The sequence below is a fragment of the Musca autumnalis genome, unplaced genomic scaffold, assembly GCF_047663935.1.
Source record: "Musca autumnalis isolate F117 unplaced genomic scaffold, ASM4766393v1 scaffold_2, whole genome shotgun sequence".
Lineage (NCBI taxonomy): Eukaryota > Metazoa > Arthropoda > Insecta > Diptera > Muscidae > Musca > Musca autumnalis.
The window spans coordinates 175905969-175978057 of NW_027411755.1; the positions used below are offsets into that span (position 1 = coordinate 175905969).

A 72089-nucleotide genomic window follows, 5' to 3' on the forward strand; every position below is an offset into this window, starting at 1 on the left:
GAAAGCGCACCGTGCATGTCATTGTTTTATAAGGAGGCGATACAGTCAGTGCATTGTCCCAAATTGAACTTCTATATCTTATAAATGGTAAAACCTACGAAAATATCATAAAGATCAATCTTGTAGAGAACTTTCACTGCTACAACATTTTCTTTAGTTCCATTTTGATAGGGCTTACGGTTTCCCAGTAAGATAATGTTTTGAAGATACCAACGAATATTTATCTCAAATATAACATAACGAAAAATTTAACAGTTTAGGAGGTATGGTGCGAAAAATAAACAAGGTATGGAATTTTTAGATATTATTACAAATTTTGAGGTAATAAATGCAGTTTTTAGTGTTGATTATTTCCCAAAATATATTTTTTATACATTTATCCACAAGCTCGATGCATGGTTCAAAGCAAGATTCGAAAGGGTTTCAGAGATTCAGCCACGTTTTTATACCCTCCACCATAGGTATATAAGGTTGTCACTACGTTTGTAACTACTCGAAATAATCATTGTAGACCCCACAAACTATATACATATATTCTTGATCAGCGTGCAATTCTACATCGATATAGCCATGTCCGTCCGTCTGTCCCTCTGTGGAAATCACTCTGGATTGACGTAGGTGAATGAAATTTTGGGAAAATCTATTATATGTACGTAGGACTTTTGGTATTGAAAGCGAACGGTACCTTCCGATTTTCGGTATTTTGAAGGTTGTGGCCACATTAATCCACCGAAATGACAGAAAATTGTGGTGGAGGGTGTAAAAAGTTCGGCCCGACCGAACTTAACACTTTTCTTACTTGTTTAAGTTAATATTTGTTTAGCCATGTTTAGATGAGACCGTAAAATCAAACTAAAACAAGACTCAACGAGTGCATTTGCTAAGTACAAGATGCTTGCACCAGATTATGTACCTTAAAAATGTTGCACAGTGTTACAGGATTCCCTTTCCTTCTCTTCATATTAGGCCATTTTCTGCAAACATCCTTGAGATTTAGTGGTTTTTATAAACTTTCTTAAATTATACAATATATTTTTAATGAGATTATTAAATTAAATTATTTATGGCCTGTTTCTCTAAGACGATTCGAATTCAAATTCTTTCGAATTACTTCCAAACTGCCTGTTGTTGTATGAAATGTTTTTTTTTTTTTTTTTATTGAAAATAAAAACAATTCAAATATTTTTCAAAAAATTGAAGTTGAATCGTCTTAGTGAAACAGACCATTAAATTAAATAATACATTATTATAACGTGATATAACAAATATAATTATGTTCTTAAATATACAATTTTACATATATGTAGACATATTCTTATGTAATTATCTTAAGTGGTTCTTCTTTCATTATCTTAAAGATACATAAATACATTTATAATGGATGCAAAAAGGGCTGGCGGGGGTCAATGCACACATCACTAAACACAAACTTACACTTATCAGAGTAATACATTGAGGAATGGGGAGGGGTCTTACTAGGTTTGAGTTGAAAAACGACTATAATGAACAGGTTTTGAAACAAAATTGAAATTTGTTTTAAAATGTATATCATTTGTACTGATAACAGTTAAGGTAAAATACGTTCTTAAATAATTCCCCTTAGTTGGTTGTTCATTTAGCAGTTTTTCAACTTTACACACATTTTCTGCATTAATATAACAATACATAAATACATTTGTAATATAATATATATTTTCTTGCTCTTATAAGTTATAACCCATCTATTTTGTAACACTTTCACTACCCTCAATGATGGTAGTATTGAATATGGCCCGACACAGCCTTACAACGCTATATGAAAAACGTCCATAACATTTGGGTTTATCCTTCCAGGCAATACAAACATAATAGAATGGTACACCGGCTATGGTTATGGCCAAACCCATTAGTAAATTCATGGGTTGTGTAAAACTGGGCATCAGCACCAAAACAATGCAACAAATGATGAAGATAATTGGCAAAGCGGTGTGTACTCGTATGGGACGGGGTATATCGGGTCTGAAAGAAAAAACAAAAATACATCAATGATACTGGGAAACACATAAGCTCAGCTTAAAATTTGTTCCAATTTAATGGAAATTGATGATACAATTATTACAAAATTTTCCAACTAAGTCTCATCTCAATAGCCAACAATTGAAATATATCGATCGACCTCTCGCCTATTAATCGTTACAAAACACTTCCTTAATTCTTAACACTTACCTTGCTTTTCTTAACCACAACATGCCAGCTATACTGGCGACAACAGATAACCACAATACCGAACTAAAGTAATTAATTAAGGCATAGACATCGGCAGTTAACAGCATCAGCAGTGACATCAGACACTATAAATTACAATAAAATATAAATAAGAAAAACAACAATTACAATAAAAATAATTTCAAAATATATTTCTTCTTACCGAAAATATCAACGAAGGTATTGGCGTCTGTTGCTTCACATGGAATAGTTGAAAGAATTTCGGTAAATGACCCTCTTGGGCACCTGTGGCGAATAGGCGTGCAGATGTGAACAGTATTCCATTGACACCACCGAAAGTACTCAAAGCCACAAATATTGGCACCATAAAGGCCAGCGAACCAAACATACGATTACCAAATGTCACCGCCACAGCCAGAGAACTAAGCATTTCAGTTTTTGATACCACAGCAAAATAGGCGAGATTCACTAAAACATAAATTCCAGTCACAAGAGGCATGGCAATCCAAATGGCGCGGGGAAGGTTTCTGAAAGGAAATAAGAACATAAGTATGATAGCCATTTGAAAATGTGTGCAAAAAGAGCCATTGTGGAAGACCGAAAACCTTGTAAAGAACACAAGATCTGCTTATAGAAGACCACAAGGTCATCTTATAGAAGTCCGCAAGGTCTAATTAAGAAAACCACAAAATCTTCCTTAAGAAAACTACAAAGCTTTTCTTGCAGAAAGGGTCTATAAAAGGACCCTTTCGTGCAGAAAGGGTCTATAGTAGCACTCTTTCTTGCAGAAAGGGTCTATAGTAGCACTCTTTCTTGCAGAAAGGGTCTATAGTAGCACCCTTTTTTCACAAACGATCTATAGAAGCACCCTTTCTTTCAGAAAGAGTCTATAATCTACAGTTTCTTTCAGTAAGACTCTAAAGAAGCAACCTTTCTTTTAGAAAGGGTCTATAGAAGCACCCTTCCTTTCAGAAGGAGTCTATAGAAGCACCGTTTCTTTCAGAAAGGCTCTTCAGGAGCTCCCTTTCTTGCAGAAAGGGTCTATAGAAGCATCCTTTCTTGCAGAAAGGGTCTATGAAAGCACCCTTTTCTTACAGAAAGGGTCAATAGAGGCACCTTTCTTGCAGAAAGGGTCAATAGAGGCACCTTTCTTGCAGAAAGGGTCTGTAGAAGCACCCTTTCCTGCAGAAAGGGCCTATAGAAGCACCCTTTCCTGCAGAAAGGGTCTATAGTAGCACCCTTTCTTGCTGAAAGGGTCTATAGTAGCACCCTTTCTTGCAGAAAGGGTCAATAGAGGCACCGTTTCTTGCAGGAAGGGTCTGTAGAAGCACCCTTTCTTGCAGAAAGGGTCTGTAGAAGCACCCTTTCTTTTAGAAAGGGTCTGTAGAAGCACCCTTTCTTTTAGAAAGGGTCTGTAGAAGCACCCTTTCTTTTAGAAAGGGTCTGTAAAAGCACCCTTTCTTTTATAAACGGTCTGTAGAAGCACCCTTTCTTTTAGAAAGGGTCAATAGAAGCACCTTTACTTTTAGAAAGGGTCAATAGAAGCACCTTTCTTGCTGAAACGGTCTATGGAAGCACCCTTTCTTGCAGAAAGGGTCTATAGTAGCACCCTTTCTTGCCGAAAGGGTCTATAGTAGCACCCTTTCTTGCTGAAAGGGTCTATAGTAGCACCCTTTCTTGCTGAAAGGGTCTATAGAAGCACCCTTTATTGAAGAAAGGGTCTATAGAGGCACCCTTTCTTGTAGAAAGGTTCTATAGAAGCACACTTTCTTGCAAAAAGGGTAAATAGAATCACCCTTTCTTGCAGAAAGGGTCTATAGAAGCACCCTTTCTTGCAGAAATGGTCTTTAGAAACACCCTTTCTTTCATAAACGATATATAGAAGCACCCTTCCTTTTAGAAGGAGTCTATAGAAGCACCGTTTCTTTCAGAAAGGCTCTTCAGGAGCTCCCTTTCTTGCAGAAATGGTCTATAGAAGCACCCTTTCTTTTAGAAAGGGCCTATAGAAGCAACCTTTCTTTCAGAAAACCACAAGACCTTCTTATAGAAGAGCACAAGGTCATTTTATAGAACTACACAATGTCTTCTTATAGAAGAGTACAAGGTCTTGTTATCGGAAGCTACAAGAAGACCACAAGGTTTCCTGTTGCACCAGCCTGTTCAAAACAGACCTCGCTGTACTCCAGGTTGTAGGTAATGACCGTCTGGTCTTGGGAACTTTAATGCTCATCATATGTTGTTGCATTTGGTCCTCGGAAACGACCAGAGGGGTATAGTCCTGCACGGCCAATGAGGACGCCCCTACCAGCATTCGCGGAGAGTGTCACAGTTCGTCAGACATAACCATCGCTCGCCATATACCTGCTGGTCGTTTACGCGAAATGAGACCAAACTTCCCCGCAGAGGCGACGGGATTGGCAAATGAGCGTGATGAGCTTCGTCGTGTCAACCCTAATGATACCATAGTCAGGGAGCTGTCACTGGAAGTTAACAGGTTGATCGGTGAGCAGAAGAAAAACAGGCGGAAAATCATTTGAAGAGTTACAAGATTGGAACCGGAATATGTGAATTGTGGACAACGGTTAAGTCACTCTCAAACCCTGAAAAGAAAGAAGATACGACCTGAGTCACGAAGATGTAGAGGTAACCAAGTGATGGATGATGTTGCGATTTTCATCAGGAACGCTTAACCAGAGCGTTGGACAGCTGGATGAGCCGGGATACTAACATCTCACTAAAGTTGTCAACCTGTCGCTAGTCACCCACATCGTTTCCGAAGGCTGCAAAATGTACATGATGCTCCCGCTACTGAAGCCTGGATGCCCGCCCGTAGCAAAGACATTTCAGGCTTTAATCCAGCGTCAGAAATAACTATCCAGTTGCCGATCGTCGACGACAACAGCGCTGCACGACATCTCCACACATATTAGTCGAGGACTTATCCAGAGCATACCGTATGATATGGTGGCGCCCGACATTGAACACACTTCCCTCCGGATAATGAACAATTCAGGAATTCAGGAACAAGAAGTCCAAGCCCCGTGGAGTGAAATATGGAGTTCACCAAGGTGGGTTGGTATCTCCCGCACTGTATAACCTCTAACTCTCCTCCTCCAGACAATATTGAGATTGTAACGTATGCGGATGATTATACGATCTTGGCGTCAGGTACCTTCCCTGATATCATTTTTGAGAAGGCTAAATACCTATTTAACTGATCGTACCCTTTCAATTCACGCCAGGAATATGCAAATATCCTCCACTCTGTTCACCACATGGACTGCAGAGGTGAGCACTGAGTTCATTTTTCTCATCTATAAACATTGTAGTTTCAGAATCCGCAAAAACTTCCCAGGTGTAAACACTTTCCATTTAAAGTTGGTTCAGGCGCACCGTGCCCTATAAAAGAGGTTTGAATAGCACTCAAACCGATGCAGCCGCAGATGCCCTACACTACTATCGTGGTCCTCGGACAAGGAGATTAAACCGGAGTAGTTTTGACTGAACTACGCTCGGGATGATGCAGCAGTCTAAATTCCTATAGGTCAAGGATAACCTAGTGTAGTTTCGGCTGAACTAAGCTCGGGATGCTACAGCCATCAAAATTCCTATAGGGTAAGGATTGATGACACTGTGCAAAACATCTGCCCAGCATTCGGTAACTGCACTGCCAAACCTACACACCAGCAGCCACTTATCTCGTACGAAGCTTCTAACAACAAATACTGAATCCAAGTTGCCGATTCCCCAGTTAATTATCCGATCTACTATTTGCTATTTAAACACTTCTTATCGTATTCAAACATCAGTAGATTATAAATTAGTTTTACATCAATAAATATCCGAAAGGGAAAGGGAGATTACTCGTCTACCCCGGCCTACGACAAAACCATGTTACAAACTCTAGTAGCATTGTGGCTACAACCCTTCGGAAGCAGCCACATTCGTAGAACTGGAGGCAAATCCAACGCCTAATTAAACAGAAAAGCGAACTTACAAACATATCAAAGAGTGTTACAACAACAACAACAAAGCCTTCTTAAAGAAAACCAAAGGTTGTTTCTGTAGAGGACTACAAGGTATGTATATAGAAGACCACGTAGGTTTCTTATATAAGTCCACAGGGTCATCTGATAGAATACCACACGAACAAGCTCTTCTTATAGAAGAGCACAAGCTCTTCTTATAGAAGAGCACAAGCTCTTTTTATAGAAGAGCACAAGCTCTTTTTATAGAAGAGCAGAAGCTCTTCTTCTAGAAGAACAGAAGCTCTTCTTCTAGAAAAGCAGAAGCTCTTCTTCTAGAAGAGCAGAAGCTCTTCTTCTAGAAGAGCAGAAGCTCTTCTTCTAGAAGAGCAGAAGCTCTTCTTATATAAGAGCAGAAGCTCTTCTTATAGAACAGCACAAGCTCTTCTTATAGAAGAGCACAAGCTCTTCTTATAGAAGAGCACAAGCTCTTCTTATAGAAGAGCACAAGCTCTTCTTATAGAAGAGCACAAGCTCTTCTTATAGAAGAGCACAAGCTCTTCTTATAGAAGAGCACAAGCAGCACAAGCTCTTCTTATAGAAGAGCACAAGCAGCTCTTCATATAGAAGAGCACAAGCCCTTCTTATAGAAGAGCACAAGCTCTTCTTATAGAAGATCACAAGCTCTTCTTATAGAAGAGCACAAGCTCTTCTTATGGAAGAGCACAAGCTCTTCTTATAGAAGAGCACAAGCAGCACAAGCTCTTCTTATAGAAGAGCACAAGCAGCACAAGCTCTTCTTATAGAAGAGCACAAGCAGCTCTTCTTATAGAAGAGCACAAGCAGCTCTTCTTATAGAAGAGCACAAGCAGCTCTTCTTATAGAAGAGCACAAGCTCTTCTTATAGAAGAGCACAAGCTCTTCTTATAGAAGAGCACAAGCTCTTCTTATAGAAGAGCACAAGCCCTTCTTATAGAAGAGCACAAGCTCTTCTTATGGAAGAGCACAAGCAGCTCTTCTTATAGAAGAGCACAAGCAGCTCTTCTTATAGAAGAGCACAAGCAGCTCTTCTTATAGAAGAGCACAAGCAGCTCTTCTTATAGAAGAGCACAAGCAGCTCTTCTTATAGAAGAGCACAAGCAGCTCTTCTTATAGAAGAGCACAAGCAGCTCTTCTTATAGAAGAGCACAAGCAGCTCTTCTTATAGAAGAGCACAAGCAGCTCTTCTTATAGAAGAGCACAAGCAGCTCTTCTTATAGAAGAGCACAAGCAGCTCTTCTTATAGAAGAGCACAAGCAGCTCTTCTTATAGAAGAGCACAAGCAGCTCTTCTTATAGAAGAGCACAAGCAGCTCTTCTTATAGAAGAGCACAAGCAGCTCTTCTTATAGAAGAGCACAAGCAGCTCTTCTTATAGAAGAGCACAAGCAGCTCTTCTTATAGAAGAGCACAAGCTCTTCTTATAGAAGAGCACAAGCTCTTCTTATAGAAGAGCACAAGCAGCTCTTCTTATAGAAGAGCACAAGCTCTTCTTATAGAAGAGCACAAGCAGCTCTTCTTATAGAAGAGCACAAGCAGCTCTTCTTATAGAAGAGCACAAGCTCTTCTTATAGAAGAGCACAAGCTCTTCTTATAGAAGAGCACAAGCAGCTCTTCTTATAGAAGAGCACAAGCAGCTCTTCTTATAGAAGAGCACAAGCAGCTCTTCTTAAAGAAGAGCACAAGCAGCTCTTCTTATAGAAGAGCACAAGCAGCTCTTCTTATAGAAGAGCACAAGCAGCTCTTCTTATAGAAGAGCACAAGCAGCTCTTCTTATAGAAGAGCACAAGCAGCTCTTCTTATAGAAGAGCACAAGCAGCTCTTCTTATAGAAGAGCACAAGCTCTTCTTATAGAAGAGCACAAGCTCTTCTTATAGAAGAGCACAAGCTCTTCTTATAGAAGATCACAAGCTCTTCTTATAGAAGAGCACAAGCTCTTCTTATAGAAGATCACAAGCTCTTCTTATAGAAGAGCACAAGCTCTTCTTATAGAAGAGCACAAGCTCTTCTTATAGAAGAGCACAAGCTCTTCTTATAGAAGAGCACAAGCTCTTCTTATAGAAGAGCACAAGCAGCACAAGCTCTTCTTATAGAAGAGCACAAGCAGCTCTTCTTATAGAAGAGCACAAGCTCTTCTTATAGAAGAGCACAAGCTCTTCTTAAAGAAGAGCACAAGCTCTTCTTAAAGAAGAGCACAAGCTCTTCTTATAGAAGATCACAAGCTCTTCTTATAGAAGATCACAAGGGCTTCTTATAGAAGAGAACAAGCTTTTCTTATAGAAGAGCACAAGCTCTTCTTATAGAAGAGCACAAGCTCTTCTTATAGAAGAGCACAAGCTCTTCTTATAGAAGAGCACAAGCTCTTCTTATAGAAGAGCACAAGCTCTTCTTATGGAAGAGCACAAGCTCTTTTTATAGAAGAGCATAAGCTCTTCTTATAGAAGAGCATAAGCTCTTCTTATAGAAGAGCATAAGCTCTTCTTATAGAAGAGCATAAGCTCTTCTTATAGAAGAGCATAAGCTCTTCTTATAGAAGAGCATAAGCTCTTCTTATAGAAGAGCACAAGCTCTTCTTATAGAGGAGCACAAGCTCTTCTTATAGAGGAGCACAAGCTCATCTTATAGAAGAGCACAAGCTCATCTTATAGAAGAGCACAAGGCCTTCTTATAGAAGAGCCAAAGCTCCTCTAATAGTTGTGTCCAAGCTCTCCTTATATAAGAAGATAAGCTCTTCTTAGAGAACAGCCCACAAGCTCTTCTTATAGAAGAGCACAATCTCTTCTTATAGAAGCGCACAAACTCCTCTTATAGAAGAGCCCAAGATTTTCTTATAGAAGAGCCCAAGCTCTTCTAATCGGAGAGTCCAACCTCTTCTTATAGACGAATCTAAGCTCTTCTTATAGAAGAGCACAAGCACTTCTTATAAGATACCACCATGTCGTCTTATAGAAGACCATAAGGTCTTCTTATAGAATACCACAAGGACTTCTTATAGGATACCACGGTTTCTTATAGACTACCACAAGGTTTTCCCATAGAATACTCCACTTCTAATGGAAAATCACAAGATCTTATATAACTCGACTAGGTCTGCTTACAAAAGAGCACAAGGTCTTCGTTTAGAAGTCCTCAAGGTCTGCTGTTAGAAGACCAAAAGGTCTTCTTATAGACGACCACAAGGGCTTCTTATAGAACATCACAAGTTCTTCTTCTAGAAGACCAAGCTCTTCTTATAGAAGAGCACAAGCCCTTCTTAAAGAAGAGCACAAGCTCTTCTTATAGAAGATCACAAGCTCTTCTTATAGAAGATCACAAGCTCTTCTTATAGAAGATCACAAGCTCTTCTTATAGAAGAGCACAAGCTCTTCTTATAGAAGAGCACAAGCTCTTCTTATGGAAGAGCACAAGCTCTTCTTATAGAAGAGCACAAGCAGCTCTTCTTATAGAAGAGCACAAGCAGCTCTTCTTATAGAAGAGCACAAGCAGCTCTTCTTATAGAAGAGCACAAGCTCTTCTTATAGAAGAGCACAAGCTCTTCTTATAGAAGAGCACAAGCTCTTCTTATAGAAGAGCACAAGCAGCTCTTCTTATAGAAGAGCACAAGCAGCTCTTCTTATAGAAGAGCACAAGCAGCTCTTCTTATAGAAGAGCACAAGCTCTTCTTATAGAGGAGCACAAGCAGCTCTTCTTATAGAAGAGCACAAGCAGCTCTTCTTATAGAAGAGCACAAGCCCTTCTTATAGAAGAGCACAAGCTCTTCTTATAGAAGATCACAAGGGCTTCTGATAGAACACCACAAGTTCTTCTTATAGAAGAGAACAAGCTTTTCTTATAGAAGAGCACAAGCTCTTCTTATAGAAGAGCACAAGCTCTTCTTATAGAAGAGCACAAGCTCTTCTTATAGAAGAGCACAAGCTCTTCTTATAGAAGAGCACAAGCTCTTCTTATAGAAGAGCACAAGCTCTTCTTATGGAAGAGCACAAGCTCTTTTTATAGAAGAGCATAAGCTCTTCTTATAGAAGAGCATAAGCTCTTCTTATAGAAGAGCATAAGCTCTTCTTATAGAAGAGCATAAGCTCTTCTTATAGAAGAGCATAAGCTCTTCTTATAGAAGAGCACAAGCTCTTCTTATAGAGGAGCACAAGCTCATCTTATAGAAGAGCACAAGCTCATCTTATAGAAGAGCACAATGCCTTCTTATAGAAGAGCCAAAGCTCCTCTAATAGTTGTGTCCAAGCTCTCCTTATATAAGAAAATAAGCTCTTCTTAGAGAACAGCCCACAAGCTCTTCTTATAGAAGAGCACAATCTCTTCTTATAGAAGCGCACAAACTCCTCTTATAGAAGAGCCCAAGATTTTCTTATAGAAGAGCCCAAGCTCTTCTAATCGGAGAGTCCAACCTCTTCTTATAGATGAATCTAAGCTCTTCTTATAGAAGAGCACAAGCACTTCTTATAAGATACCACCATGTCGTCTTATAGAAGACCACAAGGTCTTCTTATAGAATACCACAAGGACTTCTTATAGGATACCACGGTTTCTTATAGACTACCACAAGGTTTTCCCATAGAATACTCCACTTCTAATGGAAAATCACAAGATCTTATATAACTCGACTAGGTCTGCTTACAAAAGAGCACAAGGTCTTCGTTTAGAAGTCCTCAAGGTCTGCTGTTAGAAGACCAAAAGGTCTTCTTATAGACGACCACAAGGGCTTCTTATAGAACATCACAAGTTCTTCTTCTAGAAGACCAAGAGCTTGTGCTCTTCTTGCACAAGCTCTTCTTATAGAAGAGCACAAGCTCTTCTTATAGAAGAGCACAAGCTCTTCTTATAGAAGAGCACAAGCTCTTCTTATAGAAGAGCACAAGCTCTTCTTATAGAAGAGCACAAGCTCTTCTTATAGAAGAGCACAAGCTCGTCTTATAGAAGAGCACAAGCTCGTCTTTTAGAAGAGCACAAGTTCTTCTTATAGAAGAGCACAAGCTCTTCTTATAGAAGAGCACAAGCAGCTCTTCTTATAGAAGAGCACAAGCAGCTCTTCTTATAGAAGAGCACAAGCAGCTCTTCTTATAGAAGAGCACAAGCAGCTCTTCTTATAGAAGAGCACAAGCAGCTCTTCTTATAGAAGAGCACAAGCAGCTCTTCTTATAGAAGAGCACAAGCAGCTCTTCTTATAGAAGAGCACAAGCAGCTCTTCTTATAGAAGAGCACAAGCAGCTCTTCTTATAGAAGAGCACAAGCAGCTCTTCTTATAGAAGAGCACAAGCAGCTCTTCTTATAGAAGAGCACAAGCAGCTCTTCTTATAGAAGAGCACAAGCAGCTCTTCTTATAGAAGAGCACAAGCAGCTCTTCTTATAGAAGAGCACAAGCAGCTCTTCTTATAGAAGAGCACAAGCTCTTCTTATAGAAGATCACAAGCTCTTCTTATAGAAGAGCACAAGCTCTTCTTATAGAAGAGCACAAGCAGCTCTTCTTATAGAAGAGCACAAGCTCTTCTTATAGGAGAGCACAAGCTCTTCTTAAAGAAGAGCACAAGCTCTTCTTATAGAAGATCACAAGCTCTTCTTATAGAAGATCACAAGGGCTTCTGATAGAACACCACAAGTTCTTCTTATAGAAGAGAACAAGCTTTTCTTATAGAAGAGCACAAGCTCTTCTTATAGAAGAGCACAAGCTCTTCTTATAGAAGAGCACAAGCTCTTCTTATAGAAGAGCACAAGCTCTTCTTATAGAAGAGCACAAGCTCTTCTTATGGAAGAGCACAAGCTCTTTTTATAGAAGAGCATAAGCTCTTCTTATAGAAGAGCATAAGCTCTTCTTATAGAAGAGCATAAGCTCTTCTTATAGAAGAGCATAAGCTCTTCTTATAGAAGAGCATAAGCTCTTCTTATAGAAGAGCACAAGCTCTTCTTATAGAGGAGCACAAGCTCATCTTATAGAAGAGCACAAGGCCTTCTTATAGAAGAGCCAAAGCTCCTCTAATAGTTGTGTCCAAGCTCTCCTTATATAAGAAAATAAGCTCTTCTTAGAGAACAGCCCACAAGCTCTTCTTATAGAAGAGCACAATCTCTTCTTATAGAAGCGCACAAACTCCTCTTATAGAAGAGCCCAAGATTTTCTTATAGAAGAGCCCAAGCTCTTCTAATCGGAGAGTCCAACCTCTTCTTATAGACGAATCTAAGCTCTTCTTATAGAAGAGCACAAGCACTTCTTATAAGATACCACCATGTCGTTTTATAGAAGACCACAAGGTCTTCTTATAGAATACCACAAGGACTTCTTATAGGATACCACGGTTTCTTATAGACTACCACAAGGTTTTCCCATAGAATACTCCACTTCTAATGGAAAATCACAAGATCTTATATAACTCGACTAGGTCTGCTTACAAAAGAGCACAAGGTCTTCGTTTAGAAGTCCTCAAGGTCTGCTGTTAGAAGACCAAAAGGTCTTCTTATAGACGACCACAAGGGCTTCTTATAGAACATCACAAGTTCTTCTTCTAGAAGACCACAAGGGCTTCTTATAGAAGACCACAAGGGCTTCTTATAGAGGCCACATGGTCTTCTTATAGAATACCCCAAGATCTTCTTATGGAAGACTACAAGGTGTTCATATAGAATTCCACAAGTTCTGTTTCCTTATTAAAGTGATTTGTTTTAAGCCACCACCATCTTATCCATTCGTACAGCATGACGACTGAATAATCCTCCATTCTAAATTATTTAACAAAATATACCTCCTCTAGACTACTAAAATCATTGAGATAACTTTAACAAGTTGATTGTGTGTATCCCATATCCTCCATAATCTAATGCATGTACGTCATAGACATGCATAGTTAACTTTTCACATGGTTCTCAGTAGCAGCGGCAACAACAACAACGACAACCCAAACAAAAATAACATTTAACGAAATTTCATTCATCCATTCATTTACAAGGATATTTGATAGCATTCATTATAGCTGTAGCAACAACTTGTTGATTGTTACACATTTTCAGTTACACTTCTTCTCGTTCTTCGTTTTCTACATCGTCCTCAACGGATTTATCATTATCAACATCATCCTTCAATGTATACAATTGAGAATCCTTTGTAGTGCTGACGTCGGAACGTTCATTCTGCTAAGTGTATGACTTGTAAGACTTTTTGTTGAGTTTGATTTTTAGCTTAAAGAAACCACTTAAGGCAAGACAATGGCAACAGAGTCAAAGAAGAGAAGAAGAAGTATGGAATAACTGAAATGGGTCATAGGAATGATTGTGGGAGAAAAGTGGGGACATGAAGCAACAAGTCGTCCTCTTACAGTCTGTTTTCAAGAATCACTAAAAGTATAATTTGCTTTGGCAGCGGCAATTTGTTAAAGCTTTTAAAGATATTGGCTTTTAAATGTATGCACATCTCAAATGACATTAATGTCAAAGATTAAATATTTGAGCGAGAGATGGGGAGGGAGGGGAGTTAAAGTGTTTGTGGGTAATGGGAAAATCTATTAATTACTTACTTGTATGGATCCTGTAACTCTTCGGTCACAAAATTCAAATAATTCCAACCACCAAATGCAAATAATCCCGAATAGAAGGCAAATCCAATATTCTCAATACCATATTGGCCTTCCCACATATTCTCAAAGTTTTCCATTTGTCCGGTGGCCATTTGATAGATACCAGCCAGAATAATTAAGGCCAGGGCTAAAAGCTTTCCATAGGTAAAGTAATCTTGAACTTTCATTGCCCACTTTACCGATAGACAATTGATGGCTGTCAGAAGACCTGTAAGAAATGGGAAGAAAAGGAAGAAAAAAGATAATTATTTTTATGAAAAAATTTAAATATTTTTTATGATACTGAGAAATATTTGAGGAGTGGATGCATACTACTAACCAAAAAGGATTATCTTTCGACAAAATCAAGCTCTTACTCTGCCCTCATCTCAAATGAAAAGATTGGCGATTATTTTATCTACATTACCATTCCAAAGTTGGAAAACCCAGTAACTTACCGTCGAAAAACCAATGACTTTTTCCGCGTCAATACTGCGAAATTAAAAAAAAGATTGTTGGACCTAAAAACTATTGCCAATATATCTCTAAATTTCATGAGTCCTCCACACAGACACCCACTCTAATAACAAATCTGAAGTGATTCTCTAACCAACCAAAGTCAGCAAAATTAAAGTGCTTATAATTTCGGCAAGGATTCGGCTAGAGTTTAGACTATTCCCTATATTGAACGCCCAGAGCCATCTGGATAATTCTCTTCGCTGTGCCAGGTGAGAACTTCACCACAACGAGAACAGAATAGGATTGCAGATCCTCGGGATGATTACAGGACCAACAGTGCGGAAAAAGGGGGTGTCAAAATCCTCGATTGGTCTTATCAATTCACCCAGTGTTTTGAAATCGTGTTTTAAATGCCGTCATATAAGCGATGGATATGATTTATAGCCTTCAACTGCTGATGACGTCATACGGTCGTGAGAATTTTTAAGATGTAATCTTTGGCCTTACCGAGTCTGTGGAAAGAGGTAAAAGTTACTTACATTCCCAAAGCGGGAAAACCTAGTCACCAAAGGACTACAGACCCATCAGTTTATCATCCTTTCTCCTTAAGACTCTCCAAAGACTGATCGATCTGGAGATCTCCTCGCCTCGCCTCTATAAGCAACTCACAGCACGCCTATATCAAAGGCAAATTTGGGGAGTCTGCCTTGCATGAGGTGGTTGGCTTCATTGAGAGGAATATGGAGAACCCAAACTTTACCTTGGCTGCCTTTCTAGACTTAGACGGAGCTTTTAACAACGTAGAACTTGAGTCCATAAAACTCTCACTTAAGAAAGTTAACACACCTGAACCTCTAACTTGTTGGATAAATAATATGCTAGAAAGCAGAATTATAAACTCCAGCATTGGGGAGACAAAAATTAGGAAAACAGTAACTAGAGGCACACCCCAAGGAGGGGTGCTCTCACCGTTACTGTGGCTACTTGTTATAAACAATATTTTGACTGATCTGAACAATCAAGGTATAAAAGTTGTTGCCTATGCGGACGACGTAGTACTACTGATTTCCGGAAAGTTTCCGTCAACCATTTCGGAGCTTATGCAGGGAGCATAATCGACGCTGTCGCGCTGGGCTAAGGTCAATGGCCTTGGAGTAAGCCCAACCAAGACAGAACTGGTAATGTTCACGAGAAAGCGTAAGCTCGGCGTATTTGTACCACCAACACAGGATGGAGTGCAGCTTCAGCTCTCGCCCGAGGCAAAGTACCTTGGCACAATCCTGGACTGTCAATAGCGATGGAACAGGAATGCTAAGGAGCGGGCGGAGAGAGTATTGATTGCACTTTGGGAAAAGTTGGGGTCTAAACCCATTGATTATACACTGGCTGTATAACACCGTGGTTAGACCCATCTTATCCTATGGTTCTCTTGTTTGATTGCACTCACTGCGCCAAAAATCGACATCCACAGGCTTCTCTGAACGCAATGCTGAACTTAAAACTACTGAGTCTCAGCATTAAGTGTCAGGAAACTCTCAGTGCTGCATAAACAGGATCTCTGGCGCGGTTGTAGCTATGGGCATGGATGTATCCTGAACGAATCAGGTATAAATGTGAACAAACGCGGGAAACTAAGCGACTATATATCACCAGTCCTGAGATTTGACGATATTGACGTCGTTATACCTAGTAGAGACAACTAGAACCGCAGTAACCCCACTCTGGACGGTCTGGCTTTTTATATAGACGGTTCCAAGATGGAGGAAGGTGCCGGGGCTGGCGTCTACTGTAAAAGGCTATCTCTTGAGTACACCTACAGGCTAGACAGGTCTTCCAGGCTGAAATATTCGGTTCGATTTGGAAGGCAGCGGAATTGATAAAAAGTTTGGATGCAGTAATCTTTGAACCGGTGACTATCTTTGTGGATAGTCAAGCGGCTCTTAAAGCCATCAAATCCTGCAACATCAAATCCGATGTCGTCCTTAAGTGTAGATCAGCCTTGGGAACGCTAACTAACGGCTTTCGGCTATGCTGGGTACCAGGACACCGCGACTATCTGGGTAATGAAAGAGCAGAAGAATTAGCTAGACGAGGATCGCAGTCTACAGATCTAGCTATCGCTGACTCCATCAAACCATCCATTTGTCATTTCTTCCAAAAAATTGAAGCGTTATTTTACGAGAGAGCCAGTGAATTGTGGCATATTGAACCTAGGTGCATTGTGGCAAGATCCATATGGCCGTCTCTGTCAATCAAAAGAACGAACTCTCTGTTGAACCTGAGTAAAGCTGAAGTTAGAGTAACGTAAGTCATCACTGGGCACTGCTATATCAGGACCTTTACCATCAAATGGGATAGGGATGTTACTGACTACTGCAGACTCTGTGAGGATGAGGAGGAGTTGGAGACGATCGAGCACCTCCTGTGTCGTTGTCCAGCCCTGGCTCGTAGACGGCATAGGTTAGTAGGTGTTCACTTTCCACCGTGTCTAACTTTCTACTCAACTGTGGAACCTGCTGTGATCTACAACATCATCAAAAATCTGAAGTGGCTGGGACAGCGCAACTTGAACGCGTAAATGATGTTTCAAATATTTTGCCTACCTCTTAAACTTTCTGTAATTTATTTGCTCTTTACTTTTTAATAACATTTTTTATTTCTTCCCTCTCTCCTCCCTTTTCCATCTCCTCTTTTCTTTACAGCTTTTTGCTCTTTTTTCTACTGGATGATCACAATGGACCAGAAGGTCTCCGAGTGCCGCAGTCACAAGTTAGTGGCTGCACATCCCCAAACCTAACCTAACCTTGGCCTTTCTTTCTTCTGCTGCTGTCGATTTTAAAATGAGTATTCTATTTGACTTAAGTGTCGTTTCCCAGAAAATCCGTTAGTTAGGGTTACATAATACCCATTACAAAGTAATGTTACATGGTAAACCTCTTACTCCACTACTTACTACGTAATGAGTACGGTGACACAGAGCGTGTGTGTCCGACTACAAATCATAGGGTTGTGTTTTGCTGCCTTTAACATCCGTTGAAGGTAGTGAGCTAACATGTGCCGCGCGTTCACCCATAAGAACGTTAAAAACTTGGGTTGGGCGTTGGGCTAGTAACTCACCCCGTCAAAACACCGCCTACTATGAAAAAACAAAGAAAAAGAAGAAAACCAAACCCCTCTAAAGTTGACGAACCCCGCAAACGTTTTAAGGACCATGATCTGCGAATCTGCACCTGGAATGTCAGGACTCTCTACAGAGCAGGTGCAATTTGCGCACTGGCGGATGTACTTGACAAGTATAATGCTGATATTATCGCCTTACAGGAAGTGCGATGGAACCGGGCAGACGTAAAAATAACAAACCGCTGCTCTGGCCATGACATTAAGATTGTTCTAGGAGATTTTAATCCTAAAATTGGGAGAGAAAATATCTTTGGTCCCACGATCGGAAATTTCAGCCTCCATGAGGTAACATCCGACAACGGAATGAGGCTGATCGACTTTGCAGCGGCAAAAAACATGGTAGTGAGTAGTACCAGATTCCAACACCTCGACATACACAAGGCTACGTGGATATCCCCAGATGGGAAAACAAGAAACCAGATTGATCATGTTGTGGTAGACGGAAGACACTCGTTCAGTGTGTTAGATGTCCGATCGATTCGAGGAGCGAACATCGATTCGGACCATTTCCTTGTAGCAGCAAAGGTACGCACTCGCCTTAATGTTGCGGCAAAAGTGTGATCTAACACAGGACGGAAGCTGGATGTCGAGAAGCTACAAACACAACAGATAGCACAAGCCTATTCCGCTCAACTGACTCACATGCTGGAAGACGGAACAGCTTGTCCCGATAATGTGGAAGCGCGGTGGCAAAGAATAGCCCACTCACTTCAAACCGCCGCAAAATCTGTGCTTGGGTACCAAAAACCACCACCTAAAAATCTATGGTACGATCAGGAGTGCCGTAAGGCTACTGAAGAAAAGAACGCGGCATACAGATCAACCCTACATTCAGTAGCAACACGAAGTGCGAAAGAAAAATATCGGGAAAAGAGGAGAGACGAGAAGCGTTTTATCAGAAGAAAAAAGAAAGAGCAAGAAAAACGTGAGCGTGAGAAACTCGAGATGTTCAGGAGTCAGAATGAAGTCCGCAAATTTTACCAGAGTGTAAAACACCAGACTGAAGGGTATGGTGCAGGCACATTCTTCTGCAAAGATCATGAAGGGAATCTGGTAACTGATACAGATAGCGTACTGAGGATCTGGAGGAGCATTTCATGAATCTCTTAGTATCGAATATGGGCGGTGATGAAGATACACCAGAACCAATCGCAAACGACGACGTTGAATGTCTTCCACCTAGCCAAAGCGAGGTCATGACAGCAATTAATCGGCTGAAAACAATAAAGCAGCAGGAGCTGATGGGCTGCCCGCCGAACTGTTCAAGACCGGTGGCGAAATGTTGATAAGGAGTATGCATTAGTTAATTACCGAAATTTGGCAGGAAGAGAGCATACCCAACGATTGGAACCTCAGCCTCCTATGTCCCGTACACAAGAAAGGAGACAAGACGGTGTGTACAAACTACAGAGGCATAAGTCTGCTCCCAATCGCATACAAAGTGCTGTCGAGTGTGCTGTGTGAACGTTTAAAACCCATGGTCAATAACATAATCGGATCATACCAATGCGGTTTTAGACCTGGTAAATCGACAATTGACCAAATCTTCACACTGCGTCAAATACTGGAGAAGACCCACGAAAGACAGATCGACACATACCACCTGTTCGTCGACTATAAGGCCACATTCGGCAGCCCAATTAGATCAAAGGTGTTTCAAGCCATGTCTGAGTTTGGTATCCCCGCTAAACTTATACGATTGTGCAGGATGACATTGGCTAATACAAGATCAGCTGTTAAAGTAGGAAAGAACCTCTCGGGAGTTTTGTAAGTAGGGAGTTTTGTAAGTAGTTACGACTACAAAAAAGTACAATAAAAACCCATTATTTGGTAGTGACTTTTTTGCTGTGTTGGATAATTAGAATTTATTGGTCTTGGTACGGAATTCGAACTTGGTTTTGTTCTCGTCTCGCTTTACTTGGTACCTCTTTAAAGCATTCCCCTACAAGGTGGTTAGCTGTAGGGGATGCTATAGCACACGGCTACTTCTTTAAATCTTTCGAGAAAGTCGAGAAGATTCTGATATTCATTACCTCGGCGTCAAATGTCGTAGTGATGCTTGTCGGCACAGTGACATCTATTCACGTCTCGGGTATAAATTCGTTCACTAAAGCCTTGCTCTTATAATTCCCACAATACCTGTTTAGCCGATGCATTATTTCTGGTATTCTCTAATGTGCTTGCACACCCTCGGTTTCCAGTCCAGTCTGAAGTCGCTTACTTTCAAATTTCAATCACTTTTATTCACGGAACTCGACGAATCTTTTTCGCTTTTCTTATTTTCGTCGGGACCCTACTCGGGCGCCATTTATAACGAGTGGTTTTTCCTCGGCTTTAGTAGCAAGACCATCCTGTCCATTCTCCAGACTTGGGGAACGGTATGGGTGGCTAGCGACGGGCTGAGAACTTTTGTGAGATACTCGACTGCCGGCCTATCCAGCTGTTTCAGCATTACCATGAACGCTTTGGATGATTTAGCGGTCCTGATGGCATTCGCAATATCATCCATTGTAAATTGTCGTGGTTCCCCCTCGCAGGAAGAGATATAATGCGACGTAATACTCTACTCTTCGCCCTGTCACTCCCGGGGTGTTTGACAAACTGTCGATAAAAATAACGTCGCCAAACCTGAATGAGGTCCTATCTTCCTTCTTTCCAGGGCTCGAGAGTGACTTTACCGTTGGCCACAATTCACTTATTCCGCCTCCAATGTTGCACATCATAAGATGATTTACCCACTTGTTCCGCTTTTGCTCACCGACAAACCTGTTAATTTCCAGTGGTAGTTCCCTGACTCTGGGGTCATTGGGGTTGGTACGGCGAAGCTAATCAGTCTCATTTGCTAATCCCGTCACCTCTGCTGGAAAATTTGGCCTCACTTAGGGTATTCGACTAGCAGTTATATAGCGAGCGGATGCAGCAGTGATGATGTCTCAAACTGTCCTTTCTGCTACCCGAACTTTAGTAGGGTTGGACAGATCTCTGAAGCAGTGATTAGTGAACTATCTTAAACTAGGCCCATTGGCTTTCCCATGAATGATGAAAATGCGACATTCAGAGGTGACGAAATCGGACGGTCTGCTGATGGGAACAATTATGGGGAGAAGGTTCGACCCAAGAGAAACGTCAGTTTACCAGTTGACGTCATTTGTCAGATTAAGTGGTACTATGATTATAACTGGCGAACTGTGAATAATTGTGATATGGCCTCATCATTGACCGTGCAAATCGTATAGCTATTAATCTGCTCAGCACTGCACTATACCACTCTTACCATGATCCAGTGCAATAGGAAAGTCAATCCTCTTCTTCCGGCTCATAAAATCCACTATTTCCTCGATCTTATCTCGGAGTCCATTGCAATTACATCAATTGGAACAAGTAAAGAAGTGTCAGTCGGCTTTGCCGACAGATGGATACCCTCAGCCAATGTTAAGCGAAACTTTCACTTCCGGACAGATCGAATGTATTTAAGGTCTCTTTAGAATTTTGTGGCCCTTTTTGGACATTTGAACTTGCCGACAAAAATGTGGATTAGGAATTAACTGCACTAAGACACAAATGTTGAACTTTTGTAGGGCAGGTACCCTTAGGGAGGACCGATAAGGGCCATTTTAGAAGTTAAACAAAAATATTAGGAGATCCAAGGTTTGGACCAAATTGGTTGCCCCATTCAAGTGAGAAGTACCGAAAGTTGGGGAGAAGTACCGAAAGTTGAAAGAAGTACCATGAAACTGACTTTGGATATAATATGACGAAGACCAAATGTTGGACCAAATCGGTTGAACAGTTCGAGAGTGCTCTCCGACCGCCACACATGGTTTTTTACACCTGTCGGGCTGTTTTCCCAAGAAATATGGACTTGCCCCCGAAAAAACTTTTACCGTCGTAATGGAGGTAGCGAATGCAAATCGATTCAACAAAAATCAAACTGATACGAGAACAGGTCTTAATATGAACTTATCCGAAATTTTGTGTGAGAGGTACCAGAAGCAGTAGACAAATATAGTCCATATTCGAACCTGATCTATATCTGTTAGATATATTAGGATGTGCAAAGTATGGATTTGATCGGTCACTCCCTTCAAGAGTTATCGTGCGCAAAATTTTTCCGAACATTTTGGAAGTTTTGTGGGGGAGGTACCTGAAGGAGTGGACCGATATAGCCCATCTTCGAATTTAAACTATGTTTTGATAAAATATTACGAAGGCCAAATTTTGGACCGTATCGGCAGATCCCTTGGAGGGTTATCATGCGCTCCAACCACTACACAAGGTGTCATAGGGGCTTTTTGCAACTTCCGGCCATTTTCTCAGGAAGTATGGACTTGCACCTGATAAAACTTGTACCCCCGTATGGGGGGAGGTGAATACAAGTTGTTGCAACAAAAATCAAAGCGATTCGAGAGCAAGTCCTAAACTGAACTTATCCGAAATTTTGTGTGGGAGCTACCCGAAGCAGTGGGCCGATTAAGTCCATATTGGAACCTGATCTAAGTCTAGTAGAAATTTCACTATGTGCAAAGTATGGACCAAATCGGTTACTTCCTTCAAGAGTTATCGTGCCCACAAATTTTCCGAACATTTTGGAACTTTTGTGGGGGAGGTACCTGAAGGAGTGGACCTATATGGCCCATCTTCGAACTTAAATCTGGACAAAATATTTCGATACCCAAAATTTGAACCGAATCGATTGATCAGTTCGAGAGTTATCGTGCGCACCAGCCAGCCAGACAGACGGACGGACATTGCTAGATCTACTCAAAGTTGTCTGAAACGGATATCGTACAAACATACTTGGGGTCTAAAACCATTATTTCGATGAGGCACATTTTTTGGTCGTATCAAAGTGTAAATACCCTCTTTAGCCTAAAGGCTGAGGGTATAAAAATGATGCATTTCAGATATTGGAACAGCATAGGCTGGTGTTAAGTGTTGAAGCCGCACTGCTGCGAGGGGAACTGCGAGGGAATCTCGTATTATGGGGACTGTGTTCACGCAGCAACAGAGTCTCTGTCGTAGTCCCTCACATGGACGAGTCCAGAGCAACTCGTTAGATGCACCCACTCCTGGCATTTATTTCATCTCACCGAATTTTGAGTGTGGTCGATGCGGATGTGACAAAATGAGCACACCCATATTGGTCCTGGAATTTCCTCCGTTCCGGCACGGACCTAAAGAATCCTGAGCAGGCATTCCGGGATATGCTGCTCCCAACACAGTAAATTATACAAATACAAACAAATATACCCTGAGGTGGCTGCCGCGGTCGGAGCAATCAACACAAATAATATTCATAATCCTTCATATAGAGTATTAGAGCTGACTACCCCAGTTCCTTCAGAAATATTAATGGTCAATATTTTTTTTTTGTTAACGCGGCGTATTGCTCGCCACATATTACCTCACTACCCTTAACGACAGTTCAGTGATCACTACCGGAACACAAAATTAGATTTTTAATATTTCTTGAAGAAACTACAGAGCCATGATCCTCAATATTTTTATGACTATTTTCTTTTAATATTTATGTTTATGGAGTATAAGTTATTATATTAAAAAGAACAAAAACAACAACATTCTCACTTACACAAACATACAGCTCCCAACAACTTAACAGCATTCTCGGGCGGTTCACAATCTTCAAAAAATGGTTTAGCGGCATACTGGGCAAAAGTCAATGCCACAATTGTCTGGAAGAAGAAAGAAAAAAAGAAACGAAATTTCGAATTGAAAACAAATGTTGGCACGTATTTTAATTCAATATTATTCAACAAATAATTTAATTCACATTTGTCTCAATAGCGCCAGCTAGCATAAACCTATGACAGTAACAGCAAACAACATCAGCGGAACGCTTGCAATATCCCAGCAATAAATTGTGGCTAAATAGCTACGAAAAGGTAAGTTGAACGGCTTAGGCCTGGAAAAGTCGCAACTAATTAAAACAAAACTTCTTCTACAATAAATTTAATAGATTTTCTCGACTTTTCCCATAGTAAATATTCTACAGAAAATTATTACAAGGAGGATCAAATGTGAAGTGATCCTGGCTACAGTTGACTCCAATTGTTTTTGTGCAACATTTTCATAAACCGTAAATCATTACCACAAAGTATTCATAATAATGGTTTGTTTCAGAATATGTAAGAACAGTTTGTGTACGAAAGTACACACTTTATGAATCATTTTGCTGGGATTTGTTTTCCATATGAAATACCCCTTTACTTTTACTTTCATTCTTGCCACTTTTTTCTAATAAATAACGAAGGTTGTCATCAGTTCGCATAGTTTTTCACTTTGTAAATTAAAAAACAACATTACAACCTTTATCAAGAACAGCAACTTTATTCAATTTATTCCATGACTAAACGACAATCGAATGAACTGCAATACAAAAACAACCGATATGTCACATGTAATGTTGTCAAATAAATCTAAATGCATAAACGTAAATTGTTTTTTTTTTCTAAATGATCGATCTCTTTGATGATTTGTACTTACTTGTGTTGTCGGTCGGATGATCAGCAATGCAATCCATAAACGTAAAAATCCCACCAAGGGACCAAATGCAACCAGCAAATAGGCATAATCACCACCGGATCGTGTTATACTCGTTCCAAGTTCAGCATAACATAGAGCGCCAATTGTCGATAGAATGCCACATGCTGACCAAATTAGTAATGAACTTCCAACAGATCTGTAAAGGGTAGATAATAATAATGTGGTGAGTTGTATGAACAATTGTTGTGGTTTTTTTATAAAAATTTAAAATATTTAACAATTAATAATAAATTTTAAAAATATTAAATTTATAAAATATTAAATTTATAAAATATTAAAATAATAAAATTATAAAATATTAATATTAATATATTAAATTATTACGTTATTAAAATATTAAAATGTCAATATTTTAAAATATTTATATCTATATTAAAATTCAACAATATTTAGATATTAAAATATTAAATTTAAAATTATTAGATTATTAAAATAATACTATGTTAAAATATTAAAGCATTAAAATCTTAGAGTACTTAAATATTAAAATATTTAAATATTAAAATAATAAAATATTAAAATTGGAACAGTTCTGCCCTTCAGACTGTACATTAAATAAAAGACCGAAGTGTTCAATTCCAAAGAAGCACTTTTATTATTACTCGGAGCAAAGTTATCAGATAGCTACTATGTAACGCGTTTGAATGGACTTTGCAGAATGAGTGAATTCTTTAATTTTTATTCCACTTAGATGCTACTTATGAGAAGCGATATACTCGTCTAGAACTAGATTTGCAAAATGTCAAATTATTAAATTAGTGAAACAATAAAATATTAAAATGTTAAATATTTAAATAATAAAATATTATAATTATGTGTAGTTAAAATGTTAAAATAATAAAATATTAAATTATTAAAATATTAAAACATTAAAATAATAAATATTAAAATATTTAAATTTTAAAATAGTAAAATATTAAAATATTTATAGATGTAAAAATTAAAAAATTAAAATCGTAAAGAATTATAATATTAAAATCTTAAAATATTTAAATAATAAAATATTATAATTATGTGTAGTTAAAATATTAAAATAATAAAATATTAAATTATTAAAATATTAAAATATTAAAATTTTAAAATATTAAAGTACCAAAATATAAAAATATCATAATATTAAAATTTAAAATATTGAAATAATAAAATATAAAAATATTAAAATTTTAAAATAATAAAATATTAATATATTAAAAATTAAAACAATAAAATTAGTGAAACAATAAAATATTAAAATGTTAAAATATTAAGAAACATTAGTCTATTGAAACATTAAAGTTTTAAAATATTTTATACTTAAATATTAAAATATATATAATATAAAAATATGAAAACATTAAATTAATAAAATATTTAAATATCAAAAAATTAAATATTATGTTATTAAAATAATAATAATTATTCCTCAAACAGCCCATACGGGACAAGGGAGACTTCTCTCTTATCAATGAGTGCACCCCGATTAATATTAGCTCAATTATGTGGGACCTACTGTTTATCGCCGAGTCTGAACGGCGTGTCTTAACACACCACTTGTATAGAATTTTTACATGGCTGAAATACTCAGGAAATGTCGCCAACATTACTGAGGTGTATTTTGCCACAGTGGACATTTTTGATGTTGCCTGGCCGGGGAATCGAACACACGACCTTCAGCGTGCAAGTCAGATGTGCATACCATTGCACACGGTGGCACCCAAATAATAATAAAATACTAAAATCGTACAATATTAAAATGTTAAAATTTAAAACATTAAATTATTTAAATATTGAGCTGTTAAAGTTTTAAATGATGTTAAATGTTAAAATTTTATTCCAACAACATCATCAAAATTAAAGAAATTCTTCGAAAAAATAACTTTCCTATCAAAACAATCGAAAATTTAGTTGAACGGGTAACAAGCAAAAATACAATTAGAGAGTCAAATGAGGAAAAGAAAATCTACAAAACAACAACATATACAAAGGGTTTCACAGAAAGATTAAAACAATCAAAAATATATGACGAACAAAAATATGAACTTGCTTACAGGTCAAACAATACCCTAAGCAGGGTGTTTAGCAGACTCAAGGATAGAGTTAAGGATGAAGACAAATCCAATGTGGGTTACCGCATGCCATGCAAAGGTGACAAGTCCAACTTATGTCGTAAGGTATATGTTGGCACTACCAAAACCAAACTTAAGACGAGAGTATCAGGCCACAAAGCTGTTAATAAACCCCCAGAACAAAAGACCGCACTTGCAGCCCACTGTGCATTAACACAACACACCCCCGATTTCAATAATGTCATAACTACCATAAACGCTACACTATTGAAATGTTACATATCATCAATACTCCCAACGATATCAGATTAAATTACAAAACAGACACAAATAACTGCGCTCAAAATATTAAATAACATTAATCTATTAAAACATTAAAGTTTTAAAATATTTATATTAATATACTTAATATTAAATTAATAAAATATTTAAATATCAAAATAATTAATTATTAAATTAAAATATTAGGTTATTAAAATAATAATAATTGTTCCACAAACAGCCCATAGAGGGACAGGGGAGACTTCTCTCATATCAATGAGTGCACCCCGATTGATATTAGCTCAATTATGTGGGACCTACTGTTTATCGCCGAGTCTGAACGGCGTGTCTTAACACACCACTTGTAGAGATGTTTTACATGGCTGAAATACTCAGGAAATGTCGGCAACATTACTGAGGGGTATTTTGCCACCGTGGACATTTTTGATGTTGCCTGGCCGGGGAATCGAACACACGACCTTCAGCGTGCAAGTCAGATGTGCGTACCATTGCACACGGTGGCACCCAAATAATTATAATAATATACTAAAATAGTACAATATTAAAATATTAAAATGTTAAAATTTAAATCATTAAATTATTTAAATAATAAGCTGTTAAAGTTTTAAATGATGTTAAATTTTTAAATATTAAAATATAAAAACTATTAAAAGATCAAAATGTCAAAATATTAAATTATTAAAATATTTAAATAAAAAATATTAATATCCCAGCAAAATGTTCGATGCCAAAGATGCTATTCAAGATGGGTGCAAGTGAAATGGAATGTCATTTTTCATCACCTTCACTCATTCTTTTTACAAGAGCGTGACCCCCAAAAGATACAATTCATTTTCAGATCTTAAGCATGTCATCTCATCTTTACTAACTCGATGGAATGGCATCTTTAACAATTCTTTGACATGGCATCTATACCAATCCTTTGGTATGCCATCTTAACCAATTCCCAAGAATAGCATTTTTACTAATCTTTGGCATGTCATTTTCACCAACCCTTTGGCATGTAATTTTCACGTCGTGTTCGGAAAATGGAAAATGCTGTATTGAAAAATTATTTTCATTTTTTTATTTTATTAATTCAAAGGAATTAATGAAATAACTATAATTTATTTATCATCATAAAGTTTACATCAATAATTGCAGTTTGCTCTCGTTGTTGTAACAGTAAATATGGGTCTATCAGTCGTAAGAATGTGGATATTTCGCTATTTATATGGTTTGTAACCACAAAGCTGCAAATTTAAGTTTCTTAGCAGGATTGGTAGGGCAATTCAAAAGGAGCAGTGTGTCGTGGGGGCCTGTGCTGTATGCTGGGCAGATGTTATGAAGACCCCTTGGCTGCCTGGGTCTGTGGTCTGAATTCTGCTATCATCGACCATGACATTCAACCCTATTGTTCCCAACTCGGCCGCCCATCATCAACCATGACATTCAACTCTATTGTTCCCAACTCGGCCGCCCAGGTAGTGAACAGAGTTGCCGTAGATTTATTGGCTGGTATTTGCATATTCCTCGCGTGGAAAAATGGTAAGATCAGACAAAAAGGAGTTCAGTCTTTCACAAATGTCGTCAGGGAAGGCACCTGACGCCAAGGTAGTACAATCATTCGCTTACGTTACGATCTCAATGCCGTCTGCAGCGTTTGGAATTCAGAAGAGGTTTCCTTCACTCTACGGGTCTTGGACTTCTTGATCCTAAATTCTACGTACTATTGTCATCCACAATTAAAATTTTTTATCCAACGTTTCAAACTTGGACGGTGCGTAGTCTGCTCGATGACATCAAACAACGAGGGTGATTGACAATGTCAAAGGGCTTTGCTAAATCAAGTGTCACTATCACTGTTCTATCGCACGGCTTGCTCTGAGTGAGTCCTAGGCTAATATGGAGATGGCCTTCAGCACAGTTGTTGTTTTTTCTGATGCTGGAGGAACTAAAGCCACAAGGTTCCTTGCTACGGGCGACAAAAGCGAAATCGGTTTGTAAGATTCACCTTTGCTGGCATCCTTTTCGGGCTTCAGTAGCTGGCCTATTTTCCACATTTCGGGAACGATGTGTTTGGCAAGCGACAGGTTGTAAATTTAAGTGAGAAACTTGACTTCCGGCCGTCCCAGCTGTTGCAGTCTAAACACCGCCGCTGCACGCAACAGAGTTTACTTCCTCCGCAACAGGTTTTGATTCATCTTACAAAAGGATTTTACTTCCCATCAGTGCAGTGCAGATTTCGACATTGACTCCAACTGCAGATTACTATTTCGTGAATTTTATTTTACTTGTTGAGCAGGGTTCTCTAGAGCAGGCAAGGAAACTTTTATAATTGGTCTCTTCCTTTACTTTTAAAAATGGTAATTGTTGCAAAAATGGTAAAAGTGGTGAACTGCTCTCATATAAATTGTATGCTTTTAAAAGTAAGGAAACACTTTGGGGGTAAAAACTGGTAACCTCAGGCACGTAAAGGAACACGATCAATACCAAAGACTGCAGTCCGACTCTACTTTTAGCTGAATGATTGGTACTTCCTAGCATAAAAAATCTTACATTGCTTTAAACGTACATATTTAGATAAATATATGGTAACATGGGGCGCCTTCGCCACGTTTTTGTTCAAAATGTTCTCATACCGACACCGTTAGCGTTTTTTGAAATATTATTTTTGGTACAAATATTAGCGTATCTTGACTTATAGTCAATAAGTTTTGATATATAAGTGGTTATAATTTTGTTTTTAAAATATTATTTTTGAGAATTTACAAAATGTCTAAAAAGTGGCGAAGCCTCCCCACCCATGGGGCAGCTTCGCCATTGATATTGAACATTTTCCAACGGACTCTAAAGCTGTAATTTGCAATACTTTTTCGTTAAATATCAACATTATGCGAAAAAGGAATATGTTTTCTATTGAATAATCAAAAATGATTCTAAAATTCACAAATAGTAATCGATTCTAGCGGTTATTTGAAGTAGGTTCCTTGAATTTAGGTACAAAAATCGTAATATAACTAAAACAAGATACGTTTATGATACTATTTGATTTTAACTTCACATTATAGTGTGGTATATCTATGGCATAAGGAATTGAAGTTAAACATGACAAATTTCTGACATTAACCCACCACACACCTATCATGGCGTAGGCGCCCCACCCCCAACATATCTCATAATATGAATATATTGACATTTGTTATTGTTTTTTTTTTTATGTAAACTATTGGGATTTCTATTCTTCAGTAGGTGTCTTCTAACGGTATAAAATATGTTTTTAATATCACAAAAGGTAAAGAAGATATCACAAAAAACATCTACCATAATTATTTTTCGCAATACCCTCAGGACACAAAACTCCGTGCGTCCGCTATCATACTTATGACATAACTTTTAGGAGATGATAGATCTTCATTAAACTCACAATTTTGCCTTTAACGGATTTTTTCTAGCACTTGTATTTTACGAGAAAATCGGCGATGGCGTACCCGCCCCAGTGGCGAAGGCGCCCCATGTTACCATATATATTCTTTATACATGTGTAAAAATAAAAACACAAAAATTCATCTCTATTGGATAGATGAAATGGGTTCAAATGCTAAGGAAAAGATCAGATCTATCACGACTTCCTTTGAATTGGTTCAAATGCTGATGGAACGATCGGATCTTTCACGACTTCCTTCGAATGGATTTAAATGCTGATGAAAAGATCGGATCTTTCACGACTTCATTTGAACCAATGCAAAAGATCCAGTGAAATCATTGTATTCAGTTATTATATTCAGAATAAAATGTTAAATGTTAATATATTAAATTATTAATATATTAAAACATAGAAATATTAAAATAGTAAAACAATAAAATATTAAAACAGTAAAAAAATAAAAAGTTCTAATATTAAAACACTGAAATATTAAAATATTGAAATGTTCAAATAATAAAATAGTAATAGTAAACATCAGGTTATTATAATAATTTTTTTCTTGTGGGTCGAGAAGGGAGAATGCTTTACGCATCTGGCGATGTCGTCACAATCGTCGTATGCCGGACTCGAGTCTTATACCGGCTAAAAACCCACCTCCATTCACCCCTTGGATTACCACAACCTCGGAACCGTTTTCGCATTACTTCTAGGTGGAACCCCTAATTGTTGTCGGTGCACCATTTCATCTTGTTTTTACCTGCGTCCAGGCCCCGCGCTTGCTCATTGAGTACTTCCATCAAGATCTTTCTTCTTTTCTCGCAGAACATTTTTTGCAAAGATCTTTATAGTTTCCCACCTTCTTTCATCTTGCACCATTTTGATAACAATATTGCCACAACTCAGTTCTCCAACCTCTGCTTCCAGTAGTGCTCGTCTGGAGGCCCACCTTTCACACTTCAGAAAAGTGTGTTCAGCGTCATCAAACACTTCTTCCTCTTCGTAGATGCAGTACGGTGTACTGCATTTCCCCATGCGGTACAGGTACTTTCGGAAGTAACCGTGTCCCGAAAGCATCTGCGTTATGTAGTAATTTACCTCGCCGTGTTTTCTGTTAGACCATATTCGGAGATCAGGGATCACCTTGTGTGTTCATCTTCCTTTTGTTCCGTTCGTCCACCGGAGTTGCCATATATCCATTGTTTCATCTGGTATAACAAGTGTATCATTTTCTAATTTTGCGATGTAAGCCTTTCGTCGCTTGATTGCCTGCAAATCGATAGGAATCATGCCAGCTATTACCAGGATGGCTTCTGCTGATACGGTGCGGTATGCTGATGTCAGGCGGAGCGCAGCAGTTCTTTGTACACTTAATAATTTTCTCGCTAGCTACTGCTTTTCCAGCGTCGGTGCCCAGATTTCACATCCATAAAGGAGTATGCTGTTTATCACCTCCATGAGTAGTTTCCTTCTGCTCGGTACGCGACCACCAGTGTTTGCCATCAACCTACTCATTTGAGCTCTTATCTTTGGCGCCTTTGTTGCGTTCCGTACGTGGCGTTCCACAGATCTGGTCCCAGTAGTGATCCTTGTACCGCTCCTGAGGTGATTTTCATCTTTTTGGTGCCTTGGTTTGAGTCGTATATCAATATACGATTTTTAAGGTAGTCGCCTATTACTCTTCTTAAGTACTTTGGAATGTTGAAGATTTTGTCCAAAGCATCGGGAACATCGGCCCATTTTAAGCTATTAAAAGCACACGGTGCTCTTGAAACAATTTTAAATGGAAGGTGCTTACACATCGGAAGTTTTTGCGAATTCTGAAACTACAATGTTTATAGATGAGAACAATCAAAAAACAAAAAAAATCGCCGGAGCGCTTTTTAAATAAATCGCGATTTAATTTGACATTTTTAGGAGTTGTTTAGGTTTTCGCGATTTTGCTTAGAAACCGCAATTCCAATCAAAATGGGACTAAAACAAATGTTGTAGCTATGAAAATTCTCTACAAGAGTGACCTTTATGATATTCTCGTCAGTTTTACCGTTTTTGAGATATAGAAGTTCAAGTTGGATCAATTCAAATTCAATTCAATTCTGTATCGCCCCCTTATAAAACAATTTGATGACTGCAAATTCCCAACTTAAACTCATATATCTAAAAAAATGGTACAACTTAGGATAAGTTACTAAAGCCAGTCTTGTAGAGAATTTTCACAGCTTTAAGATTTTCTCAGGTCCCATATCTATAAGACTTACCGTATTCAAGCAAAATCACGAAACCCTAACAAAAAAATCTAAAAATTTAAACTGAGCTTCTTTATCTCAAAAATGGTACAGGCTGGGAACAAATAATAAACGTCAATCCTCTAGAGAATTTTCACAGCTACAACATTTTCTTTAGCTCCATTTCGATTGGACTTACGGTTTCCAAGCAAAATCGTGAAAACCTATAAAGCACCTAAAAATGTGAATTTTGACCGCGATTTATTTAAAAATCCCTACAGCGATTTTTTCTTGTTTTTGGATTTTTCTCATCTATGAACATTGCTGTTTCAGAATTGACAAAAACTTCCCCTGTGTAAGCGGTTTTCATCAAAAGTTAGTTAAGGCGCACCCTTCATGACATTGTTTTATAAGGGGGGGATACAGAATTGCATTGAATTTGAATTGTCCCAATTTGAACTTCTATACCTCAAAAATGGTAAAAACTACGAAAATACCATTAACGTCGATCTTGTAGAGAATTTTCATAGCTACAACATTTTCTATAGTCCCATTTTGATTCGACTTGCGGTTTCTAAGCAAACTCGTGAAAACCTAAACAACCCCTAAAAATGTCAATTTATATCGCGATTTATTTAAAAAGCGCTCCGGCGATTTTTTTGGTTTTTTGATTTTTCTCATCTACGAACATTGTAGTTTCAGAATCCGCAAAAACTTCCGAGGTGTAAGCACCTTCCATTTAAAAAATAAAAAATTGTTTCAAGAGCACCGTGAGCATTCTTGATGTCCAGCGTTGCCAACAAGATAATTGGTCTGGAGTAGTGATTAACTTGGTGTGTTGATTCCACAGAACTTACAACTTCACTCAGTGCTCCAATTGTTGATTTTCCTGGTCTAAAACCATATTGTCTTTCTGAAGGTCCTCCTGCGGCGCTAACTGCTTCGTGTAGTCTAGGTTTCAGTAGCCTCTCGAACATTTTTCCGGCAGTGTTCAGCTTGCATAGTGGCCTGTATGATGACGGCGATGTTTGTTCATCCTTACCCTTGTTAATCAAGACCAGCTTCTGCGTTTCCATATATCTGGAAAGATACCCTCGCTTATGCACTTGTTGTACATCCTTAAGAGTACGTTTGGTCGGTAAAGCGCTACTTCCCTAATGACTTGTGCTGGTATTCCATCTGGACCAGGAGCCTTTTGTTTTAAGGTTATTATAATAATAAAATATATATATTTTTTAAATATTAAATAATTAAAATATTTAAACATTATAGCTTCGTTCCCGTACTTTTTAATAGTAAAACTCGCAAAAGAGAGAACTGTAAAAAAATTGTTCACACAAAAAAGATTTTTGAAATAGTTCGGGAACGGAAAAATGGAAAATACGTCAAAAAAACTGGAACAAATGTCAAAGGCGGCGTATCAGCCAATCAGACGCCGGCATCCATGTTACTATTTTTTACACGTTCAAATTTGTCGAGTAAAAAGTTTTTAAAGAGAGCGTAATTCAGCGCCATTTTTGTTTAAAGAGAAGTGAACATTTTACAACTTTTTTGTGTACGGGAACGGGTTTTCGGGTAAAATGTGTAAAAGTCGTAAAAATTTTAAAAACTTTTTAGTTCTGGAACAAAGCTTAAATTATTAAAATGTTAAAATATTAATTATTAAAACATTAAAATTATTTTAATATTTAATAAATATTAAAATAATATAATATTAAAGTATTTAATTGTAAAAATAATTAATCATTAAAATATTTAAATAAAAAAATATCAAAACGTTTGCTGGCGTAATGTCGAGTAAAAAAGACGCAGCTACGGTACGCTATTCATTGTAACTCCATTGCATATATGTATGTATGTAAATGTTTGTTTGGAGCATCCATTGATTGATTGGACTGCCCGCGTCTAAATTGATTTATTAATACGCCTGGTATGTTCGGAAGTGGAATTCCGTTTTAGGAACTCTCACAAAAATATTTAATTGATTATTTAAAGTCATTTATTTTTATTAGAGAAATGCGTTCTTCTGCGTTGTTTGTTTCTATACAAATGTGAAATCAATTTGTGACCAACATTTAATCATTTGTATTTCAAAGTGACGAATTATTTGTTACTTGAAAATATTGGCATTTAAAAAAAAATAAATAAACCCAAACTTGTTCAACTTTGTGGAGAATAAAATTGTAGAAATGCCAATAAAATATTAGATTCGTACAGTTTCCAAAGCCGAGCAATCGTTTTCAGGAACCTACCTAGGCAAGTTGGGGTGTCGGGCTTCTTCTATATTGGCCTTGTTCTAGTCCGTAAGCTGCTGTTTCAGATAAAAGGCCACGGTCCTTAAAAAATTTTGTATAGTTTATCATTTTTTATTCGTAATAAAGTCTTTGTTCTCAAGAGTTAATTACTAATTGAACGCCTCAACCAAATTTTGTATAGCTTTTAGGTTGAACGTGTTGCAGCAAATGTTAGCCGTATAAGTATACCTTTTATTAACTCTCATACTGCTTAAGACATAAGTACATACCTACAATAGATCGTTTTACAGGTAAAACGAGTTGAATCTACCTGCAGTGACGTGCCTAAATATACATTTCTTATTACCAAATATTTGATTTAATTTATGCACTTTATATCTTTCGTAAAAATCCTATCTCATATTTTCATTTTTAATGTCAATGACCCTGCATACGAGTATGTTGTTTCCATATGAATTGTCAGCGTTATTTATTTGCGACCCAGATATTAAAAGAAATATTATTTTTTATTACAAATCATTGGCTTTACGTTATTAACTTGTATTATTCAAATATGGCTAAGCCAGAGGTTTATTTCTTGGTGACCAAAACGATGCAAATTTTTTTTCACAAGTTTGACTTTAGTGCCCCTGCATTGAACTAATGAATACTTCCTCCACTTCCACCTTTCATTTTCCTCGCTTAAAATTATTGTAACCTCTAAAATGTAAACTTTTTGTTTATGTTTTTCTTCGTTAAAAATCAAATTAAATACTTTTTTTTTGTTTTGACCAACACAAGCCAAGATAAACATAATTGACGTACATACATACAAAATATTTTTATAAACATGCACATCAAAAAATATTCCAGTCAATTCTAAATTTTGTTATGACGGTGCATATTTTTCATTGCATTTTTAAGGTGCAATGTAATTTTACCGCAATGTCATGAATTTAATCTATCAGAAATGCAGCAGCAGTACAATGGCGTAATGTTATAAACAATAATATTTTTGTTATGATTTTGGGAAATTTTATAATATGTTCGTACCTGCAGTCAGAAAAGAACAAAAAGGTTCAACAATAACTGAAAAAAACATTTTCCATAGACATCCCTGGGGGCAATTCTCATATCAATGAGCGCAAAACAAATCGAAAAAATTAAACCCCAAAACAAAATCCTTCGGTTGCAGTCTGGCAGCTCTTCTAAGGATGAAGTTTAGCATGTAGCCAGGAGCTGGAAGCTATCCAAGTAGGAGTAGACATCACTGGAAACAGTTTTGTCACACTTCATCAGCAAAATACAAAAAAAGTTCCGAAATTCCTGTACCAAAAAAATGCTAAAAATGCTACAGTTAACAAATTGGATGAGGCGAACAAACTCACCTATACCATAGGTCGTCACCACGGGAATTTTAAACGAAAGTACTCACAATATCGAATCAAACACCCGAAAAGTTTCCGAATTTCGGATCAAACATTCGATAACTTTTCAAATATCGGATCAAACATCCGATAATGTTCCGAACTTCGGATCAAACATCCGAATTTTTTTTTTTGAAATTCTGAAAATGAATCCGAAACTCATCCTATTTTCCTCACATTTTCGAATGCTCCTTTAGAATTTTCTCCGAAATTGTGGGCAATTTCACACAATTTAGTTCCGAATTCCGAACGAATACGGCATTAGAATCGGAAACTTGTGCACAGTTTCTTTCCGAATTCGGAAAAAATTTTAGCAGGGTAATCTCACCACCGATCATCCGCAATGAATTAACGCACACGATGTTTATCGAGAGAGGGAGTGATAATCTCGTGTGTGTGACCAACACTAACAGAGCGGTTGCATTTGTAGTGGTAGGTGAGCCCTGACTTATACCGAAATTGTCGAAAATTACGAGAGAGCAAAAGCCCCTCAATTTGATGGTTGCTGTAGCTGAGGACAAGAAGGGAAAACCATTGCGGAATGGGGTAAAGTAGAAACCAAGTTGTCCGGACAAGTTGTGGAACATGTTTTTAAAAATTCTCCCGTGCCCCATTTCGACCCTAGCGAGGTGCATCGTGGTTACAGCGTCATCATATGCATGGGTGAGTTCTCAAAGGGGTTTTGTGGAAAAATGCATGGTTAAGCTCAGCGTTGCTTGCAACGACATCAGTCTAAGGCTGATTTTGGTGCAGAAAATGCCAATGAGATCTCGCGCAAGAACTTGGTGGTTGCCTAGGATATAATGCGACGAACTAATGTTGTTGAAAGGTTTGGCGAAAATGAACAAGGATTTTACAGTGGGATGGTCCGGAATCGCTTCTGAGCCACCCAACAATAACGGCATGAGTCTAGTTCTACCGATAACAGAGGCTGGAGTGGAGGCATTGGAGAGACATGGGAACAAGATGTTCTTTGGCATAAGGCAGACCAAAGTTAATATTCTACGTCCGCATGGAGAAGACGGCGTATATGAGGACGACGATGCCACATCATCGGTCCACAAAAATTATGTTAAGATCATGCAGATCAATCTGAAGCACTCTATAGTCGCTTCAGACAACCTGTGGATTCTTCTGATCGAAGAGGGACTTGACAGAGGCATCATACAAGAACCCTGCGCTTAAGAAAACTAAGTAAAAGGTCAGGATAAAGGAGGCTGCAAGACCATATACGATTAGATCGTGTCTAATTGCTACCTAAACGATTTTTATGTCTTCAGTTTAGAACAGCGGACTTCAACGTGGCAATATTTTAGCTGGAGAATGGTAAGGCAGTTCCTTATCACCACCAGGACCAATATGGATGACTGTGGTAGCCAGCGTGCTTATTCAATACCTGACCAGAACATCAAAATTTTCGGCGGTGGCAAATTCTTGCTGGCTTACATTTCCTGAATATTTCAAACACGCCTTTCAGAATAGGCGATTACAAAGTGGGTCCCATATAATTGAGCCAATATAAATTGGCGTGCACTCATTAATATGAAGGAATTCTCCCTTGTCCTTTCGGGGATGTTGTGAAAACATATCGCACCTGTTCAACAAAAGGGTAGTAACTCAAAATTTTGAAATTTTGATAAATAATAATTAACTCCACCAACTGTAAAAATCTCGCAGCTCGTAACACCACCTGTTGTTGTTCCCTGAAAATGCAGCCTTTTTGGAATTAAATTGCAATATACTCCAAGGTGGTAAGATAGAGAAAATGGTGGATTTCATTAGTCTGAAAAAATCATTGTGGCGGCGATGCAGGAAACCAAGCTCAATAACAGCTGTTGCTTAAAACGTTGTGATGGTTGCAACGTACCAAGGAATGATCGTACCTGTAGTAGAGGTCTCTCTGTTCAATACAGACTTATCTCGCTTTAGTCTAACTCTAATGACCCTTACATGGAATGAATGGGGTAGCAGTCAGGCGTGGAACTGCTGAGGTAAAGATTGCATAAATAGCAGTACTCTAGGTCCTGAGCATTCGGTCCTTGAAAACGACCAGAGGGGTTTAGTGCTGGCAAAGAAAATTGATAGCTCTACGTTTTGCACGGTCACTCAAACAACTACCACAATTAGCGGAGAGTGTCACAGTTGGTCTGACAAACGACGTCACCTGGCAACCCATCGTTTCTATTGGGTCAGACCATCCCCCCATAATTGTCTCCATCAGCGGGCCGCCTGATTTCATCATCTCTGAATGCCGTACTTTCATTAATCATGGGAAAGCTAATTGGCCTAGTTTCAGAGAGTTCACTAATCACCGCTTCAGAGACCTGTCCAAACCTTCTGATGTTCGGGTAGCAGATAGGACGTTCCGAGACATTATTATTGATAAATGTTGCACAGACAGAACAAAGGAGACCTCTCATATCAATTAGTGCACTCCGATTCATATTAGCTCAATGGTCCTGGTTTATCGGCGAGTACGAACGGCGTGTTTTAAGACGCCACTTGTAGAGATGTTTTACGTGACTGAAATACTCAGGAAATGTCGCCAACATTACTGATGGGTATTTTGCCACCGTTGAAAATTTGATGTTGCCTGGCCGAGGAATCGAGCCTACGACCTTCAGCGTGTATAACTTTTGACAGTGTGTTAGTAAGGTTGCACAGCGTTGCCGCTTCCATACAAAAGTGGACAAAAATAGAAGGATTTGACCTAGGTTGATGAATTTTTGCACAAGTACTTGTAAGGGCATAGGAATGCAAAATTTCAACTTTGGTCCATATCGGTTCAGATTTGGATATAGCCCCCATATATATCTTTCTCCGATTTTGCTATAACTCGGTCAATTTTGATCGAATAGCCTTCAAATTTAATATGTAATATTTTCTTAGGCCCCTGAGTAGCTCTACGGATTTTCACAAAAATCGGTTCAGATTTGGATATAGCCCCCGTATATATCTTTCCCCGATTTTGCTATAACTCGGTAAATTTTGATCGAATAGCCAAATCTGAACCGAAAATCGGTGAACCTATTCAGGGACCTAAGAAAATATCAGATATCAAATTTGAAGGCTATTCGATTAAAATTGACGGAGTTATAGCAAAATCGGGGAAAGATATATATGGGGGCTATATCCAAATCTGAACCGATTTCTTTGAAAATAGGTAGAGCTACTCAGGGGCCTAAGAAAATATTACATGTTAAATTTGAAGGCTATTCATCAAAAATTGAGCGAAATATAGCAAAATCGGGGAAAGATATATATGGGGGCTATATCCAAATCTGAACCGATTTTTGCTAAAATGAAACTACTCAGGAGCCTAAGAAAATAACACATACTAAATTTGAAGGCTATTCGATCAAAATTGAACGAGTTGTAGCAAAATTGGGAAAAGATATATATGGGGGCTATATAAAATCTGAACCGATATATCTCAGAAGGTTGCAAGGATGGGCAGAATGTTTTTACACATTTTGATTTGGAAGATATGTCCAATTAACGGAAAACAGGAGCCAAGGTGGCAATAGGTGGCAATCAAAAGATCTGCTCTACTAAATATTAAGAATTTTGAATTTTTTTATCAAATTTAAATTTTGATTTCTTGATAACGGTACATTGTCCATGTGCAGTTAATGTCAACTTTTTGTACTAAAACGTTATATTTATAGCCCACTCATCAAATCCCCATCCAAAACTTTTAGTATTATCAACAAATTTTTCAGAAAATGTTATTTTAAATGTCGCCTTATTTTCAGATGATTATCGCCTTAGATTACCTGGGAAATATTTTTCATATTTAAAGAGCTATAACTTCATTATGGATGCACATATCGACAAAATTCTTTCATATACCTTGTATCGGATGTGTTTACTGTAAGAAAAAAAACATAAACATATGTAAAAGTTAACATCACATTTTTTGATTTTTGTCCACGCGGCAACACTGTGGGTTGTATGCACGCATGCTCCAAAACAAAAACAAATCAAAACATTTGCTTCCTTTTGTATGCTCTTTTGTTGCGTTCGGGTCGTGTGTGTGTGTGTGAATTGCCGAAAAACTTCGTAACTTCAACAATACCAAAGAACGGCATTGCCCTAGATTGAGGGGCACTGGAAATAAACAGGTTGGTAGGTGAGCATAAGCGGAATAACTGGCCAGATCATTTAACGATTTGGAATAATAGAGCCGGAATAAGAGAAGTGTGCGCAACAGTTAAGCCACACTCGAACCCTGGAATTAACGATAGGATCTCAGTCACGTTTTCGGACGTTACACTGACTGATCCGAATAGGTGCGTAAGCTATTTTTATTGACAGTTTGTCGATCACAATCTCCTGGCAATCCCAGCCAGCTTGTTTTTTGCCAGCGGCTGTCATCATCAAACCTATGCTGCTACCACAACAAATCTTTCCGGGCCAGATGGTATTATACCAAAAAATGTTACAAAGCTCGGAGGGCATAACTAGTGCACATCTGTAGCAGATATATATCCCTCAACAAAGTAGCAATGAATTGGAGACAGAAAAAGGTTGACTTCAAATCCAAAGCAGGAAAACGTAGCACAGTGGTGGCACTTACAAGGGAAGGTGTGACAAAAAAATACTACAAAATGCTATATCGAACTGAAATTGTTATCATTGGGTCATAGTGGCCTAAAAACACTCTATGTAAAATATTGGGGTCCTCGGTCCAAAATTTCGCGTGGTTTCCATGAAACGAATCATCTTGAGTTTAAGTATTTTACTGTTACCAAGACATTTTTCAACCAAATTTGCTGTAATCCGGTATCAGGAGTTATTATTGCATTGTAAGCATCCCCACAAAAAATTGTCAGTATTGGTCCATAATTTGGTTTATTCCCCTATGATTTATATATCGATTTATTTGAGCAGATGTCAACCAAATATTTTAAGCGACTATGTTCTTATAATAATCTCAGACTTCAGAACACCATCTTATAAAGGAATGTCTTATCGGTCCACTTTTGACCACAGCCTCCATATAGGGTTACCATCCTTTTCTTAGTACTTTATAAGATTTAACCACATTTATCTGCAGAATTACTTGTAATAATGTATTTTTGGTTCCCAATGCGGGGAAAAATCTCCACTTTTTAGCGTGGTCCAACATAAGGGTGTCCCAAAAATAATATAAGTTATATGTTAAAGTGAATACCCCCAAATCTTTTTTTTCGCGAGTTTTCATTACAGTTCTAAGTTACCATGACCATAGAAATCGCTAATAGTACAAAAAACATTATGTTGAAACCAAATAAAAGAAAGGATAATAAAATTACTTAAAAATATTCCAAAAAATATAAATTCAGCAACTAAAAAAGGGTGTTAAACTTTTGGTCATAACTGCAAAAACTGCAAATTTCCGCAAAAAGTCTATACAGTTTTGAAATCTACAGGCGCTAGGCTTCACTTTCGTACTAGTTGCCATTTGTGCGAATTTGTGGAAAGTAATTTAAACTTTAAGGAAATCCATACATCTATATTAAATTTTTTTCATTTTGACCGATATTATAACCAAAATATATGGCAACCCTTGCAATTTAGAGGAATTTTCACAACTAGGAAAATGAAGCTAAGACAATTTACTAAATGATTCAACTTCAGTTAAGGCATTAAAAACAGTCCTTTGTTTCATAAATTCGCTTCAAATATATCCATTTTTTCTCATTTTTAAATACAATTTTGTCTTCAAAATGAGTCATGCTTGTGTGGCTTTTTATGGACCAATACTGACAAAATAAGTTAAGTTTCGAAAATTTGGAATGTTTTTTTGTTGCATCTTTAAATTTTTAAAATGACGACATGAATTTTTTTGATTTTTGTCGTTGGGCGCTTCCACTGTGCGTAGTAACGAAAATGCTAAAGTCTTTAGACCCAACAACATTTCAACATTTCAGCTTAAAACGCTCGAAAAATATAGAAGACGCCTTCAACAACGTCAGGAGCTCAGCTATATATCATGCTCTAGGTAAATTCGGCTTGGAACCATTCATTAGTAGCTGGATAAACACGATGTATGATTTTATTCGACCAAATATGTCTGGCAGAAAATGTGAGAAGAGAGAGCCATTCGGCGTTGTAATTGTTCAAAGAGAAGTGCAAGTTTTTATACTTTAGGGTGTAGAGGAATGCATTTCTTACACTAAATTGGAAAAAATGTATTATTTTGTACTACCTTGCAGTTTATGAAACAACAAAAATACACCTAAAATCACCTTCAGGTACCCTATCCACAAACGCTTTGCGATCTGATCTAGTGTAAAGCCAATTCTCGATTCGGGTTGAAATTTAAGTAATGGGTAGTCGTTGTGATCTTGATTCCAACATTATAATTTTTTCCCATACTGGGAACGTATATTCTTTATTTGCACATCCTGTATTCGGATATAAAGCGATCATACAATACATTAGATATATAGATATATTCTTTGTACATTTTGTTTTATATATTTCATTTTCTGTTATGTTAGTGGTATTAGTTCCCTATTTCTTACAGCGTGTATTAGATTTCTTTCATTACTGTATCCAGTCCAATTCTGGATGTTTTTTCATACAAGATAACTCTTTTCTGCCTCGTCCTCATTTTCCTTCAACATTGCCGTTAATAATGGGCCGGAGAAATTTATACTTATAGTTCCTCATAAGATGTCCTAGGTATGCAATTTTACGGCTTTTGACAGATTGCAATAATTGTCGATACAAATTCATTTTTTTTCTTAAGACTTCGTGATTTGTGACCCGCGCAGTCCAAGGTATTTTCAAATTCCGATGGTATACCCATATTTCGAAGGCTTCAAGTTTTTTCTCATCAGCATTTTTTTGTCCACGCCTCTACTGCATATAATAATGTGGACCAAATATAGCATTTTATAAATCTGGTCTTTGTCGAGAGACTCAGGTCATGGTTATTATGGACTTTCTTATATTAGTAGAAAGCACCTGTGGCCAGCTCCATATGACGTCTAATTTCTTTTGACATGTTCCATTGCTCGTTCAACAAAATTCCCAACTAAGTAAAGTTCTTAACGCGTTCGATTATATCATCTTTTATTTTGAGTGTTGTATTGTTATTTTGATACTTTCTACGGATTACCATATATTTTGCCTTCTTTTTATTTATAGCTCGCTTACGTATGTAAGTCTATCTAATAGTTTTTGCAATCCTGACAGGCTTCCAGATATTAGTGTGGTGTCATCAGACGTTGTCAAAAGCCTTTTCATAGTCAATAAAACATATAAAAACGTCCTTCTGCACATCTCTACATTTCTGAACAAGTACTTGAATGCAGAGAAGGGCTTCTCGTGTACCCATACCCTCTTTGAAATCGAATTGCGAGTTTCCCATATCAGCTTCACATTTGGCATATATCCGTTTATGGATAATTTTAAGAAGGAGTTTTAGAATGTAGCACATCAAGCTAATAAGTCTGTAGTCGCAACACTTTTTTGCATTTGATTTTTTCGGTATTGCAATAAAGGTTGAAATTAGCCAATCATATGGATATTGGCCAGTATTATATATGTATGTGATTAAATAATTCCACTATCAATAGTATATTATTTCCATCTACTAATTTCAGTATTTCTGAGGGGATTTCGACGGGCCCTGTTCCACCTCAGATCTGCTAATTGGGGTTCCAGTGGCGTCAACATTCACTTCGGTTATATTTTCTGATCGATTTTCATCTGTGCACATTTGTTCAATATATCTTTTCCATAATTTCTTTTTTTCAGTTGCTTCGAAAATCGGCTGATTATTTTCATCTACGAAAATTGCTGGAGCTATTTTCCTGTAAATTCCTGCAGCTTCTTTCAACTTTTTATGTAGGTTGATGTCGTCAGGGAACTAATACTTCTTGAAAAATTTCCCAATACTTAGTGTCATTCATTCCTTGGTACACCTCTAAAGTTGTTAGTATTCTCTGTGATTTTTGTGACAAAGCTAAAATTTTGTTCTCCATTTTCACACTATAATGGACTGAATGTTTCAAAAATTCTGCACAAGTAATAAGGATTATACCTATAAGGAGAATAATAGTTTAATTTTTATTTATTTTTAAAATAAGGGAACTATTCGTAGTACACTTAGGTCAACCATTCCTGATTTTGCTTTTGTATAGTCATAGGGTGGGGGAAAACTCTATACTCTATAAGACTCTATCGATAAGGACAGCTAATCATACATTCTGCTGCGAAAATACAGCATTTTGATTTGAGTTTATTTAAATATCCGCAAAGCCGACTTATTCTTTTATTTTAACATGGGTCTGGCTATTATTTTCTTAAGTGCAATTTGTCTAGTCTTTACAAGTGGACCTTATACATAGGATATTCTTTAAAATCTTCTTCAAATACCAAAACAATAAATAAGTACTTACTCTGTATATTTAAATACGCCCGTAGGTGCTATAAAAATACCGGAACCAATAATTGAGCCAACAATTATTGCCACGCCATTCATAAGGGTCAGTTTACGTTTAAGTACAATTTTTTCACCATCTTCATCATTGTGATTCTGCTGCTGGTCTTCACCGCCGTTTTTTTCTTGTGATTTTTGACGATTTGGTAACTCTACCAGATCGGTTGTTACACCGTTGCCATAACGTTCCGTCATTGTTGTGAGATTTTGTTTTTTAATTTATTTCCTATTTGTTTAATATTATAATTTTGGGATATTTATTTGAATGGACAACAATACACACCGCACTTTATTCAACATAAATTGTCTTTCTCTTTTGTTTTATTTACACATAATTGTTTTTTGAGACCTATGTTTATTTAGTTTAATTAAATGTTGTTAATAGAACACGTCGCCACGTTTATGCCATGAAAACAAGCGTCCCGCATTTATATTCAGCCACTTGCTGGTAGCTTCAAAATTCGACTGAATTTTATTTCGAAACAAATTTTTAACTTCTCCACCATTCAGAAATGTTCTCCATTCTCCCAATAAAAATAAAAGAGAGAACATTAGTGATGGCAGGTAGTGTAAAGATTTATACGAATTTTGTGCTAATTATTCTCAATCAGGGATGGTAAGTTAACATTCTAGGGAGAGGTGAATTGAACTAAAAGGTACTCTTAGTGGTGAGGAATTGTATAGTAGGTAGGAAGGAAGAGCTTATATTAAATCTTTCTATCGAATTTCAGTAATGGAGACATGTGTACGGTTAAACTGGAGCATGGTAAGGGAAGGCCACACTCTTGTCCTCAGTCTACATGCCTTTTGAGGATCCGGATAGGCGTGTGTAACGTTGTTTTGTAATGCGACGCAAATTCCCACAATTTTCAATGGCAAGGACACATTAGCAGGGGTGAGTCAATATTCGATTTTATTTTGTCATACTCGTATAATTTGCGAATATCCAGATCGAACTTTTAAAATTAAGGCTAGGGAGGAGTTTATCGATCTAACTCTCTTCAATCTAGAAGAAGACTCTGTCATCAGAAAATTGTTAGTATCTGAGAGATGTTCCTTTTCGGACCATATGAAGATACTTTTCGAAATCTCTTTTGGCGGAGCTTGTCAAAATCTTAATAGAAACCCGAGAAGAATAAACTGGGATAGGTACACTGAACTAACAAGCTCTCAGTTGCCTCATCCCGAATATACCACATCATGGAAGAAGTATGGCTTGTCTGACTTTTCCTTGCGTACCCGTCCTGTGGAGAGAAGTGAAAATCACTTACATTCCAAAAGCAAGCTAGCCACTCTAAACCGAAGGACGAAAGACCAATTAGCTTACCATCCTTTCTCATCAAAACACTCGAAAGGCTGATCAACCTGGAGATTAGGAGCCAAGTGGAGCCACCGTGCACGGCTACATTAAAGTCAGCTCTTCATGAGGTAGTGGCTTATTTTGAGGGGAACGTGGAGAATTCAAACTTTATGTTGGCCGCTTTTCTTGATATAGAAGGACCCATTATCTTATCCTCATCTCTCCTCAAGACACTCGAAAGATTAGAAATCATGTGGACACCTCGCAAAATGCCTACATTAAAGTCAGCTTGAGACAAACATGAAGAATTCAAACTTTACGTTGGCCGCTTTACTTGATATAGAAGGAGCTTTCAATAAATGAATCGGAACATATCGTATGCACTGAGCCTTGTCAAAGCTGTCTCGATAAGCCAAAGCAAACGGCCTTGGTACTCCAATCCATCGAAAAACGTCAGTTCGACGATGTGGTGGTACCACTACTGGATTGTGTGTAACTACTCCTCTCTCCTGAATCTAAGTACCTAAGTACAATTCTGGACAAGAGGATTAATCGCACTTTATCCGTGCAAGAATTCGATTGGGAATAGATGGGGAGTGAACCCATCGAATATATACTGGATGTATAACCCATCCATAGAATAATATATTGCCTGGTGTCAATCTTTACGCCAGAAATTCACATACCGCAAATAAAACAAGGTGCAAAGTGCAGCTCGCTATCGCAAGCAGAGTACGTAAAAATACTTTAAATAAAATTTCCAATCGTTTCGTTTCGTATTTTCCATAGGAACAATACAAAACGAAACATAACCCTCGTTGGCAGATAGAAAACGGAATATGTAGTACTAAACACATATGAATAAATTAAAAACGTTTGGTGGTTGATAAAATTCACTGTGGTATGATGATGCTAACTTATAGGGTTGTTAAGCAATCACATGTGTGAGTGTGTCATTGACAATACGCACGGCAAACGTTTCCCAAAAATACTTTTTGTTTCGGTGGTGAATGAAACAACTCGGCAAAGCATAGCCGAAGTTACATTTCAGCAATCGTACTGTTTCCATCTTTTTACGTTGAAAAGTTTGTGTTTTTGTTTTGGTTGTGAGAATGAAACGATTCAGAGAAGCTGAAAAGTTTGTGGCTTTGTGTGATTGGTACGGGAATCGTTTTGTTTCTTTCCGTTCATTGATCGCAAGTAAGGATGACTGAAACCAAAGTAACCCTCTTCTGGACGGTCTGGCTTTCTATGCAGACGGTTCCAAGATAGAAGAAGGTTCAAGATCTGACATTTACTCTGAAAGACCATGTCTTGAATACTCATTCAAGTGACAACGACTGTAGCGTATTCTTAGTTGAAATCTTCGCGAGCAAGAAGACAGCAGAATTGATAAAAAGTCTGCATGCTGAAGAGATAGAATAAGATACCGGAGCTGGCGTCTACAGCGAAAGGCTAGGTGTTGAATACTCATACAAATTCCAAAACAAATCTTCGCGACCAGCAAGGTAGCCAAAATGATAAAAAGTCGTTGAACCGGTAACTATCTTTGTGGATAGCAAAGCAGCTCTTAAAAACAACAAACCGTTTATCATAAAATGTGAGGTCGTTCTGGTGTGCAGTAGTGGGATTCTCTAACGCATTTTTGGTAACCGACAAAAATCGGTTGAATTTCGGTAATTAACGAAATTTGTGGGGAAGTTAGCGAACAAAAAAAGTTGTCGCTAGGTACTACCGATAACAACAATGTTGTCAACTTTTTTTGGTATTTATCATTCATAATTTTGCGTTTTAAATTTACCGATTTTTGACGGTAACCAAAAAATGCATTAGAGAATCCCACTACAGAATCACTTTAAAAAACCTAACAAATGCTGCGACATTATGGGGAAACAAGAAGGCAGATGAACTAGCTAGGCATAGATCAAAATCAACAAGTCTTGCAACCACTGACTCTATCAAGCAACCTATGTTTTCGAAACGTTGAAACATTCTTTGATGAAGAAACCAAAAAAACTGGAGCATATGGACCTACATGCAATGTGTCAAAAGCTATTTGGCTGACTTTAGTAACCAACAGAATAAATTTACTTTTAAAATTGAGCAAACCTAAAATTTGGGTAATGACTGGAGTCATGATATCACACCAGCTGATCGAATATTTTATACAAAAAAAAATACTCTTATTGTAATTTCCCCAACAACATAAAGAAAGTCTTGACATAACATATTCAAAATTTTACGATACCACTACCTGGGTAATTGTGTCATGATGGGGTACTGTAAGATAGTAGCTTTTACCACCAAAAGGAACAAGGATGACGTTGATTACTGCAAGTTCTGTGAAGATGAAGAAGCAGTATGGTATATTAGGTATCCATTTGCCACCCCGTTTATATATAACCGGATTTAACAAACCGACTGGGTTTTAAATGTCAATTCCATTTCTTATATTTCAAATAAATCCTTATAAAGAAGGCTAAACCTGCCAAAAGCTCTAATATAAACAGCATATAACATTCCATTTAAATATGGAGCCAGCTATTATAAATAACGTCATCAAAAATGTAAAATGGCCTCGCTTCTTCTCTCTCCTTGTCTTCTGATACCTCTGTCGTGTGCAAATTGGGTCTCCATAGTTTTAAAAGTCCAACTACAGCGGTGGTGCTCAAAATATTTTGTGCATTAGTCTCTCTGAGCGAGCCTTTCCTTTGCTAAAGCACGACATTTGAAAATAAAGAGAACATATTTTGTTGTTGCAGTCACGTTAACGTATATGGGTGATCTTGGCTGAACTACAGTGTGTTCTATAATAGTTACCATGATACCATTTTCAGTATAAGTTGTTCTTTATTCGACAACAATGTTGTCTCTATGTGCCATCACTGACACACACCCCTATTTGCTTTTGTTTTCTTTTGCTTCTCAATTTACACTGACATCAAAAAGTTTAGGTACAGAATTGTCACGAAGAATTTTTCAAAAAATTTACGTGAAAGTATTGCAAAAATATTGTAAAGATATGCCAAGCTATTAATCCTTCCCCGATACGAATCCACAGATAGTCACAATGCGCTGGGATAATCCTTTAAAAGACTTATGTGTGAGAAACCTCAAAAAAAAAACTAACTACCAATTCTCACAGACGACATGAAGTTTTTCTTCCACCTCACTCGTTCCTTCCTTCACTTTATTGGGAGGATCCCTTTTGTAGTTTAACCAGATCCCAAACATCTGCAACTGTAGTGCCATTCTAGATATTCTACCATAGCTCTGAATGACTACCAAAAAGCCATCAAAAGCTTCAAGACTTCCATTGGAAAAAAGACGAATCTCTAAACATCATTGAAATCTGTGCCCAAAATGCCGATAAATAAAATTGTTAAAATTATTTTGTGCGTTAGGTTTTATTGGATCGGCTTATATATACAATTCTATCTAATCTTTAATAAAAATCCATCTAAGGGATACGAGGTTGTAAAAAATTATTAGCCATCAGATATGCTGAAGTGGCATTTTTTTCAAGAATGACGCGTATGTATGAGGTGCCATGAATAACATCAATGAAATTTACTTACATTTTATAACATTACGATACCATAAACTAAGTAATTTGACAGTTAAGATTTTTACTTTTATAACGCATACCTGTTACAAATCACGATATCTTTCGAAATTATACCGTTATCATTTTTATACCCTCTACCATAAGAGGGTATAATTAACTTTATCATTCCCTTTGTAATAAATAGAAATATGTTGAAGATTTTAGCCTCCCTCATTATCCCATGAAAATGGCTTGAAGTTTGTATTTGGTATTGAGGCTATAACAAATTTCCATAGAGAATGGTAGGTAAAGGACTACGTTTTGATATAGCCTCCTGATTTTGAGAATTATGAAGGTTGCAGCCACATTATCCAACCTTGGTATTTATATAATTTGGTACATAAATCATAGTGTTTTATGCTAGCACCTGTCTTACGCCCTATCTCACAGTGCTCTTAACACTGGGTGAATACAATGGGTTTACCAACGCCCCGCACAAAAGCACGAGTACCAATTCGCTTACACGTATTTGGACGTGATCGTCTCTTTTTTTCCGGGCACTCTGTTGATAATGCTAACTTCACATTCGAGTCAAAGCAAGCAAACATGCTAACATGACTACACATTAGGTCTGTCTGGTTACTTTCCCAGCAAGAATTTTCCAGAGAGTAAGAAAATTGCAACAAAATTTTAAAAAGTAAACAAATTGTCCGCCAATGAACGAACCAAAGAAAGCAGAAATGTAGTATTTTATTAAAAATAAAAAAGAAAATGACCCAAAATGATTTTTTCCACTTTGCAACTTTGTTCTCCAAAAAAACAATACAATAGCAAGCCTCTATTTGCACAATAAAATTGTTTTTAATTTGCACAATAAAATTGTTTTTAATTTTCACAAACATAAATCAACGAAAAATTAAAAACAGGTGATTAATTGTTTTCAGGAAGAAGAAGAGTTGCAAGTGCTTGCTAGAAGAAATTTGTCCAACAAGAATTTGCAAACTCTCTGAAAAAGAACTTTCAAAATGTCTCTCTCGAATCGCTCTCTTTTGCAGACTTTACATACGACTTCCAGCAACAATTGGTACAAATTGTTAAAAATTTTAGGCTAACCAGACATACCTATTGACGCGGCAAGATCTTTCGTCGACCCAATACAGACTCAACGGCGACAAACTATATAATTCCATAAGCCCCAGTCTGTCCGCAAAACTCTTCTGACCATAACAGCAACAGCTGTCAACTTATTTTTCAGGTCATCAACACTTTTTCCAGAGCATACTCTTGATAACTGATCTCAGACAACTTGGCAAGCACGCTATCTCAATAAAGGAAGTCAAATGCGCCCTTAAGGTCCACAAACATGTCAAGCTATTCTGCACAGGTATCCACGCGTTCAACGTACCTATACCATTGATAAAGGCTCGCTGTTACATTCCTAAAGCCTTTTGATCAAGCGATCAAAATGTGCCAGGAAATTCTTTCTCTGTGCTACAGTTATGTCCGGGTACTTGACTAAGGTACCGTATGTCATGTTCACCAATTGGAATGTGGGGGAAACCTGTTTTCAACACCAACTCGGTCACTCCAGGCTTCCACCATGCTCATGGGCCGTTCACCAGCCTTCAATCATAATCAGTTGGTCATCAACAGAGTGAAAACTCCTAATATCTGATCTCAGACAACTTAGCTAGCACGCTATCCCAAGAAAGGAGGTCAAATGCGCCATTAAGGGCTCGGTAATAAGAAGCCTCGCCGGCTGGCTTGGGAACCTTGGGAACTTATGTTTTTGTATAGTTGATTTCATATTATTTAAATTAAACTTCATGCGGGACATCAAAGGAGTTCTTTAACACATACACAATGCAGCTGTAGATGGTTAACATCTGCCTTACACATACTAAAAATGAGGACCCCTTTAGCATTTCGGACCCTTTTATGTGTCAGGAAAGACGCTGCATTTTCCGCCTTTTCCTAATTTTCGTAATTTTTCCGACATTTACTTGTTATGGTTATACCCAAACTAACTAGGCGTTTGCACCAGACAGTTTGCCTTCAAATACATCTCTGATTTACTAACACATACATACATTTGTCGGCTGTCTTCCAGCTGTCCATCGTTTTTTCACAGACAGTCGGGTTAACAATGTTTTGACATTTTTGTAAAAATAAGAACATGAACAAAAACAAAATATGTGAACGGAAAACAAATGTATGGACGCCTCAATACATGAAGTCAACTGTCCTGTCATATGAAAACGCAGGGTTATATGACCTATAGGCAACCACAGCGTTGTGTTGTCGATTAAGGTACTACTTTAATAATCGTGGCCAATGCTGACAGTGGCAGCAGTGTTATATAGCGCTTTTTCCGATTTAGAAGATTTGTTGTTTAATTTTTCTACGCCGGATGCAGCAACCACTTCGCGCGAAAATTTGCACATTAAATTAAAAATTAAATACTTTAAACCCCACGCTACAACATAAAAACATTGGCCTGTTCCTTTATTTTACTTCTTCTATTGACCTTTGAATATTGACATGAAGATATCCATCTGCAGACATACATATTTAAATACAATTTCCGTTGAAACCGTACTTAAACAATTTTCGACGACTGTATGTATCTAAACAATACATATCGTGGCGAATTCAATTAGGAAAACAACATTTTGGCATTTGCCTGACAGGCAATAAGAACAACAATGGGGGGAAATATGTAGCTCGCGACATTGACTGCAACGGCATGGCATATTTTTTATTCTCTCGAGTTTCATTGGGGATGGATATTTGAAATTGGTATCCAAAATTACATCATACAAATAAGGAATCACCATTGAGAGAGCGAGAAGATATCTTATTGAGGCAGAGAGAATGCTCTTTCCCCAATAATGCATTGTGGGTGTAATTTCCTCTTGAACTATAACTGCCGGTCTTTCTGTACTTTAACAGCAGCACATGTTTAATTTCACCCCAAAACAAATTTTACGTGTGGAAGCACGTGTTAAGCTATTAGTCATGTAATGCTAATGTAGTGTTTTTGGGGCCATCATTAGGTGGTTTGTTTGTTTTATTGTAAATTATAGCACATTCACATTGAAGGAATTTAATAAAAGGTGGCATTTACACTAATCATGCCAAAATACATAACTGCATAAACATTATTAATTTATCGAAAGCAATGACAAAACGATAGAGAACCACTGAATCGCTCATTCTGATTACTAAAAAATAATAAATAATAAAAATAAAAAGCCAACAATTTGATTATTATAAATCGATTAAATGTGAAGCATCATTTTACATTTTTTAGTTCAGTGACACCGTATGTTGTCAAGTCAATTGAACAATTTTCAAATAAATGTTTATGCATTCGGTATTGAACCATGCTACCACACCTCAATTAGATTTATTCCAATTGTCTCCTTCCTAAATTTCTTATAAAAAATCGTATTTGATTTGCCTAAAATCAGCTTTCAAGAAATTAATGTCCGAATTAAATGCAATATTGAGGTTGGAAATGCTTACTTTCGTAGGACTTTAGTACAGTTGACATAAGGTTGATTGCGGTTCACTGAATACCTTAGACCAGGCAGACCACTTGAGGTTATTGTTCATATGGAATTTGGTTGTTTTTGTTATGGCGGCAAACATTTCAATGGCAAAGATTTAGCAAGTGAACTCATACATACAAAATTATGTCTACAGGAAGACATGTTGCGACTGCATTTTTGTATTGTACGCCGAATTATTTTTTGGCAATCCCTTTTTGTTATTTATTCCTACACATAGCATTGTTAGATATGTATGCACACAACTCTTAACGCAACGGACATATCTTCACCATCGCAAATGTTATAAAAGCTCTGTTCCTGTACTTTTTCAATAACAACCAGTAGGAAAAGACCAAAGTCGGGCAGGGCCGACTATGTAATACCCTACACCAGTCGAAATACGTAAAAATGGAATAATTAGTATACATCCCAATACGCAAATTGGAGCCATATTTGGGGAAAATCGTTAAAATACCTAAAATCGGGATGTACCGTTATATGGGGGCTACAAAAAAACATGGACCTATCTAAACAATTTTAAGTGGCGAAATTTCGTGGCCACTGGGAACCACATATGTAGTTAGCTAGTTCAAGCAAAAAATGTGGCTAAGATCCCTAAAATACCTTAAATCGGGAGGTATCGTTACATGGGGACTATACCGAACCGTGGACCTATCTTGACAATTTTTAGTGGAGCAATTTCGCGGCCATTGAGAACCTCAAATGTAAAATTTCAGCTAGTTTGGGCAAAAAATGTGGCTAAGATCCATAAAATACCTTAAATCGGGAGGTATCGTTATATGGGGACTATACCGAACCGTGGACCTATCTTGACAATTTTTAGTGGAGCAATTTCGCGGCCATTGGGAACCTCAAATGTAAAATTTCAGCTGGTTTGGGCAACAAATGCGGCTAAGATCCTTAAAATACCTTAAATCGGGAGGTACCGTTATATGGGGGCTATACCAAAACTTGGACCGATATAGCCCATCTTCGAACTTGATCTTCCGACGGCTAAAAAAATGGTATTCCCCAATTTTCAGCGAAATCGGTCAACAAATGCGACCTGTATGTTGCGAACGGACGGACGGACGGACATGCATAAATCGACTCAGAAAGTGATTCTATGTATATCCCTAGAAGGAACTATGGGTCTATCTCGCTTCCTTTTGTATGTTACATACAAATGCACTAACACATAATACCCCTTACCACATAGTGGTGTAGGGTATAATTAATAACGGCGTTAAGAACGGCGTCGGCCGAGTCGAATCTTTTATACCCTCCACTACGAGTTGTATAGAAGTAAAATGGAAAAATGGCGTTCTTATCGTTTATCAAAGTACTTAACTTTACCATTACGGAATATTCCCAGGAGAAGTGGAATGGAATCTGCTAACCGGAGAATATAAATTTCATTAAAAACGGTTAATTACCAATGAGACATCGATGCTTCCTATACATTGAGATTCCGAAATATCAAGTTGCAGTCAACTCAGTAGAAAAATCCTTTAAAAGATTTCCTATCGGGCGGTATCGCTTACCCTCCAGTCTGTGAACCCGCTATCTAAAACTGAAATCAAATTTTTAGCCATTTAGATTATTTATTTGTTTCTTTTCTTTCGTTTTTTCATAGTAGGCTGTTTTTTCTAGGGGAGGGTTACTAACCCGACGCCCAAACCCAAGTTTTTAACGTTCTTATGGGTGAACGCGCTGCACATGTAAGCTCACTACCTTTTACGGGTGTTAAAGGCAGTTCCCCAGGTGACACCACGGGGAGGTCAGTGTCCACTTGAGATGAAAGAGGGACCAAGATAAATCCTGGGCATTGGCATGTTAAAACCGGTCAGGACCGTTGCTTGGTATCTTCCATCCCCTACGTCGTTAATTGATGGTGTCGACGCGCAAAGCGTCCATAGAGCTCGGACCAACCGTGGAATTTGGTACCTACAATTTTGAGGTAGTTAAAGACTTCGTCTACCTCGGCACCTCCGTAAACACAACAAACAACATCAGTTGTGAAATAAGAAGAAGAATTGTATTAGCCAACAGATGCTACTATGGTTTAAGTAAGCAATTTAAAAACAAAGCCACATCTCGTCAAACAAAAATAACACTATACAAAACGCTGATACTACCCGTGCTAATGTATGGCTCCGAAGCATGGGTACTTACGCAAGCAGATAAGGCAGTGCTTGGTGTGTTCGAGAGGAAAATTCTTCGAAAGATCTACGGGCCGATTTGCGTTGACGGTGAATATCGACGTCGTATGAACCACGAGCTGTATCTGCTATACAACGACAGCAATATAGTTAAACGTATTGAGATGCAACGATTGCGTTGGCTAGACCATATCATGAGTATGAGCGATGATGAACCCGCTAAAAAGGCGTATGAATACATGCCACATGGCGGTGCACGCAGAATCGGCAGGCCTAAGCTTCGATGGAGCATACAAGTGGATGAAGAAATGAAAAGGCGCGGTATTCCAAAAAGTCAAGCGAAAAACAGAGAGGAATGGAGATCTTCTCTTAGTTCGGTAATGGGCCAAGTAAGTAAGTAAGATTATTTATTTATTATAGTCAATGGAATTCAGTTCCTTACAGACTAAGATTACAATTCACAGTTTCTTAAAAATATTATAAATACATATTATGAAAATGGAAAAGCATAAAAAATACTTGCTTTAAAGTTGTCTTTCGGCGTGCTAAACTCAATACATTGCTTAAATTCTTTTTGTAAATTTATATTTATTTGATTTAAATTGAAAAACGTCCTAGTCAAGGGCCCATTGCGCGCATAATTAGTACGATGGTAAGCAATATTAAAAAGATCTGTAAATCTTAAAGTTCTCGATGGCACACAAAATGGTACCATAGATCCGGCGAATCAACATTATTATTTATTTATTATCATAAATAAATAAAGCAGACTGCATTTTTCTCCGGCACTGCAAGCTCTGCAAACCCAATAACAAACATCTAGATTTGCATGATGGAGGATCTTAAGAAAATAATGGCTTAAGAGCAAAACGAGTAAAACGCCTTTGTATCCGCTCAATACGAGCAATATGGGTAATACAATAGGGATCCCATATTATAGACGTATATTCGACCTTTGACCTAACAAATGCCATACAAACAGCCATTTCGTCTAATAAAAGCTAAGGCTTTATACGCCTCTGGAATGATGTGGTTCATATGTGGAATGAAAGTCAGGGAATAATCAAATAAGACACCAAGATCACGAACAGATGTTAATTTATTAAGATCAACATGTCCAAATTTGAAAGTGGATAAAATAGGATAAGCAATCTGTAGTGCGATTCTCTAACTCATATTTTGAGTTACCGACAAATGTCGGTAAAATTAAAATGCTTATAATTTCGGTAATTACCGATGTTTTTCGGTAGGTTAGCGACGAATAAAAAGCTGTCGCAAAGTTCTACCGATATCAAGAGTGTTGTCAACTTTTATTTGAACTTTTCATTCATAATTTTGCGTTTTAATTTTACCGATTTTTGTCGGTAACTCAAAAAATGAGTTAGAGAACAAAAACAAAAAAAACATTGTTCCACAACATCCCATACGGGACAAGGGAGACTTCTCTCACATTTTGAGAAATTTATAGTAAGTTTATTCTCACAACACCACTTTACAACATTGTCCAAGTCTTTCTGAATGTCTACCACATCATAAAAAGACTCAACTTTATGAAATATTTTTAAATCATCAGCATATAGAAGATATTTGCATTTGGAAAAACAGGATGATAAATCATTTATGAGTAAATTGAATAATAGTGGTCCCAGTATGCTGCCCTGAGGAACACCAGATGTTTGTATATACGGTGAGGATTCAAAACTCTCAACCTTGACAGAACACAGACGGTTATGTAGGTAAGAACCAATCCAACTATGGAAATTAGATTTCAACAATTTGGCTAATAAAATGGAGTGGGATACTTTGTCAAAAGCTTTTGTCAAATCTGTATAAATGTCTTCAACCTGAAAACCACATTCAAATACAGATAAGCAATATTCAGTAAAAAGAATTAGATTGGTTGTAGTTGATCTACCTGAATAAACACCATGCTGATGGGGAGAAATAAAAGGCTTGCAAATGAAAAATAGTTTATTGTGGATAATGTGCTCAAATACTTTAGAGACAACTGACAATTTAGCAATAGGCCTATAACACGTAACATCATCTTTTTTACCTCCTTTGAAGACAGGCGTAATATGTGCAACTTTCCACCTTTCGATAAACACGCCTTCTTTTAATGAAAGGTTACAAATAAAAGTTAGAATAGGAGCCAGAGATAATGAGCAATTCTTAAGAAAGAACGCACAAAGGCCGTCAGCGTCAACTTTGGAACTGTTTTTAATTTTAAGAATGGCTTCATTTACATATTTGTATGAAATTAGCATACTTCCCAGATTAATAGCGGATGGAGAGTTTAAATTTGGCAAAGGACACACGGATGGCTGTTCAAAGTTAGATTGAAAAAAGTTTGCGAACATATTGACAACATCAAAACCAGACTGCGACACTCTGTTATTATAAATCATCCTGGAAGGAATATGCGAAGATTTAGGGTTGACAAAGGACCAAAAGCTTTTAGGATTTTCTTTAATATCACTTTCCTTGGCTGGAATGAATTGCTTATAAAGGAATTTATTCAAAAAATTGAATTCTCTTTGATAGTGCTTATATTTGACTTCATCTTCCAGAATACCATTTGCTATGAACCTTCTATGAAATTTATTTCTCAAATTTTTCAATTTCTTGAGGCCTCTAGTATACCATGGATGTTTATATTCTATCTACGAATATATCTATCTACGAAAACATCATAGCAGACCATAGTACTTTTATCTCTAAATATTGACGCCCAATCCAAAGAGATTAAATAGTATGGCTAAAACCCAAAAGCGAGAGGCAGGTTCCATGGAGTCTATGTCAAAACGTGGACCTATACCAACATTTCGCTGCATGAATGTTTTATATTCCCAAACAAGACTATATACGGAATTTTGCCCATTTCTGCAAGATTATGCGGCCAAAACCCTGAAATTATGGAAAATCAAGCGGTACCCTCCAATGGGGGCTATATCAAAACGATGATCTGTACAGACAAATTCCTTTGTAGAAGTTTCGGAGAAAACTAAGTACCAATTTTTAGACATTTCGGTGTGATAATGAAGCTAAAACCTTCAAAATGCCGAAAATCGGGTGATACTGTCCTGTGGGGATTATAAACGTGGGCCTGTACTCACAAGTTTCTGGCCCATTGAATAATAAATAACAAATTCCAGCCATTGCGAGGTGAAAATTAAGTTAAAACCTTCAAAATACCCAAAATCTCAGCTATATCAAAACGTGGACCTGTACTGACAATTTTTTGGGAGAATGTCCAAATACATACCTAATTTAAGCCATTTCGGTAAGATAATGTGGGTAAAATACCGAAAATCGGGTGTTACCGTTATATGGTGGGTATATCAAAAGGTTTACCTGCTCGGACAAATTCCTGGGAGAAAGTTTTGTAGCCCCAAAGAAAACTAAGAGCCAAATTTCAGTAAGATAATATGGATAATATGTAACTTCAAATACCACGTTCAACATACTTAAAAACGGGAAGTACAGTTCTACGGGGGCTATATGGAAGGCGTGGACCTATACTGAAAATTTTCTGGGGGGAGTTTTGAAGACCCAAGGAAGTGTAAATACGAAATTTTAGCTATTTCGGTTGAATGTTGAGGTTACAACCTTCAGAATACCGAAAATCTGGAGGTATCCTTTTTTATGTGCGCTATATATATATTGAGAATTATCTACTGGAATATTTTATACCTCCATCGAAGACTAACAGCCTGTTTCAATATGTCGAAATGAAAACGAAAGAAAAACATATAAACTCGTGAATGATTTTTAAATTTTGTAGCTGTTTTAAAGTAAACACAAAGTCAATATTGCCATGAAAAGCCAAAGTTTAGGTTTTTTCCTTCGCAATAATTTTTTCGACATAGTGAGACAGGCTCTCAATACCATCCATTTCGGTTTAATAATGACGCTGAATCCTTCAAAACACCGAAAATTGGGAGGGACCGATACCGACAAATTTCTGGTGGAAAGTCTTATACCTCGAACAAAGACTAAGTATGCTTTCTCCTATGGACAGGTGGAAATCTTGGGAACGGGCCCAAATTTTTTTCTTTTAAATTATACAGCTTTCTCTAAATTGCAAGCCTTCGGCCGGGGATTAAATAATTCTCCTATAGGCAGGTACGAATCTCGGGAAAGGGAACATGGTTTTCTTTTAAATTTGTCTGTAAATAGCAACTTTGAAAAACCGGCTTGTGAAGATTCTAAGGTCCGTATCTCTGGATCTAGAGGAGGCCTATAGCACCATTTTAGACAAATATCGTTAATTACCGAATTTACAAGCACTTTAATTTTACCGATTTTTGTCGATAATAGCACGGTTACACTACAGCTTTTTGCCGGGTTAACCCACTTCATGAGGATTTATTTGCTTAATCTGCTCAAATCTGACCAGATTTGCCATACAAAAATTAAATCCTCTCATGGCTGGGTTTATTTTAAATCCGGCACAAATCCACCAAAAATACAGTGCTGTATTCGGTATTTGTGCAAAAAAATCCAACTCTACTCAAAAAGTGCCAAAAGTTGCAACTGTTTTTGCAACAGAGTTTGTCGTGTTTTACACGTTTACGATTGGTCGCATGAGATTTTACGGAGTTAATAAATCTAAAGTTATTTGGAAATCATAAAATTATTTTTTTTTTTCATTAGACACTATTTTAACAAAAAGTACGATTGATACCATGATACAAAAATGTATCCCTGTGTGTAAAATATACCAATATGAGCAAAGAGGGGACGATATCTCATACGAGAAATTGTAAAAGTGTAACACACGACTTTATTAGTTATTTTGTATGTATACGTAAACAAACATCAGCTGACAGTTTATTTATATCCTCGAAAAGGTAAGTGTAACCAGCAAAGATTAACCCACTGGATCTATTAAACCCAGTGGGTTAACCTTCAATAGTGTAACCGGGTTATAACTCAAAAAATGTGTTAGAGAATCGCACTACAGAACTCCATGATTTGGAATGACTCACAAACATTTCCGCAGTTCTAAATTTTCCCCATGGTAAGTAAAATGTACATATAAATACTTCAATTCAACCGTTTTTTACTTGTTTGTGCTCACTTATTAAACACCGTTTACATTAGAGTTTTTCGGGGTTAATCATGTTTACGAGGATTTATTTGACGTATCCATTGCTTATACATCATTATTTAACTGTCATTATTAAATCCGGTTATATGCAAACGCGCTATTACAGTTTATGTTCATTAGGTACTGTCCTAATGCAAGGACCTTTTTCTAAACTCGTTTTAAACCGGACGTTTTCCATCCCTGTTATTTCGTCATACATTCACTCTTCATCTCTTTTAATTAGCACTCTCCCTCTCTATTGCATGCACTCGTATGTCGGTATGTATTTCCAAGAACGTGTTTTAAGTTTTATGAAGTTAACAACATTTGATACCGCCAGCCAAACAAAACACCGTATTCGTCCATATGAGTATGTGGTTGTCTGCTGAAGTTATTGTTGTTGTTGTTATTAACAAAAATGTATTTAATTATTATCAATTGGATCAAATTTTCCACAAAAAAAACACACAAATTTAATTACAATTGTGGAATATGTACGTTTTTTGTATTATTATTTTTTACAAGTTTTGTGTTGTTGTTAGATTGTGGTTATAGACAAGATATTCGCATACACGTTGACGTTTTTGTTTACAAACCGGCAACACGATACGGGCAAACCGAACTTCACGATATTAACAATGGGACAGACACAACGACACTGAGTGTGACGTGAAGCAGGCGAACGGCGGCAAAGAAAAAGAAGAAAGTCCAAAAAGCCGCGAAAGAGACAGAAAATAAAACAGACGATTCTGAATAAATGCAAAACTTGATTATGTTAAAAATTGCATATAACGAAGAGCAAAAAATATACATATGTACATATCTAAAAACAAACACATCAAGATCGATTTACCAGATCACGTAAGAAGCACAACAACAACTCAATTTTGACCGAAGATTCTTCAAGATGTTAAAATGCTTGTTTACGTTTTCATACAATTTATTCTTACTTACTTAGCTGGCCTTTTACAGAACATTTGTTCCATAAGCCGAACTAAGAAAAAATCTCCAATCCTCTCTGTTTGCTGCTGTATTTTCCCAATCTGGGATATGTAGCTTTGTGATATCTCGTTTCACTTGTTCGCTCCAACGAAGCTTTGGCCTTCCAGATCTGCGAGAACCTCCATGCGGCCCGTATTTATACGCCTTTTTAGCGGGTTCATCATCACTCATTCTTATAACATGGCCTAGCCATCGCAATCGTTGTATCTCGATTCGTTCAACTATATTGATGTCATTGTATAGTTGATACAGCTCGATGTTCATACGACGCCGATATTCGCCGTCAACACAGATTGGCCCGTAGATCTTTCGAAGAATTTTTCTCTCAAACACACAAAGCACTGCCTTATCTGCTTGAGCAAGTACCCATGCTTCGGAACCATACATTAGCACGGGTAGTATCAGTGTTTTGTACAGTGTTATTTTTGTTTGACGAGAGGTGGCTTTATTCCTAAACTGCTTACTCAGCCCAAAGTAGCATCTGTTAGCCAACACTATTCTTCTTCGTATTTCACAACTGATGTTATTTGTTGTGTTTATGGCGGTGCCGAGGTAGACGAAGTCCTTTACTACCTCAAAATTATAGGTACCAACATTCACAGATGGTGCGGTGTTTATGGACATATTACGCGTCGATACCATCAACTTGGTTTTTACGCCGTTTACTGCCAGACCAACTTTAGCAGATTCTCTTTCGACTTTTGCAAAGGTGTCAGTTACTTCCTTTACCGATCGACCCATGATGTCAATGTTGTCGGCATAAGCCAGTAACATATGGCTGTTCGTGTATATCGTTCCATTTCTTTTGACCTTCGCGTCTCGTATGACCTTTTCCAGCAGGATGTTGAATAGATCACACGACAGGCCGTCTCCTTGTCTGAAACCTCTTTTGGTAGTAAACTCTTCGGAGAGGTTCTTTCCAATTTTAACTGAGGATCTCGTCTCAGTTAATGTCATTCTACAAAGTCGAATGAGCTTTGCAGGAATACCAAAATCAGACATGGCTTGGAACACCTTTGAACGTATAGGGCTGTCGAATGCTGCTTTATAATAGACGAAAAGATGGAAGGTGTCGATCTGCATTTCTTGGGTCTTTTCCAGGATTTGTCTCAAGGTAAATATCTGGTCAATGGTGGATTTGCCAGGTCTAAAGCCGCACTGATAGGGTCCAATAATTTCATTGACCATAGGCTTTAGTCTCTCACACAATATGCCAGATACTATCTTATATGCAATAGGGAGCAGACTTATGCCCCTATAATTGGAGCACACAGTCTTATCACCCTTCTTGTGGACTGGACATAGGATGCTCACGTTCCAATCGTCGGGTACGCGTTCTTCCTGCCAGATGGTGCTAACTAGCTGATGCATACACCTTATCAGCGTGTCGCCTCCGGTTTTGAACAGCTCGGCTGGTAGGCCATCTGCTCCTGCCGCCTTATTATTCTTCAGCCGGTTTATTGCTGTCCTTACCTCATCTTGGCTGGGCGGTATACATTCAATACCATCATCTGGGATTGGATCTGTGGTATCTTCGCCGTCTTCACTGCTATCGGATACCAACAGTTTGGAAAAATGTTCTTTCCATATCCTGAGCACACTATCTGTATCAGTTACCAAATTACCTTGTTGATCTCTACAGGACGATATTCCTGTACCAAAGCCATCACAAAAACAAAAAAATTGACAGATTGAAACCACGACCTGGCGTTTTACGCCACCTTATAATTTCATTATGAAATTCGTATTATGGGAATAAAATAGAAAATATTTACATTTTATACGAAATGATGCTAAACTGATTGCAAGATCATACTCAAATATAATTTGGATTTTTTACAAATATTTCCATGCCAATACTGAGGCCAGCAGGCTTGGATTTTTTACAAATATTTTCATGGGAAAAGTGAGGACAATAGGCGTATATTTTTTACAAATATTTTCATGGCAATTCCGAGGCCAATAGGCGTTTATTTTTTACAAATATTATAATGAGGCCAATAAGCTGTTTTACAAATATTTTCATGGCAATACTGAGGCCAATAGGCGTGAATTTTTTACAAATATTTTCGTGGTAATACTGAGGCCAATAGGCGTGGATGTTTTACAAATATTTTCATGGCAATACTGAGGTCAATAGGCGTGGATTTTTTACAAATATTTTCATGGCAATACTGAGGCCAATAGGCGTGGATTTTTTACAAATATTTTCATGGCAATACTGAGGCCAATAGGCGTGGATTTTTTACAAATATTTTCATGGCAATACTGAGGCCAATAGGCGTAGATTTTTACAAATATTTTCATGACTATACTGAGGCCAATAGGCGTGGATTTTTTACAAATATTTTCATGACTATACTGAGGCCAATAGGCGTGGATTTTTTACAAATATTTTCATGACTATACTGAGGCCAATAGGCGTGGATTTTTTACAAATATTTTCATGACTATACTGAGGCCAATAGGCGTGGATTTTTTACAAATATTTTCATGACTATACTGAGGCCAATAGGCGTGGATTTTTTACAAATATTTTCATGACTATACTGAGGCCAATAGGCGTGGATTTTTTACAAATATTTTCATGACTATACTGAGGCCAATAGGCGTGGATTTTTTACAAATATTTTCATGACTATACTGAGGCCAATAGGCGTGGATTTTTTACAAATATTTTCATGACTATACTGAGGCCAATAGGCGTGGATTTTTTACAAATATTTTCATGACTATACTGAGGCCAATAGGCGTGGATTTTTTACAAATATTTTCATGACTATACTGAGGCCAATAGGCGTGGATTTTTTACAAATATTTTCATGACTATACTGAGGCCAATAGGCGTGGATTTTTTACAAATATTTTCATGACTATACTGAGGCCAATAGGCGTGGATTTTTTACAAATATTTTCATGACTATACTGAGGCCAATAGGCGTGGATTTTTTACAAATATTTTCATGACTATACTGAGGCCAATAGGCGTGGATTTTTTACAAATATTTTCATGACTATACTGAGGCCAATAGGCGTGGATTTTTTACAAATATTTTCATGACTATACTGAGGCCAATAGGCGTGGATTTTTTACAAATATTTTCATGACTATACTGAGGCCAATAGGCGTGGATTTTTTACAAATATTTTCATGACTATACTGAGGCCAATAGGCGTGGATTTTTTACAAATATTTTCATGACTATACTGAGGCCAATAGGCGTGGATTTTTTACAAATATTTTCATGACTATACTGAGGCCAATAGGCGTGGATTTTTTACAAATATTTTCATGACTATACTGAGGCCAATAGGCGTGGATTTTTTACAAATATTTTCATGACTATACTGAGGCCAATAGGCGTGGATTTTTTACAAATATTTTCATGACTATACTGAGGCCAATAGGCGTGGATTTTTTACAAATATACTGAGGCCAATAGGCGTGGATTTTTTATAAATATTTTCATGGTCCGTTCCGGGTCGGAGGAAAACCCTGGAAAAATATGAATTAGTTGAGTTGGTCACAACCGCATCGACCACACTCAATCTTCGTTTAAATGCAATAGATACCGGGAGTGGGTGCATATCAGGGGTCGTTCTGGACTCGTCCATGCGTGGGACTAGTGGCCGTAGTGTCGTCGTCATCTGAATAAACGACTCCACCGCCATCCCCCAACAGCAACCGCAGCCACACACTAAATACCTAACACCAGGCCTTGCCGCAATTTAATTGCAATCGACTTCGAGGTAAGATAGAGGAAAAAGAGGATTTCATGAGTTGGAAAAAATACTGTCAAAAATACTGTGACAGTGCAAGTAACCAAGCTCAACAACAACTGAAGCTTACAGTGATCTGATGTACTGCGGAAAGATCGCACCAGAAGTCGAGGTGGGGGATAAGCTTGCTTATTGCACCAGTCTGTTCAATACAGAACTATCTCGCGTGAGCCTGGCTCTAATGGCCCGTACATGGAATGTATGGGGGCAACATTCAGGTGTGAAACTGCCGCGGTAGAGTTGCTGAACGTATATGTACATCCCGCCAATAAATAGCTGTACTCCAGGTTATAAGCCCAACATTAGCCTGCACATCATGAGGTCCTCGCATTCGGTCCTCGAAAACGATCAGAGGAGTATAGTGCTGCCTGAGCAGATTGATAGATCTACGTTTTGCATAATCAATGAGGACGCTCAATCCATCCATCATGTCACTTAGTTTAAAAAATAACGATAGCTAGAAAAAAGTCGTTTCTCTTGGGTCAGACCATCTCCTCCTCATAATAGTCTCCATCAGCAAATCGCCCGATTTCAACACCTCTGAATGTCGCACTTTCATCAATCAATGGGAATGCTAACTAGTCTAGTTTCAGAGAGTTTCAACATTCTGATGCTCGGGTAGCAGAAAGGACGTTCCGAGAAATAATCACTGCTCCAGCCGCTCGCCATATACCTGTTGGTCTAATACCCGAAGTGAGACCTAACTTTCCAGCAGAGGCGACGGGATTAGCAAACGAGTGTGATGAGGTTCGTCGAGCCAACCCCAGAGTCACGGAGTTGACACTGGAGGTTAACAGGTTGGTCGGTGAACTTTGCTGAGCTAGTGGTTAAATCATCTGAATAATTGAATTTTGGGCAACGGTTAAATCACTCTCCAACCCTGGAATGAAGGAAGATAGGACCTCAGTCACGTTTGGCGACGTTACGCTGAGTGATCCGAAGAGGGGAGCAAGTTATTTTAATAGATAGTTAGTGGAGTGACAGGACGAAGAGAAGAGTATTATGTAGCATCAGATGGAATATCCATGGTAATTCTGAAATGATGGTAACTAGAGTAGAGTATCACACTACAGTTCTCTACCTGTCGCTAGCCACTCACATCGTTCCCGATGTTTGGAAAATGGGCACGGTAGTCTCGCTACTGAATCCAGACAAGGATGCCTTCAAAGGCGAAATGTATAGACCGATTTCGCTTTTGTCGCCGGTCCAGTCCAGTTGCCGATCATCAGCATGAGTTCCGTAGGCAGCACAGCAGGACAACAGCGCTGGATCCAACTGGAGCAATCCTTGTGATAGAACAGTGATGTTGGCGCTTGATTTGTCAAAAGCATTTGACATTGTCAAGCACTGAGGACATTGAGCAGACTGCCAACCGGCCAATGTTGGATAATCAATTATATGTATGGACGCCAGTCGTACGTGGAATTCGGGAACAAGAAGTCCAAACCACGTAGTGTGAAACAGGGAGCTTTCCAAGGTAAGGTGATATCTCCGGAACAGTTTAACCTCTACATCTCCCTTATTCCACCCCCTCCAGACGTCATTGAGATCGTAACGTATGTGGATGATTGTACGATCTTGGCGTCAGGTACCTTCCCTGAAGACATTTGTGGATGAACTCCTATTTGACTGATCTACCACCTATCTACGCGATGAATGTGTAAATATCCGTCACTAATTCTACGGCCACTCTGTTCACCACGAGGACGACAGAGGTGAGTACTGAGTTGAATGCCATGGTCGATGGCAGCAGAATTCCGGCCACCAACTACCCCAAAATTCTGGGGATAACTTCGTCAGCACAAGCCAAAGATGTCTGCGACTAGCTGAGATGTAGGAACAAGATCCTCTAGCCCCCAACCGGCTGCACTTGGGGTGCAGATAAAGACCACATATAAAGCGATAGGTCGGTCTGTGGTAAGCGCCGTTCAAACCTGTCAGAATGCCGCCCTGAGAACTGCAACAGAGTGCCTGCTCATGACTTCAGTGGACCATCTACATAAGGAGACAAAGATTCTTCCAGTACAGCAATACAATAATGTCATGCTTTCGTTGCAGTACATGCTCGGGTGTTACCGTGAGAGCCGTCCCAATCACCATATGAAGGATAGAACTCGCCCACCCAGAAATGTCAGGAAGGGATCTTCATGAAAGGGAGGTCCAACGTTGCCAGAGAGAACGCCTAGATGAACAAGCCTATCCAGCAGTTTTAAATCAGGGGTGCTCAGAATAGTTCGTGTATTAGTAGTGGTAAGACACTCTCCCCATTACAAAGCAATGGCAAATGAGAAATAAAGAGAGAATACGTGTGGTTTGTTTTTACGCTACCGTAAGGAAGTCATCACCAATGGTTTAAATAGCATTCACACAGATGCAGTCGCACAAATGCTATAAACAACTATCGTGTGAATGCGTCCTCGGAGAACATCCCCATCTACCGCAGCTGTTTAGCGTCAGCTGCCACGACAAACCAAGGATCGATGATGCAGGTACAGGCCGACACACTGCACCTTTTCAACAGCCCTAGCAAACCTACTTAAGTCCGTGTTTAGACACACGGGAAAGTAAATTCAGGTTTTAGGCAATAGGGGGTAGGAAAGAGTATTGAGGAGCTCTTTCCTCTCCGCTCTCTCCCAAAAACTCAATTTACTTTCCCGAGAAATTTGTGTGTCTAAACACAGACTAACGAACTCCAGTAACTTTGTGGCCACAACCCATCGAAGCAGTCACATTTCTCTAACTGGAGATAGACCCAGAGCCAGAATAGTTACCATTGCCATTTACCATTGCAAAATCACGGGAAAGGAACTAAAATGACGGATATTGAGTTTTAATTTATTTGGTATAGATTATTTACTTGTTTCAGTTATGCGGAGACGATTGTACTTTAACAAAAAACACACCCCTTTTTGGTCTGTTTGGTGTCGTAAAATAAGGGTTACCACTTTACTTGGGCATTTTGTGAAAATCTAAAATTGTTAAAGTTGACAAAAACCAAGTAAAGCACTAGCCAACTCCGTTCCTTTAAAGCGTTAAAACAACAAAGGTTAGTATCATAAAAGCTATTTTCACTTAAACGACAACGTTGAGGCATACACATCCTTCGTATAATAGTGCGATCATTATCAGTTGTTCAGCCATATCGGTTTTCATAGCACACATGGTTACAAGTTTTGGTACATCCCCCACATAACTGTAAATCTGGGATTGTGGCATTTTGCAAGGTTTTAATTCCCGCATTACCACAACAAAAAGTAGTCCAACCTATATCATATTGATATCACATGGCAACCCTTTGCAATGATATTTCTCTTCCCATCATGTTTTTTTACCACAAAAAAACGGCCAGGAAACTGCATTGAAAAGCCTGCTCGCCTAGCCGAAACAAAGTTGAAATATCAGTTGAAAGTATCGCGGAACATCAATCATCATAATAAAAGTAAATTAAAAAAAAAACACATAATAATTACAAATTAAATAAGATAACCAAGCTAACCGACCACAGCCACGGTTCGGTCCTCAATCATCATCCATCCAGCCAGTGTTGCAAAAAAACTCGAAAAGTTCATTTTACTCACTCACTCACCACCTAGAAGAATCACGAATTTCAATTCTGAATTCTGTAACAGGTTAACAAAATTTGTAGATGGGGGTGGCCAGCCGACCACCAACAGAAAAATACGGCCAATAAATACTCAAAACAGAAACCTAGCTATTCGTACGTACATCAATGTTTATTCACATCTCTTTCTTACACTTAGGTACGTTGGTGTAGCATCATATCTATTATCTCTCTCCCACATTGCAAAGCGATTGGAACAGAGCTGAGCAAAATCGAGAGAGAGGCAAATTTAAGGGAGGATTAATATTCAATTTTTCTTGATGTTTTATTACTTATTTCAACATTTTTTAAACATTAATGTTGTCTAAAATCGTCCACAATGCAAATTATTAAAAAATATAAATAAAAAAATGTATAAACTTTTAATTGTTTATGGTTCACAAAAAACTAAGAGTACGTTTTCTCAATTTGCCTGTGTGCTAGCACACAGGCGTGCTCACCCCTGGATTGGAATGATTAACCAATGTTGTGTGCCAACCTTCCAAATACTTGTCGGGATGCTGCTGAATTTTCTGTTTGCCTAGTTGAAAATTTCGTTGACGTGCCTAAAAGATATTTCACTTATTTCGTCGCTCGGCTCGTGTCCAATGGCATTGGCATTCGTTCGTTTTGTTTTCCACTTGACTCGGGAGTTCTTACGACGAACACGGACGCCTCCTCACAAAGCAATGAACATCGTAGTTAGCCTATGAAAAAAACAAGAGTGCCTAAGTTAATTAAAATAATAAGGGTACTCACTTATAAACCGTAATTATGGGGTCGATGAGAAAATCATACAATTAAAATGAGTGAAATCACAGAAATGTGTATCAATTACATTCAACATCAGTGTTTTGGACCTTCAGATATTAATTTAATTGTAAAAAAGTACGAATTTCAATGCAGAAACGGAATTTTCTATTTTGATATTAGCTGTCGGCAACGCAACTGGAGTTGGGTTGCTATCCATAATCGACCCCTATGCTATGGAAGGTCACGTTCCCCTCAAAAATCATACAATTAATATGAGAGCAAATCACAATTTTTGCTACTTTTGCCACGTTTACCAGTTTTAAAAGTAAAGCAATAGACCAATGGATTCTTTTCAATACTAGCAATTGTATCTATCAAATCAAACCACACAAATATTACTTAAGCGAAGAGTTGAATAAGATTTTGTCTTAGTTTTTGCTCAGAGGCTTTATATCCAGACTGCTTCTTATTGTTTCGTATTGTGCCTCTTTTGGTTTTATTGGCGACGCTTAGATACGCATTTCTGAAGCTTGAATGCGACTTTGTCTTCCTTTGGTATGTACCCAAGTCTCGCATGAATAGGTCAGTGTAGGCTCATAAGTAGATTTTTAAACAGCAAGTTTGGTTTTCGCAGTTACTTGTCTTTTTTTATAAACATTTTATTTATTGCATTGTATTATTTTCCGGCTGTTATTCTATGGTTGATATTTGTGTCTGGTTTTCCATCGTCGCTAATTCTTACGCCGAGGTATTTGAATTCGTGAACTTTTTTTAGCTGTATTTGATCAAACATTATTGAGTGGCTTCGTGTTTGTCTTGCAATGACCATAGTTTCTGCTTTAGACTTACTTAAACGCAGGCTTCTTCTGTTCAATTCTCCGTTAAGTATATTCAGATTTTTCTGAATATCTTTCTCGGAACTTGCTAAGAGCACAAGATCATCAGCGTATGCAAGAGTGGTTATCCGGACTGGGCTCATTCTCCAGTGTAAAGTGTCCTAAGTGTAAAGGTTTAAATTTGCTTTTGCCTTCTTTGAGAATGTGTCGTCCATAAGTGTGATGAAGAGGTATGGGCTCAATATATCGCCTTGTTTTACACCGGTATTGTTACAGAATTCTCTTGATTTTGAGTTGCTTATTCAGACATAATCGTGCAGTTTTTATAAAAACTTATTATTCTTATTAGAAGCTCTTCGTCGACATCACTTTCCCTTATTGTGGTCCAAATTTCTTCCCAGCTGACGCTATCAAATGCCTTTTCTAGGTATTAAAGCACACGTGTAATTCTTTATTGTACTCTATTGACTTTTCCACTTTTGGTCTAAATCCGCATTGTTCGTCTTCTAGTAGATGTTCCACGTGTTCTCGGAGTCGATTTGTTTGTATCCGGGAATAGAAACAGAATTGAGCCCCAGCTCCTTGTAACTTAACGTTGCTGTGAATAAATGGAATACCCCTAATACTTTTGTTTGTACACTCATGCACACGTATGTACATGAATATGTACATACGTACATATTTTTTTAGCGGGAATGGATATTGTATTTTCATTGAACACATCTATCGGGGCGATGTTCATTTCGGTTCGCTAGACTTTCTTTAATTTCTGTGTACCTGTTCTAAATAGAGCTCGATGACTGTTCGATATCGAGAGAGTCGAACGAACGAGACCGACGACGACGACATTTTGAACAGTTGACAACGGTTGCGGTCGGTTGTGTTGTCATCGCCAGTTTGTTCGATTTCATTGATTACGAGAATGTGCTGTTGAATAAACTCTTGTGCCAGACACTGAAAATAACACATGAAAATATTTTAGCTTTTAGGAGAGAGCGGAGGTGAAGGAGCTCCCTTTCTCCCTTCTTACCCATAAGCTCAAAACATTTTCATGAAAATTTTCATAGTCTGGCATAAGACAAACAAACTGAACACCATACGACGAGTGGACGTTATTTTTAAAAAATAGCTGTGTCTGGTTACCCTAAAATTTGTAACAATTTGTACCAATTGTTGCTGGAAGTCGTCTGTTAACACAAAAAACCAGCAAAAGAGAGCGATTCGAGAGAGACTTTTTGACAGTTCTTTCACTGAGAGCTTGCAAATTCTTGCTGGACAAATTTCTTCTAGCAAGCACTTGCAAGCTCTTCTTCTTCCTGAAAAGAATCAATCAGCCGTTTTTAGTTTTTTGTTGATTTATGTTTGTGAACATTAAAAATAATTTTATTGTGGAAATAACATAGTCTAATTGTATTGTTTTATGGAGAACAAATTTGTAAAGTGGAAAAATACTTTTTTGTTTCATTTTCTTTTTTATTTTTAATAAAATACAACGAGTTTGCTTCCTTTGTTAGCGGACAAATTGTTCTGTTTTGGCAAGTCAGCTGATTGCTTGCTGGTTTTTGCTGGGAAGGTGTCTGTTTACTTTTTACAATTTTCTAGCAAAAGAGAATAAAAACCCCTTACTCTCTGAGAAAGTTCTTGCTGGACAATTCTTGCTGGGAAAGTAACCAGACAGACTTAATATTTCAGTAAAAACGTATTTTTTATTAACGCAAAAAAGCAAAAAAGAAGATTGAAAGAAGACATATGGAAAATTTTCTATCTATAGACATAGATTTTTTAACTATAGTAGATTGAGCTAACTATTACTCTCGTTCAGAACCTGTAAAGGCCTCGGTACATAAGAAACCTCGCCGACCGCCTGGTTCCTTGCTCTGCTTCATTTTGACATAATTAGAATAGGTCTGTACGATAGATATCTCAAAAGTTTGTACAAATTTGTACAAACTTTTACAAAATGCTGTTCGATAACAAACATGTGGTCTGTTCCTTTACTCTTAAAAGTGGTAACAGTGGCAAAAAATGGTAAAAGTGGTAAACTGTTCTCATATAAATTGTATGCTTTTTAAAGTAAGGGAACGCTTTGCGGGTAAAAACTGACAACCTCAGGCACTTAAAGGAACAGGACTATGTTCAGTAAAAGAGAACTGACAGAACTTCCAAGTAGTTGCGAGAACTTGCAAATACTTTTTACTTGCGAAGTTATCGAACCGGCCTAATGAAAGAATAAAGAAGGCCGAGTCGATTTCGAACTAGGTTGCCCTTTTATTCTTTTATAGTACGTTTATATATAACCGGGTTTAATAAACCCACTGGGTTTCAAATGTCAATTGGATGTACGTCAAATAAATCTTCATAAAGAAGGTTAATACTTGGTTTACATTTACGAAATCCACTAGATTTCAACTGTCAATCCCATTGCTTAAACGTCAAATGAAATCCAATG

At 37.8% G+C, this 72089-nt stretch overlaps 1 protein-coding gene across 12 annotated transcripts; it reads right to left on the reverse strand.

Annotated features, from left to right (window-relative positions):
* Positions 1-992: 992 nt before the first annotated feature.
* On the reverse strand, positions 993-60328 carry JhI-21 (Juvenile hormone Inducible-21). 12 transcript variants are annotated; one of them, XM_073970034.1, is made up of 8 exons: positions 60241-60328; positions 43973-44239; positions 23901-24096; positions 22987-23089; positions 13719-13986; positions 2408-2732; positions 2206-2330; positions 993-1998 (listed from the first exon to the last, which is right to left on the reverse strand). In XM_073970034.1, the coding sequence occupies exons 2-8, from the start codon at positions 44206-44208 to the stop codon at positions 1722-1724; spliced, it is 1530 nt and encodes a 509-aa protein (XP_073826135.1). In that variant the 5' UTR covers positions 44209-44239; positions 60241-60328; the 3' UTR covers positions 993-1721. The 12 variants fall into 12 exon arrangements, with proteins under 12 accessions (XP_073826135.1, XP_073826127.1, XP_073826130.1 ...); XM_073970026.1 differs by having other exon boundaries at positions 43973-44362; XM_073970029.1 differs by having other exon boundaries at positions 43973-44362; positions 60226-60328.
* Positions 60329-72089: the final 11761 nt, after the last annotated feature.

What these genes read in the sequence shown, in the direction of transcription:
- JhI-21 (XM_073970034.1), bottom strand. Translation starts at nt 44,208, where the DNA reads ATGACGGAACGTTATGGCAACGGTGTAACAACCGATCTGGTAGAGTTA. An exon ending in TCATCCGACCGACAACACAA is followed by an intron (nt 23,090 to 23,900) that starts GTAAGTACAAAT and finishes TTCTTCTTCCAG; the next exon opens with ACAATTGTGGCATTGACTTT. An exon ending in TTGTGGTTAAGAAAAGCAAG is followed by an intron (nt 1,999 to 2,205) that starts GTAAGTGTTAAG and finishes TTTTTCTTTCAG; the next exon opens with ACCCGATATACCCCGTCCCA.